The sequence below is a fragment of the Dermacentor albipictus genome, unplaced genomic scaffold, assembly GCF_038994185.2.
Source record: "Dermacentor albipictus isolate Rhodes 1998 colony unplaced genomic scaffold, USDA_Dalb.pri_finalv2 scaffold_11, whole genome shotgun sequence".
NCBI classification, from domain to species: domain Eukaryota; kingdom Metazoa; phylum Arthropoda; class Arachnida; order Ixodida; family Ixodidae; genus Dermacentor; species Dermacentor albipictus.
In genome coordinates, this window is record NW_027225565.1 from 14,696,896 (window position 1) to 14,768,984 (window position 72,089).

The 72,089-nt window shown below is 45.3% G+C and overlaps 1 long non-coding RNA gene across 1 annotated transcript; it reads right to left on the reverse strand.

Moving 5' to 3' along the window:
• Nucleotides 1-10,974: 10,974 nt before the first annotated feature.
• Nucleotides 10,975-16,767, reverse strand: LOC139051241 (uncharacterized). Its single transcript, XR_011509282.1, has 3 exons — nucleotides 16,709-16,767; nucleotides 15,376-15,540; nucleotides 10,975-12,988 (listed from the first exon to the last, which is right to left on the reverse strand). It is a non-coding gene; the product is annotated as an uncharacterized lncRNA (long non-coding RNA).
• Between the last annotated feature and the right edge of the window lie 55,322 nt (nucleotides 16,768-72,089).

Sequence of the window (72,089 nt, forward strand, 5' to 3'; positions counted from 1 at the left end):
CCCGATGCATTACCCACTCGACCACTGACTACCCAGTGACCCAGGTAGGCGAGAGAATGGTTAGCGACAAGCGTAGATACATATCTCCCCCCCCCCCCCCAGCAAGTGCGTGAAGTACTCTAAGAATGTTATTGCATTAATGTCCCTTACTGTTCATCGCAAACTCTTATTTTTAACGCGATTACCATCATTTTGCAACTTTACCCACTTGCGGTATGTTTGTGTATCCGTCTGTATATAACCTCTTTCACATACCCAGTTACCCAAGTTGCTGTGCTAACTTGGTATTTACATGTGCCACTGGGTATGCACGTATATAGAACACAGATAGTATGTCAATTTCCTTAATACACGCTCTGCACTTGTACATATCGCGACTCTGTAACGGGAGGAGGCTGCGCCCCCGCCCCCTCCCCGGTCCCTACCCGTACCGTAGTCCTGACTTACGCGTATACACCGTTTACGTAGCATAGACACGCTTTTCGCCAATAATGGGATTAGTGAAAATGGCGACAATACTGGCTGCCGCGGAGCCCCTCATATAAAAATAGATAAAGAAGAGCAAGTGTGGTACCTGCCACGCATGTAGGTACCTGCCACGTTTTAATTTCTTTGAGCTGTCTTCAGGCAAGTGCCAGCGACGTTGTGCTGGCTGTGTGCACGCATTTACTTGCTCGTTGTCCGAAAAAGTGAAGCCGCTCGGCACGATCACGTAGCTTCTGAAGGCGTTGCATTGCTCACTGTACAAAGCTACGGTTTCCCGTTGACGAACCTCTATCTACGCGAACCATGAAACGTAGCCTGTAACTCCTGCACTTGACTGAACGCACTACCGGCATCACAGTCAAATGCGACAAACAAGTTCAACTTGAGGCTTCCGCGAGAAAAAAACAAAAGCAAAGCAAAACAAACATCGCTCTCTCGTCACAGCATTGCTTGGCCGGGAAAAAGACGGTTTTGCACAAACACTGTCATTCACATCGTAATAGCTTCATGGCGATCTTCAAAAGACGATGGTGTCAGTGCTAGTGCTTCAACTACGTCCTAATTCCCCGATGTCCACGTCGTTGCACAATTACAACGTAAACTCCACGAAACGCAGCACTCGGCCAGCCAAACACGTTAGTGGAGAGAGGTGTCGCGGTTCGGACCGACGAAAACTCGATGGTGAACGAAACGAAAATTAAATTCTGCTGGACGTTTCTCAGGGCTCGTGCAGGGCTTCACAGGCCGTTTAACACTGTAACTAAGCTTTATCGCGACCTATAGCACGCACCTATAGTGTTAACAAATCTGGGATAATGCCACTAAAGTCATTTATTGCCTTGAAACAGTTTGTCGTTTTGCGCGACCGTCAAAGCGCTTTCTTAAAAGACCAGTTGAATATGCCATAAATGTGAAGCAAGCTGCATGCAGAAGTTACTTCGACAGAAACTAGTGTAACTTTTAACACTGGAACTCATGTAATAGTTTCTGGCTCTGGATACACAGGATTTCTTATTTCGAGCGTGCAACAGGTGACACGCTATTTTGTGCTGCGGACGTAGTCGGCCATGGCTACAGCCCATGACCGCAGCCGTAGAGTACACTTTAACCGTAGCGAAGCGTTTGAGGTTTGACAGCGGAGTAACCTTACACCAGTCGAGAACTTACTGGGGCAGCGCAGCCAAAGCTACGGAGCCGAAGTACACATCTTTTACTGAACCTGCATGTAATCCGCGAATGTAAGCAACTGGAAGCTTCGTAGTGTAAAACAAACCATACCAATTATTATTTTTATTTTTTTTTCAACATTTATGTCATAACAAATAAAAAGCTGGCTCAAAGAAAGAATTTCCGTTTCTTGCTGTTCCTCGTTTTCTGAATTTCTGATGTCCATGCCTGGTTTTTTGGGTGCTGTAAACCCACGGAGGAAGAAAAAAGATAGGAGAGAGCATACCGCAACGCGATTGAAGCCAGACCTGGTGGCCCAGCACGTGCATAGCACGTCGAAGTGCGCGGTTCACTTTAGTGTTCCCGCTTTGCAGGCAGAGCCGGCAGAGCCATGGCAGCGCAGCTGCACAAGCGCGCACCGAATAAAAACTACTGGCATAACTACTGAGAACCAAAGGTCTCAACAAATCTCGATTCTTGCTCCGTGATCTCGGCGCAAGAGGCCACGTGTTGGGCCACAACTGTGGCTTCACGGAGCGTTGGCTTGCCAAGGCTGGCTGCGTGACGTAATGCTCTCTCCATGTGTAAATCGCAAGCAAAACTCCGGCACTACTTGGCGCAATAACAAAAAAGCAGAAGCTCCGCACGTGCGCGCGCGTGCGGAGCTTTGGCTATGCTGCCTCAGAAAGTTTTTTTCTTTTGTTATAGTGCGTTGGTAGCAACGTTCGAATCACGTTTGCCGATAGTGTACCGTGTCACGGACGAGTTCGGAGAATGGAATACGGCAACGCTAAGTGGTCATCGTTGCACGCGGCATCAAGCACGGTTCCTCAAGGCGACCAAAGGGAGAGAAACGACCTGCCCCGAAATATTTTGGCCAACGTGCCCAGCGTCTCCAACGAAACAATGCAAGGCAACAGAGGGACCTCCAACGTTTTGTCCAACACGAGTGAAGTCGATTACGAAAACGTCTGGCGCCTGCCTGGCGCCTGGATCCGGCCGTTCGCAGGTAGCCGACGGCGATTCGGCAGCTGGCCAGCACTCGGGTTCGGTCTGCAGTCACCGGGGGCAGGTGGCGGTCAGGTCCTAAATCCGTGGAGACCGATCCTCAGGCGTCGTGCTACACCACAGCAGCCTTCGTTCCCTTACGGTGGGGGACACAATGCTGCTGCTTCTGTTGACCACATAGCGCCCTACCACCGAGGCAGGGATCAGTATTCCAACAAGGCACCGAACCACGATGGCGAGTCGCCTTACCAGGTAACGCCAGTGCGCGGTCAACGCCCGCTGCGGCCGCTGCCCGATCACCGCCAGCACGCTCCTGACAATAAAATATCCGCATCGGCTTCCTCGCACCGTAAGGTTGCGGCAGGCCGTGATACCAAGAGCGTTCCCACACTAGATGAGGCTGGAGACGATCCCGGAGCGTCATCTGCGCGGTGTGAGGCTACGACAGATTCTGTAGCCGAAGTGTCTGGAACAGGGGACGCGCCTACCGCTGCTGCTAAAAGGAGAATTACAGTTCGTGACAGCACCGAGCAACCTCCGGGGGATTTTGACCCGTCCGACTCAACATTGGCGCCAAAGGACAGCGACGGCGTACCAAAAGAGTGTCTGTGCGCTTCCTACTCTTCGACCAGGGTCGACCGGAGCTGCGACCGGCAAGTTTTGAACGATTGTTCAGTGGAAAATGCCAAATGCGAAGGGGAGGATGACGTTTGCATTTCGCTGGAGATGGGTTGTTACGAGGAGGCTGCAGCTTTCGATTCCGCGCCGGATTGTCCAGTGGAAAAGATCTATCGCCAGTGGGACGGCATTTCGCTGGAGATGGGTTGTTACGAGGAGCCTACAATTTCATATTCCGCGCCGGGCAGGCGTGTGAAAAAAATGAATCGCCATTGGGATTGTATCTCACTTGAGATGAGTTGCTACGACGAGCCTACAATTTCCAATTCCGTGCCCCGCCAGCTTCATGAAGACGACGAAGGTTACCTGGTGATTTCTAGCGATGATGACATGCTGTGACTGAGCCGCGATGACGGTAGTGGGCTTGTTCCGATTGGTTGACGATCGACTTCCATGAAGCTGGGGGTACAGTGTGCTCAGGGAAACCGATGGGAGGACTTGCACAAGGAGCTGTGTTACTGATTGCGAATCTTAGCGACCTCTTTATTTAGAGTCGTTTGAATGCAAGCGTAACACCTATGTGAGCCTGAATGATGCAACCCAAGCTCATTATTACATTCGCCAGCTACTTTCATTATACACTTGTTTAGTCTTTGTTTAACACTTGTTAAGTCTTTATTTTACACTTGCTTAGTCCTTGCTTTACTCTTGTTTAGTCGTTATTTACATTTTGTAGTGCACTGTTTGCATTTTGGAATATTGCTACTAGTCGCAGTTTTGTCTACTCTGTGAAATGTTAATAAAGTGCATGTTCTCATTGCTTGCCGCCGAATGTGTTGATTTCGTTTAAGTGGCAAATGGTACTTATGTTTTAGAGCGCTGCTCTTAAGCCCAGACCACACGTACACTTGCGGACGCGCGCAAGCTTGCGTCTACGCTCTTTGCGCATGGTACGCCTCGCGAGGAATGGTAGTTTGCATTCTCAAAGACGCGTCTCCATGCGCGCTACAGCACGTGTTCACTGGGCTCACTCATAGACGCCTTGGAAGACGCCACTTCATACTTTATTGTTGACAGTGTTTCAGAATGCTTCGATATATATAAGCGTAATTGTTATATTTTTAGAGCTGTTCGATCAGCACAAAAAAAAAAAAAAAGATTAAGCACACTCTTGCATGATTTAAATCTGCTTCACTGAAAGTTGAATGTACCGCACCGTATAGCTGCGTAGCGTGGCGCGCCGACGCGATAGCCTAAAGCCCAGACCACACGTACGCTTGCGGACGCGCGCAAGCGCGCGCTCACGCGCCCACGCATGCGCAGACAGTGCGGCATGGCTCGTACGCTTCGAAACGCGGCGTGATCTCGGGGAAGAGCTCCTCTCTATCGCGCGCTTGGGTTGCCTCGCGTCGGCGCGGAACGTTCAACTCTCAGTGAAGCAGATTTATGTCATGTCCTTTTTTGCGTTGATCTAACAGCTATAAAATATAACAGTTACGTTTATAGATATTGAAGCATTTTGAAATACTGACGATAACAAAGTACGAAGCCGCGCCTGCCAATGCGTCTGTGAGTGAGCCTAGTGAGCGTGCGTCTTTGTGGATGCAAACCGCCATTACTCGCGAGGCGCGGCAGACACTAGGCGCGCGGACTCGAGCTTGCGCGCGTCCGCAAGTGTATGTGTGGTCTCGGTTTAAGCGCGTGATCTGTTCACCGAGATCGCGCCGCGTTTCGACGTGTACCAGCCGTGCCGCACTGTCTGCGCATGCGTGCGCGCATATGCGAGCGTTACGCGTGCTGTATACGCGTTTGTCCCCTGGACATGCCGGCATTGCGGAGTGCGGTCAAGTTTGCAGGGCCCAAACATGGTCAATTCGCCCGTCCGTTCCGCCCTCATCCGCCCGCGTACGGACGCCCAAAATGCGGATGGTGTCGCAAAATTCGATCCACACTCAATCCGCACGAGCGGATCGCACGCACACTCCTATTGGGCGACGCAACCTGTTGGCAGCTGGCAACCGTTGGGCGGAGCAAAGGTGTTCAAGGTTGGCAACTACCTTTGGCAGCAGACATCGCTTCCTATCTTATCTGCACCACCTTTTACAGATGTATTGCAATCGTATCATGTCGCAACATGCGACGTATTCTCGGACGATTACTTTCAGTGCGCGCTGCCTAGGCTGGTTGAGCACGACCTCTCGAATTAACCAACGTGCTGCGTTCTACGTCTCGCGAAAGTGATAGTGTCGCCGGAAGCGATTTGACAGAAATCCCCGTGTTTGGCACGATGGCGCAGTTTCTGTAGTCCTAGTGACAGCTGGCGAGAATACAGAACACAAGCACATCTGTCGCGGAATAGCTGCGTAGGTCGCCAAGACACACTAACACTGAGCACGCGTTTGAGGCTCCGAGTACAGCTTGCTGATATGCTTGCATTTGCTTGCTCATGCTTTTTGTTTTTCACTTTGCCAATTTTAAGAGTGTACTTAAGGCACTTGGATGGACGAGATGCCTTTTCCTTGTTTTACATGTATAAATCCACCAAAGATGAGGCATTAAACATGCATATTAGAAATTTAATACTTGCTGCTTATAAGCTTTCCAAACAAAATATAATCTTAAATGATGTGCTCAGCGATGAATGAAGTTCTGACTGTGTGCAAAAGGGTTGTGCATAAGTGCTTAACTTCATGCAGCAAGGAATTGAAGGTTAAGCAGTTAGTGTACAATTCATTATGACTGGCATAAAAGCAATGTATATGTGTAGCGGTGACCTTATGCAGATATATACTCATAAGATGTTTCCAAAGGGAGTATTTATTTGAAAGCAAATAATTTATATTGCTGATAAGAGAACATATTTTGAGTGAAATCAAACAATTGCATTCTTTCTTGCCAGCCTGGGTGGCCAATCTGTTGCCACCCTACTACTTAACATACCTAATTTAACATTTCAACAATGTACAGAACATTACCAAAGTCCACAAGATTAAGCAGTACCTTGACAGGCATGCTCCCTCTCTCACCCATGGACCAAACAAGGATGTTCGACTTGAGACTGTTTGATACTGTCAGCATCATACATGCATGTTCTATTTTGATTGCTCTACATATAAAAAATAAGCTCACACAGGATCCATAAACTATTGTAAGCTCTACTGAGGTTATTTGAGTTAGTTGGGCATGGGCTGCATGTTGTTTATGTATTTATGCAGCAGCAACCTAGCTAGCCGATGCATAGCCCTATTTTACGAAAATGAAAAATGCATAGCATAACATAAACAGCTGGCCATTGCCTTCATTTATGTGAAAGCAAACCGAGAATATCAAGTGACTTAGCTTAGCAGTGAGTCCAGTGACCTCTTGTGGTGTGAAACGGTTGATGTAGTTAGCAGTTTTGTGTTTGTATTTCTTAATTAGTAGCTGTTTTAACATGCACATGACAATGAAATGAAGGCTCATATGGTGGAAGACAGGGCCACACAAAAAGCGAGGAAACATTCATTGTCATTATTTTATTTGCATAACAAACCAGCGAACAGTTCCCTAGGTTCAGTTTTGTGAATAATGCACAAGGTGTTCTGTGTAAAACTGAAAGATTGTTGTGCTTCATTATCTATTCACTATTTGGGCAGCCAAATGAATGACATCCCCATTAGCGCTGTGAGAGTACAGAAATTGGCGGTCAAGAGGCCGCAGTGGCTCAGCCTCTGTGCCAAATGTAAGATTGCTCCAGAAGAAAGCAGGCATACTGGTGAATTGGGTATGCATTCACATCTACTATTCAAATGCACACATCACAAGTAATCTTTCATTCCTTGATGCATTGCTCACCATTGTACAGGCCTTGTCTCAGCGCTGTGTGTATGCAGTAATATAACATGGCAAATCAAACCTGTGCTTATTCAGTACACTGAAAGCAACTTTGCATGTGGGTTAGATAATATAATGCTCCTACATATGGGTCAGCTTAGTATTATCAGCTGCTTTGTTTACTAGTTGTTCACTGTTATGCCTGGACTATATGGTGCCACTGGACAATGGTGTATTCCTGCAGGCATGCAGAACAGCTTGGCTATGCACAAACATCCCTTTACATCGCGCTTAAATTAAGGTGGTGTAGATTTGCTGTCAGAATGTGCTTATAAGCATAACTGCCGAGCATTCAAAAAGCGTTTGAAATGTAAGGGTGGATACTCAGCTTTGCAGGTGTGACATTTTACATTTGTAGTGCAAGGTCACATCGATGGACAGGAAGGATACCACACAAATGCTCGTGTTGTGACCTCGCAGTCACAATGCAAGTAGTTTCTGTGGTTTTTAGCTATAAACTAGTGAAGCAATCTATAAATTCAAAACTGTATTAAGTAATCTGAGACACCATGAAAAGCAACATAACACTAAGGTGTACACATTTTTTTGTCACATAAGCTCTTTGTGGTGCAAGTCAAATATATATATGCACTATTTGTAGCTGAAAACAGCATGCATTTCACATTTAGAGCTCAGAATGTTCAATGGAAAAGATTTTTAATGTGTCAGACATACATATGGCGCCTTGTCCAATGCTTTGCACACAGATAGCTATGTTTGGCAAAACTTGAGTAGCACATTCATAAGGGACTACTACATACAAAATCCGTTTTGCACCTCTCCTTTGATATTCTATCCCCCAAGACAGAAGTACAGACTGGAATTTTCTTTGTCAGTATTCAAAAGGCAAAGGGGTTTTTGGCATCACATGTCTCAATCTTCCACATATAGCACTTATTGCTTGTTTTGATTGTGCATTCATTGCCGGTGGTATATCTTCTAATGTGACAATAGTTTGTTTGACATAGTTTTACCTGTATATTTTTGAACTCACCCACAAGTTCTCTGCTGTACTTGTATATACCTCCTTCAGTATTGGTATCTGTGCGGTGCCTTCATTAGGGCAGTAAAGGTTGTGAAAGGTGTTAATTCATAAAATAGGAAGCCTATCCAATACAAACAAGAAATTTGTAGGCAAGGTAATCATGACAAACCAACTGAGATGGTGGCACTATTGTACTTGTTTTCACTTGTGATAGCGCAAGTATTACCACTTGTGCTGCCAAGTGGTTGTGACCGATATGCTCGTGAAGGTTTGGGTCATTCACATTTTAAGGGATGAGTGACTGTTGCATACGTGCAACATCTTCCTCTGCCTATACAATGACTTAACTATATGTGGCAGGTTTAGCTGTGTGAGTATTGGTGTAGCTGAAGTGATGTACCACACATAGTTTCCGCACACTACCTGATTGGCGAAAAGCATGCAGGAATTGGTCTTTCATCTATTGGTTCAGCGGTGGCTTTCCACTAAACTGACTGTTGAAGAGGCAGATTTCACTTCATCGAAAGGCCCATGTGAAAATGAGCCTAGAACTGATGATGCCAAATACAGTCACCATGTGTAACTGAAGAACAACACGTGACAACTATGAGCAGTGGGATTAATCTCACTGGTATACAAAGAATTGCAGCTGCATTCAGTATTTCACTGCTGGTGTACTAAACACAAACCTTTATATGAGTTGTTTGGATGGCATAATCAACAAGATCCCTCTAATAAGCGATGGCAAAAGCTAAATAAAAAGCTGCTACCTCAGGTACTGCATTGGCATAAAATATGCGTTCTCACATGCAGTGGATACAGTCCCTAAATTGGTTTACTTGCAGGTATGAAATGTTGTAACTGCACCATGTGATAAAATTTAAATAGGATCAGCTGAATACCACACAGAACATCTTTAATGGGGTATAGTTGGTGCACCATGCCTTGATATTAGACGTGCTGTTTTATCCACACACAAATGCACGTAAATGCAAGGTACACATACGTTTGTGTTTACTTGTTACTGTGTGCATCAAATGAACAGCACAACTTATACAACAAGACATAAAGACAAATAATTTTTTCGTACCAGTCTAATTCCTATTAGCTACGCAGCGATTTTTTTTTCTCACATGCAGCAACTCAACTCCATGCATAAGTTAAGCTGATGTTGCTAATTTATACTATAGGCATGGGTGTTAGGTCCAGAATATGATAAAATAAAGAAGTGACCATGTGTATGGGCCTAAAATTGATGGTTTGACAACATATTATCTGGCTGGGTAGTAAATTTGTGTCAAAAAAGAAAAATTCAGCACACTGTCAAAGCAGTGTGGCTAACATAATGTAGGGATCAGACAATCTGCTGGCAGAGTCACTTGAAAATTTTGCCAGCAGTTCGTCCTCATTCGCTGGCTTTGATCACATAACTAATGCTGACATAATTGTGAAAATTTGTGTTCAGGATAAACTCGTGGCAGCCAATAGGCAGGTTTTATATTGTGATAGCAGTTGACTTCTCAGGGCAATGCACTGTGGCCATTACCATGCTAAAGAACGACAAGAGGCGAGGCACCCCTTTCCATAGTCTGACAGTGCAGCTGAAAACGGTTCAGTTAATGAGTGGAACCGTGGCCTGTGCAAAATGAAGATCAGCGAGACAGCCACTTATATCGTCCAACATCCTACACCCATGAATGATGGCTAGCTGTAAGCTTACAGATAGATGAAAGTGCACCGGAAAAACATCTAATGGTCATACTTTGCAGGCCCAAGTCAGTTTAATGCACACTATTTGCTAATGACTGTTGGCAGAATGAACACGAGGAAAGAAAAATAAAGCACTTATCAGGCACATAATGCTGGTACTTGTGCATTGTTCGCTTTAAACTGAAGGCTCCTGCCAAGACAGCTGACTCGAAGTATAATCAAATAGGGTGGATATACAAAGTAACGGCAAACTTTCGCTTACCCAATTCTGCCTGCATTAGTAATGTGACCATAGCTAGCCAGTGAGGAAGAATTCTAGGCAAAATTTCTTTCATGCAGTTCTGCTGGCTGCTGGCAGAATGTTATATAATACCGTACCTGTGACACTTACTTACTTGCTACTTGTTATCACTTGTCTTACGTGTTCATTTTTACCTTCATATTGCTTTTTGTCAGCAAACGTAAAATTGTTACTTAGTAAGAAGGAAGTATCCAGTTCTTACCTATAACATATTCATCTACCTTGCCACTGATGTCTTCACAAACAGACTCTTTGCTTAGTCACCAGTCAAAAACAAGCAGCTCGGATTTTTGGCTATGTAAGCTGCTTGCATCACAATATATAAAGCAATTCTAAAATCTAGAAATTGTTGCTATTCACATGCACCAATGTCCACATGATAAAAAGCAAGGCTGCCCGAAATGTTCATTCATGACATTAGTGCTGTCAGGCGTGTCCCATTTCCGGAGAGCGCTACGTTCAGGACGACGTCATCTGGCTGTTTTTCGACCAGATGATGTTCCTGCGCTACACAATGGAGTGTAGACCGCAAGTGATCTTGAAGTTTCCATCTTAAGCGGCGGGTTAAAAATAAACACGGCATTCTAGTGCTTTCCCTTTACTACGTTGACCGGAGATGCCGTATGTTTGTATTATAGCTGGAAATATGCACCGCACTTATGGGAATCGACTAAAATTGTGCTTACACAAGTAAATCGACACACAGTGTGCATTATATTCAGCTTTGTCTATTTGGCGATAAAATATTTGTGCAGAATCGCTGCTCCGATTATCGCATATTTCGTTAAATGTGATCCGGTAAGGGGACATACAAGCAGTACAAGGATAGCTTTGTATATTTATTTATTTAGGTACCCACAAATCCAGTCTGGCTTTGCAGTGGGGAGCAGAGAAAGCAGAAATACAGGTACAAAATAACAAGTAAAATAGCACACAAAAACCTAACAATAAAGCATAAGACAGAAGTACAGAGAATATCACATACAAATTAGCAGGACGAATAAAAAGAAAAGGGCGTGCATGATGCACACACAAAAACAAAACACAAAAGATGCAAGTAGTTTCTTTTGATTCTGTGCACTGATCCCAGAAGGCAGTATGCAAGTCAATGGCCAGTATTTAACCGAGTATTGAATGTTGCTCTATTCACGTGTGTCTTGGTCACCGCAATGAACAGCTTTAATTTTGCATTTTGTTGCGTGCCAGCAGTGTGCAAATCGGTGCTTCATTACAGACCCTCAAATATTACCTAGCTTGCTTAGGGATTCATTCAGCGTCATCATGCTGTAGGAATAAATGCACCATAGTACTGACGACATTGTCAGCTGTGTAATTGATAATTATTTTTGTGTCTGCTCAGCAGTGTCCTTACCTAATTATCAGCCTGCGGTTATTCTGCAGATCCCAGGTGCTGTAGTTACTGGTTTAAGCGAAGCTTTCACAATGTTTGTGGAGAACGCTGTTCCTCCTTAGCAAAATTTCCAAGGAAAGACTAGATGATCCAGTTAAACACATTCACACTGTGCACAAAAGGATCATTGAAATTTTACATGCCAAAACCACGATCTAGTTACATTATTATAATTAGTATTTGCATTACGTCCAGTACTGGTCACTCGTGCAAGACAGTGGCCAGTAGTCAGCTGGGATGACAATGGTTCAACGACTACATTAACATCAGTATGAGGCATTCAGTAAGAGCTATTTGGCAAGACAGTAGGAGCAGCGTGGGAAAGTCCAGAGAAGAGGCAAAAAAAGCTTGGCTTTAAGAAACCTTCTGGAAGGGTTTGCTAGCTAAGATCAGCTTTACTGGGCCAAAACACCCTTTACAAGGCAGATGGCAAGATGACAAACATTATTTTATGTAACTTCCTAAATACAAACAACAAATGCACTGACTACTACGTACACAGCTTCACACTGTGTTTAGACGTACATTCAGTTAAGAAAAACAGTTTAGAATGAGATGAAGTTTACAAACAAGTGAAAGGAAAACAAAGTTACAAGCCAAGAACGTTTCAAGTAGAAAAACAGGAGAGAGCCTTGTGCTAAAGCAAGACCTAACAATACTACTACTATATGTTCAGAAAGTGCAAGTGTAGGTCGTTCAACATGAAATATATTAGGTGGTTTAACTGATTAAATGTAGTAGAATGCTTGCTGCTAATTATTTCAAAACTGAAACATTCCAAATATCATGCACTGTTTTGAGTAGAAGTTATCACTAGGCTTTAGGCATGCAGATCTCATAAGAATTGCTTAAATGCATCACAAGCAAAAACAGAAAAAGATACAAAAGCTACACTTTAGCGCATGCAGAACCTGTTCATTCTGGTTGTGTAGGCAAGCCACTTTTGTCCCTACAAAACTGACTCAGAGCTTCGGTGTTCTTTAATAAAATCACACACCAAAACAAATGTGGACTGATTTGAGCCTTCATATATTTTTGCATTCAGACTGGCCATTATTTACACATTGGCAATATGTGCAAACCTTATTACGCTCACACGCAGGGTGTCCGCCAACCTTCCACCAGTGCCCCCATCGAGTGAAGAGGGAAGTGCTGCAGACATCTTAACAAAGAATGTGCCAGTTTTTCGATCTGGCAACACTTGAAGTGCCATCACCATCAAGTGTAGAGTCAGAAGCGCCAGCATCGACTCTGTCTTCGATGTTGCATGAGTCTGTGGAGTCTCAGGACATTTTGGAATCTCTTGAATCACCTATGTTTCCAGAAGTTCTGGTTCCCGAGGCTTCTGAGGCACACCACAGCAGGCCGCAGTCACAAGCATCGCTAGCTTCAGCAGGCAGTCGCAGGCTGGATACGTTGGGAAGCATTGCTTCCGAAGCAACGTCAAGAGGGAGGAAAAGGAAAAAGAAAGATGAGAGTCAGTTAATATTAGTGGAATTAGGCAATGTTTCAAGTGAAATCAAAAGATGCAAACCACAGGATGACCTCAAACTTTTGCCATCTCTCTGCTCAAACACATGAGAGAGGTCAGTGAGGATAAGCATCTCGATACGAAAATTTAATTGATGCAAGTAGTAAAGTAATTTAAAGATTAATGTTTTTTAATGTATACTTTTTGTAAAATAAAGCCAAGAGATAACGAAACAAAAGGAAATCATTGACGAATTTAATTACTTTATATCGAAATGGAGAAATAAGGAGGAAAATGAAAGTATATGAAAAGGTAACTTCCCATTGATGGGAGACGAACCCACAACCTTTGAATTCTGCTTGCATTGCTTTACCAGTAGAGCTGCAGCAATGACTATCACTCTGCAAACTTTCTTGAGCCTGTATGTGCATGTACTAGATCTCACCCTGGTGCCCAGTGTTACTCGTGCAAGAGCACTCGAAGAGCCTAAACTAGTACACATAAACATTCTAAGAAATAGATGGTGGAATAGCCTCCAGCTCAATTGGTTTTCGGTTTAGCTCCCACTAGTGGCAAGTTATATTTTGTCCACTTTCATTTCCCTTCTCCTTGTGATGTCAACATTACAAATAAAATGACAGTTATTTTCCTTTATACTTTCTATACGTTTCCTTGTCTGTTGTTGACATATCAAAGCCCCTCAGCTCTTCTCTTTTGTTCATTTTACATTGTGTTGTATCCATATTTTTGTGCGGTATTATTCAAGAATTTCATAAAGTTGATATCTAAGGGCCTGGTTGGTTGGCCATTGCTGCTGTAGAGATGTGTGAACATGTTTTAGCAACACACCTACGATAGAGAAAGAAGCACTGACTTGCAACTAAAGGTTTGTTGTTGCAAGACAGGTGCTTATCGCTTTCATCTGTCTTTGCTCATTCATGCTGTCTTGCAGCAATGAACCTTTTTGTGTTCACCACCTGTGCATGTAGAGTTTGTGCATGCATCTAGAGATGCCTGTACATGCCTATTAATAAAAAGAAATGTAATGAACCTTCAACCAGCCCCCATTGAAAATTTTTGTTATATGCTGCAAGTTGTAAAGCCTGTCGGGGCGTTCTAGCAGCTCAAGTATTTTTCAAATTGTTTTATTATTATTACAAGAGGTAGCAGAAAGGGAAAAGTCTCGCCACCACATAGCCAGCAGGCAAGATTCACTGCCAACATAGACAACCTCTACCTCTCCCACAACTATCATCCACAAGTCACATTCCTTGCATTCTTTTTTTTTTTTGGTGTTCCATGGCTCAGTTCCAGAGTTGGTTTTGCATGTTCTGCATTGGATGTTTGGCCAAAGTCTTTGTACGTAATCAGTGAGACTGAAGGCAGTGCGTAAATGAGACATGTATACGTATGACCCTGCTTCTCTGGCAGGAAGCAGGGCTACCTGACGGGAGCCGTGAACAGCATGTGAGCTTTAAAAAATTTCTTAAGCTGAAAAAAATGTAAGGAATTTCTGCGGCTGTCGTGCTGTTCTGCAGTTGTTTAATACTTTGCAGGCACGATCGCCACTATACGACTTACACACCACTGCAGAGTCTAGCCGCCTCAATCCCACACGTCTTGCCCGAATGCCAAGTAGCTTGAATGCAAGTTGAAAAAAATTAGTACCCATGTCTCAATTGTTTGCATACTAATTATGATGACATGACTTTTCTTGACAATGATCTGCATGGCTGTGAGGCCCTTCTTGAGTGACATACGATCAAAATTCATTTGTGTAGGTTAGCTACTACCTTTGTTTAATACTACATGTACAATCATTCCTCAAAGTATGTTTCACAGGTTGCACAAGGTCAAAAGCAATGAGGTAGCTTTTGTGTGATCCCATTCGATGGCATTTTTTGTTAGCTAACTGCTAGCCATAGTTAGGCATAACTGCTACACTGGTGATGCACTAAGTTGAAACTTTGTCTCTGTGATCATGTGATCTTTTTTTTTCTGGTATTTCCTTTCACGCGCATTGTCAGTACCTTCATTACTATTTCTTGTTTTGTATCAGCATTTTGTGTCCCATTTTTTTATTTGTTTATGAGGTTATTAATATTTAGTTGTGTATAATGAACTAGATTATGTATTAGTATTTCTTATGCACGCTCATTGTCAGTCATTTCATTCTTTTGTTGTGCTTCAATGTTTTGTGACCCCTTCGTGATTTGGCTGCCAAAAGGTGGCGGGTAGTATTGTGTAAATAAAATAAATGATACATTAAATGACAAAGAAACAGTGTTCTTCTGTATTCCTGCAATCGCACATTATTACTCTAGGGGCAACTATCCTTTACAAACCTCAATGCTACAGAAAGTCGTTCTCCAGGCTCCAGGGGTTTCTCGAATGTGGTGCTGCCGTGTGAGGTCCTCTGCGACAAAGCTGAATAGCTTGTCAAAGAGCTGTGGTGTCTTGCGAAAGAACTAGTAGAAAAATCCGTGGTCATCCTGACGTATCCGTTGCATCTGTAAAAAATTGTGCATTATTACCTGGCAGAAGGACCGTACCCTGCCTGCATACACTCGCAGGTACCGGGAGCTGTACACTTTTCACTGACACACACGCATAGCCACTAGCCATGATTAACTTTACCCCCTGCTTTGTTTATATGCTTGAATACAAACAGTGTGTCGGCAAAACAGGAGAGCCAGTCAACGGTATATTAAAGAAAAATCGTGCGGCCACTGCCAAGAAACTTCCAAAATTAGTTGCACAGCATTTAAACCTGTCAGGTCACAATTTAATTACATTACACTTCATATTCTACAGTCGCACTTCTATGAGACAGAAAATTTAGGAAATTGTATCTCATCCACAAGATTCATATACGACAACCAACACGTGCAAAAAGGTGTTCTTGAATCTATGCACTATACTAATGGCACAAATATAACTAGCAGTCCTTAACTTTTTGTAGGGGTGTGCTAATACTGAAAAGTAGATTTAGAATAGAATATCGAATGAAACGAAGAAAAAATAAGCTGCATGGATATCAAATAAAATATCGAATAGCAGAAAATGTATTACAAAACCTAATCCTTACAAATTTAGTGCAAGAGGATGCTACACAAGATCTGTATAAACAGTATGGTCTACTGTTAATAATGAAGGAAGCCCCAAATTAGTATTACAGATCGTCTGTTAAATGGAATCAAGTGCTTCTTCCCCTCTGAAGCTGAAGAATTAGTGACGGTATGTTGTACTGCATACACGGGTTAGACAGACGGCTGTTGAAACGTCGTGAGGTGTCGTCACCACGTATCCAATGTACGATCTGTGTGCTTCCGGCGGCTAATCAGCCCGATCTTCGCCTATGCTTTCGCACTTTCCAAACTACACCCTGCGCTTGTCGTTCCCTCTGTTCGCGTACGTCACGTTATCGTTTCGATCGGTGCCGTCAACCTGGACGAACCTTGTACCGACGACGCGTTGCTGTTTTGCGAATTGGGCGTTCGCGCGCTGCGAGTACGATCCCCGCATTGCTACTTTAACCCTTTCACTTATGTCTCCTATATGCGCGCACTTAAAAACGCTGATAAGTAATTGCTGTCCCGACGAAGATAAGTCCCCATGTCCAAACACTGGCTCCTAGTTCTATCACTGTAGATCATCGAAAGGAAAGAAGTTACTCACAGCCGTAAAGTCCTCCTCATTTACGCAGTTGAAAGACTGGCCGGACCCTCCAACGTCGCCGCAGACGCTTTCTGCGCTCTCGCCGCCTTTGCAAGAGCAGCCGCAGCAAAAGCTTCTTTCTCATGTGGTACATTGCGGGAAGAGAACGCTGATGCCGGCGAAGCAAGCGGCTAAGCAAATGCTCGACAGCAACGTCGTGTGTGGTCGCGCGCAGATGTCAGCGTGTCGGCTGTAGTCGTGAGCACGGTGGTCGTGAGCAAGCAGACGCTATCACGCGTGATGTTGATCATTGATGTAACTTTTCTTGTCATAAAGATGTGCAGATAAAAACGGCGTGCATTTATCAACTTAAAAACAATGTACTAGCTCTAACATTGATAAATTAAATAAAACTGGCTGGCCATAATGAAATTAAGGATAAACTTTTCTCAAGGTCAAAGACGAACGTTTCCCCATCGCTGGTCTGTCAACCCTGTGCTACACGCAGCAAAGCGCGCACGTGTGCGCGTATCGTGTGGCTGGACGCCCTTCCCTTCATCAGCCACGTACCATAAACGTTCACGATGTTTTATATTAAAGGTTCTGTGTTAGCTAATAATGCCTATCAGTGGCTTTTAAATAAAAAGCATTTCTTTTTTATTTCGTGACGCATTCTTCATAAATCTCGCAACCTTACTTGCCCTTCTATTTAAGTGAAAATAAGCCTGTAGAATGAAAGTTCGGCATCCTAGGGTGTCGTGAATTACCAATTTCACATGTGCTTACAGTGCGCAGCCCATTCGGTCGCGGGATTAACCAGATTAACTTACTTAATATCCCGGATGGTGTTAAAGTCGAGCCTCTGTTTTCGCCTTGTGAGCGGCAGCCAAGAGCCCTTGGGCCCCGGCGGCGCTTTGAGCAATCCGGATGAGTGAGTCTTCTACGTGCGGATTGAAGAGCAGCAGTGCGCCCCCCCACTGCTCCACAGACTTGATTTCTTCATGTTGGACGTCACTACGTTTCAGGGGGCACTCATTATATAGAAGAGTGCGACATGGACGACTGCTTTTCACAATTACGATCATTATCGTCTGTAGTCCCTCTTAATGTGCAGTAGTTTCATGCCCTAGGAGTTTAGTTGGTAGAAGCCACTTTAGATTTCTGCCAACGCAGACGAAATCTTGTGCTATCGCGACTCCTACAGTTTTGAATATTTTTAATGCGGCAGTATTAAATGTCCCATGAGGCTGAAAAGCCGACGTTCTAGGCAATGAGTGGTATCAAATATCATCATCAGTGACGTCATCAGCGTGTTCTATGACGTCAGTAGAAATACAGAATTTGTTAGAACAGGGGCGCTATTCTGGACATTCCGCCATTTTCTTCGATGCGTGACGTAGGCGCGACGCAAACAAAATGGCGCTGGTAGCCCGGTTTTGCTTACGTAACGTGACGCCGACTTGACGTTTCGCCTAAGAAACTGAAATGAAGGCACTGAATGTAGCGTTATCGGTAAAGCAAAACAGTTTTCCTCCGCAGTAAAAATAAAGCAGCTATCTCAAAGCGTATGATTATTCTGTCGAAAACGCTTCTCGCTTCCGTCGTCTGCTGCGTACAAGCCGTCGTCTGCTTCAGTAGCTCGGATGCGTGTCCCTGGAAAATGGAATGAGTCATCGCATGTTTGCGCCAACGCGCTTGTTTTCTTTCTTGAGACAACATACGCGACCTACCAGTGGTGATGCGCGCACGTTCTAGGCCACGTTATCGCTATTTCGTGAAACGCAAGTGACTCAGCCCGACTCGGCTGGCTTAGAAACGGCCGAATATCACCGATAGCGTTGCGCGCGCCAGAGATATCCACTAGAGCGACGCAAGCGCCGGCGCTGCCATCTCTTGTTCATTTCGCTGGTTACTCGCACCGCGGGAGGAAACTTCAAGGCGCCGCCTTGCGTACATTTCTTTTTGTAAGTTAGAAAAAGGCCGTTGTCATAACTTTTGATTGTGCGAAAAGGCATTAATCTCGATTACAATACAAATGCAGCAGTGAAAAGTGGACAACATTGCTGAAAGTTTGCTATATTTAACCAATATTATTTCGTATAAACGCGTTCTTTTAAAAAACGATGGCCCAAAACACAAATGCCAACACCACCCGAGAGCGATGCAAATACTATGAGCACGCGTTATGAACAAAAGATTTTCGTGGCGCCAAATGACGGGGAAAATGTGGCGATACGCATTCCTCTCGGCTGCCATTGCATATGGCTTCCCATTAGCATAATTCGCGCGGCTCGTCGCAGCAAAAATTATGGCGGAAAATCTCAGCAATGGCGGCCCTGCGCAACGTCACACATCGTCAAAATGACGTTTACGAAACAGCCCTTCCTGTGACGCTCCTCATGAGATATTCCTTCAGCCAATCAGCAAGCTGGCATGGCGCATATCTTGAATCGCCACCACATATTCGCGCAATTGCAGATGCATTGCACTGGCTTCTGCACGCTACCGCTCACATTCTTTTTGAAGCGCTAACATCACAATATATCTGCCAAGGACCAAAAAAATGTATTAGTCCATAAAATTTGCAGCTCCACGTCACGTTTCGTCATCTTGATGAAAACGCAAAATTGCATTTTGCAATACTTCCGCTTCCCGGCACAAATTTCAAAACACGTGACCTTTTGACAGCCAATCAGAGAGTAAACATGGCGGATAATGGCGGCCGTGCAGCCGCCATGCGTGTCCAGAATAGAGCCCCAGGTTAGAGTGAGGTGGCTTATGGCATCTTCGGCAGCCGTTTGGTAGCGCTCTAGGCTGCGCGCGAGAGCGGCGTTGACTTCGGCTGGTTTGAAAGAGGGTGCCCGGTCAGCGTTCGGCCGAAGCTGGTTCTTTTCGATCGCTCTCCTCCTTCTTCGAGCGCTCTGAGGCACTCCGAACCATGTCGTCGGAGCAGTCGCCGAGGTTGAGAGCGTTTCCAGCGACGTCATCACAGCACAGCGTCGCCGTTGTTGGCGACGGTCCACCGTAACCTTGGCAACCTAGGCCACTGCATGCTCAATGAACGCTCGTGGCACGGGCGGTTTTCCCGGCAGCGGCAGAAGATTTGGATTGGCGAAACATCTCCCGTTGGCAGTTGCCGCGGTTTGGCATCTGCCATTTCCTGCCATTTCATCCTCCGAGAACGTCACACGTTCGGCTTGCGCGCTTGACCTCTACTTCTGAATTTGTGGAACGCAGTATCTGGCCGACTCCGCTGAAGTGAATTAAAGCTGTGAACAAAGGTAAACTAAAGTGGTTTAGGGTGGATCGAAGTGGATTAATGTTGGTACAAGTTAGAGCAAGGTGGATTACAGGATATAAGCTCGGAACAAATTAGACCAGGCCGGATTAAGGTAGATTACAGCGGATTAAGAATGATACAAATAAGAGCGGGCTATGTTAAGGTGGATTAAGGTTGGTACAAATTAGAGCAAGGTGGATAAAGGTGAAGAGCATGAAAATGCATCAAAATGGATTAAAGTGGATTAACGTTGATTAAACTTCGTACAAGTTAGAGACGTATGTCTTGACGCACGTAACTATTATGGTGTTCCCTAAACTCCCCCACAATAGAACCACCTTAAAAATTGCAGTAACAACTTCTGAAACAAACGATACATGCACGAAGCAGAAACGACTTCTGTGATAGGACTTGTCTATAAGGGTACTCGCGATCGGGAACACTTCTGCGCAGTTCACTTCTGAGCACACGCACATCGCGTAGAACGAGCACTTCTACACCCAGCAACACTGCGACACATCGCACATATATATCACGATTTGTAGCTTGCGAACACACTTCATAACAGCAAGTACACAGCTCGAACGTTGCGGTCACCACGGCGCATCGCTGCCAGCGAAACGGCTCATGGCTGTTTCACATGCTGCGATTGGAACGACGAAAATCGGTGCAGTCGCACGCGTCGCAATGCGATTTGCGTCGCACCGGAAGTGCGATTTCTGTCGTTTGCAATGAAAATCGCAGTCGCAGTGCTGACCCCCCGATTTTCGGCTGCGACCAACCGGTTGGTCGCACAGTCGCAGTGATCGCTGCGATATGCGCGGAGAGCTGTCGTGGAGGTTTGTTTTGGAAAATGGCGTCTCAGAGACGTGGATTGTCGAATTCGGTACGTACGCGAAGAGATAATAAAAAAACTTGTACCGCAGATTACGTTCTCCCATTTCTACGCGTTCGGTGACACGCTACACAGCAAATGAAGTGCACTTTCACGTTTGCTTCGTACGCCTTTTCAGAGTTGCCACGAGACGACATGGCCTTCTGGGGTCATCACTATTTTGTTGAATAGCACACAAAAATCGCGCGTACTGAGCAGCTTAAATAATTTCAACCCCGGCAAGGGCAAATGACAACACAGCAAAGTACCCGAAGTTTTAACTGTGTGCTGAACCGTTCAGTTGCATTTTCTTGTCGGTTTTCAGACGTGAATTTCCCTATGCATCTTGAAAGGTTATCTTACTCGACTTATTAACTTTGACAGAGCAAAAAGTGTAGGCTATCGTAATGAATTTTTTACGATAGCATTAAATCCGTGGCTTGAATAAACAGCGTCGTTAATTTGTTTTCGAATATTACACGCACGTTAATTGCACCTCTTTTCTGGAGAATTTTTTTCCTCTTGCACAGAAACCAACAAACATTGAATATGTCGTGGACTTTGTATCTTTACCGCACCGGTATTAATGTTTGTTTTGAAAGGTAATTAACTCTACAGCTAGTAAATTAAGTAAATTATTTGCTTGCTGTAGTGGCGCAGTGACAACGTACCCTCCTACACCGTCATGTAAAACTCGCGCAACAATGCGAAAAGCAGGCAAACAGCCTGTCCTTGTGGGGATAAAACAGTAGAAAACGACACGTTAAAGAAAGGTAAATCAAAACTGCACTGAAGTCAGCCAGTTGCATCCCTTCCTGTGAAACTTAGAGTTTTTTAAGTACAAGCAGTTCTTGCACGTTCACAGCTGATCAAGTGTGCAGAAACATTCATGCTTTACATGTTTCTATTAACAGTTTCTAATGTGATCACATTTATTAGCGTGTAAACCCATATAACGATATGCGCTGTGATTATTATCTTTATAAGTAATGAAATACCATGCTACTTGCAAGAACATATCACTCGGGGATTTTAGAACAAATTTGTGCATTTCAACTACACACAATAGGTGGTTTATTCAATAAAGGACCACAAACTGCTTTTTTGCAATGGCAAACTTATGCCAAGTTTTACCTACATAACAGGAAAGAAAAAAAAGATCTATAGACAAAAATATTGTTCTTCTATTTATTCACCTAGCTGCCACTGTGGCTATGGCATTTTGCTGCTAACACAAGGCGAGGGGTTGAATTGCAGCCATGGAAGTCGCATTTCGATGGGAGTCATAGGTAAAAAAAAGCCCTTAAACTTCCAACTACTATTGCATAGGGGGGCATGCTTATGCAATATCTAACACCAATCGAAAGCAAAGGGCACACTTGTAAAACAACCATCTTTCGTGATAATTCGAGTGCGTAAACATTAATTGCATCAATATGTATTGTTCAAGAGCACTGCACAAATAAGCATAATCAGGTATAATAAGTACTCCGTCAGAAAATTGGTTCTACAGATGTAAAAATGTCAAGACATGAATGCTCATACTACGTCGCACACAGCAAAGAAAACCTTTTTCAGTAGTTGTCCCTTCTGGCAGGTAACAGTGGGCCATAAGCAGCAGAAACTTGATTGCAGAGCATTGTGTGATACCGCTTATGAAAGAGTGAAGAGGCTTTTAACAGCAGTACCTCATGCTACTCTAATGAGAGGAACGATGAGCAAAAAAAAAATTGTGGTAGAGCACTTAAGTTAAACAGTAACTTTTTGAAAAGACAGAAAATTCCAGATGAGAGTTGGAGGTACATTTGGCCCACCCACACCAACAACACAGGCATTCTACAAGAAGTACTACAGTCTATAGTGTACTACAGTCTATGGGAAAGCTATCTTGAACAGAAATCCAAGAATGATGCGACAAGCTATCAACAACACTGCAGACTTTCTTGGCCAGTCTGGTCTCTTGCTTTCTGATAAGTCGGCTTACATCGATGTAGGAAAAAAGACTAGAATCAAGAACTACCCCAGATTGCACATTGTGCTCCACATAGCTGGATAGATATACCCGCAAGTCAACATCCACAAATCATCAGCTAGTGTAAGACCATGACGGCAGAGCCAGCACATGGGTGAAACAATTATGCCATGCGTGGACGCAAATTCTACACCTGGTGAAAAGAATAACCTTGAAATCATGGGGGGTGGACGAATGGATACTATGGAAAGTCGCAGATGCTGTGCTTGTGTCCAAGGTATTGTATGGTATGAATCACCAGCAGCGCACAAAAAAACAACTCATCGAATACAGGCATCGGATAATAACAGGTCTTTCCGACTTTGCCATGCTTGAAGACCTCTATGAGAAAGAGCAAACGAACAAGCACCTAGACAGAGTAGAGTTGTAGCCTGCAGCACAAATTCTTTGCCTCAAGAGCTCAGAAGCTGGCCCAAGATACTATGCCAGCTAGCATATGAGATGCAAAGACGACTACCCCTCCCTTCAGAAACAACCTCGGGAGCACCTGAACTTGAAAAACAACCGGCCTATACCGTGCAATATGGGGGCAAACAATTTGGCCAGGAGACTATATGCAACTGCCAAACACACAGAGGAGGTTGCTAATTGTGAAGATGCAAGCAAACATTAGGCACACATAGTACACTGATGTGGCAATAGCAGTGTAACAGTAGTATAACACTACATAAAATTAAACCCCATATAATTGAGTACCATTCCAGGTCATCCTACACCTAGAAAAGCTGAACTGAAAGCAGTCAAAGTAGCACTTCTATTGCAAATTACACCCTGCAGAACACCCTGCACACCTGCATGGATTCACCAGAAACTGTCTGGGCCTGCACATCACATGAGATTGTCAGGAAAATCAGGAGATTGAGATGTGACTTGCAAGCACATGGCCAATAATTAAATTGCAGGATACATAGCCATGCAGATATTCCAGGACACAAGCGGGCTTATAAGCCCGACATAAGAACTGAAAACTGGGCTAGTTGGTGTGTATACATTATTAACTAAAGCGCAACAGATAGACAACGGACAAGAGCGAAGCACTCTGTGTGTTCAATTTGTTCTTGTCCATCATATTCCTGTTGCACTACAGTCAATGAATTCATGAGGCTGCACAGGAGAAGAAAGATACTTCCGCCCAAGGGCCAGATTTCACATCCAAATCAATGCGTGCGCATGCATGCACACACACAAATGTTGCAAGGGTGCATAGCATAAAGCGGTATCAACAGGATGACACTAGGGATGGATGAGAACTAACTTTCAACTAAGGTTCATTGTAAAAATGTGGCGAGTTATACAAATTACAAAAAAAAGATGCATCTTTGAAGGCTAGGTAAAAATTGGTGTTTATTGCAGGCAAACATAATTAAAAATGCTACAGAAAGAAAATACAGAAAAATTCCAAGTGCAGGAAAAAAATCATTACAATTGCCAATCCTGCATGCCAACACCTTTATAGAAACACTGTTCTTAGTCCAATAGACACACTGACAGCTTGCTTATGCAAGCACACTCTTCCAGTTCTATGGCATTGGAAAAAAATGAGTTTCTTGGAAGACAGCCACATGCGCACTTGGTGATCACAATGTTTTTTTCCCTGGACTTGTATATTCATATTTATTTTCTCCATTTCTTGTTCTTAAGTTTGGTTTCATCAAGTACTATTTTTTATCAGGTTTCACTGCTGTACTACTTTCTGGTAACCTTTATAAACCACTGCATTTTCACAATAAACCTTTTAATTAGAAGTTAGCGTACCCTGTTCTTACTGCTTCAAACTATAAATTCTTGCTACATTGGCCAAGTAAATGATTTTATAGGGTACACAGAAGCATCATAAGGGCCATTAAAGTGACTTATTGCAACCTAAAAAATTAAGAATAGCCTGGCTGCAAAGTGCACCAGAGTACACGTAGGACGAACAAGAAAACCGAGATGATCTAACAACCAAAAGTTTAATGTACATGCCGAGTAAATGCTGGCTGACAAGCAATAAACCGAACATACAAAAAAGAAGAAGCAAAAATTAATGTGTGTTTCCTGACAAGAAAGTAATCCATTTATAACGGAGGCCATGCTGACAAGATTCTCCCAGCATTTTTAGATCTACAGCTTCCATAATTTATCTAGGCAGCCGATCTCCACAGAATGCTAGCTTCTTCCTCTACAATGCACGCTCAGATGTGGAGAGTGCATTGTAGAGGAAGAAGCTAGCATTCTATGGAGATCGGCTGCCTAGAGAAATTATGGATGCTGTAGATGCAAATACACTGGGAGAATCTTGTGTCAGCATGGACGCTGTTACACTTTCAGAGATGGATGCGTTTCCTGTTGGGATCTGTATGGACACACATCAGTTTTTGCTTCTGCTTTTTGTGTAACTTCGATTTATTGCTAGCCAACCAGCATTTACTTGGCATGTTCAGTAAATTTTCATTTGTTAGTATGCCTCATGATCGTCTTGTTCTCTAGCAGAAAGGTGTTCATTCTTTTTACAGTGAAGCTGTATATGCCTAGGCGAAGCACCCGTGGTCCGATCACAAAAACCCTAGTGTGGGGGTATGAGCCATTGTTTAGGGGGTTGTGAGCCATTGCATTCGTCTTACATGACGGACGGAGAAATTTTTTGTTGGGTAGACATAGAAACGCTTATGCATTTAAAACATATACATTCATCTACGTATTATTGCAGGGAAAGGACACAGAGGGGGACAGGGTTAAGACAAGATCACGATGTCGCAATTATCTCGCAGCAGAAGTGTGGTATGCCATTGGCTATAGTGATGTCGCTTCTCTTTCGCAGCAGAGCGCGCATGCAGCAGTTTCTCTCCGACTTCCCAATAGGTTCAAAAATGTGTCCCTGTATTTAATTAAATAAAATGTGCAGCCGCAGTGTGTCACTTGCTAACTGCAGTGCATAACCGCGTCATAAATACTATGATCAACGCATTACATAACACAAATGCGGAACATAATTCAGAAAGACTGATGAGCCTGCTGGATTAATACAATGAACCATTCATTGCACCCTTCATGATGGTGGTTATGCGAAGCGCGATGTATGGCATTACAAATAAACAATCTGTTAAATCCAAGCCAAATGTGTGCATAACTTCATTAAGAAACACAGACGTAACCAATAATATAGAAATACTTTAATAAACCGTCGGAACTAACCCAGTGAAAAACACCGGGACCGCACATTTCAGCTTCGCTGGTTTACCATCAGTACATGGTGCATGGACCGTAATATTTTGTTATTGTTTGTTAAGCATTGTATATTGTTGTGCCAGTAAAACATGTTGGGCTAGTTGGTGCATCGTATTGGTGCTGCTTTTTTTGCTGTTTTTTTTCTTAATGTTGTGCCCTTCTTCCTTTTGTAACAACTTTTTTATTCCTCCTCACCTGATACTCCAACCTTGCAGCCTGCGAGGTATATGAATAAACAACTACATAAGCACATGTCATTAATTCATCTGCATACACCTCGCACCATTCCTTGCTCAACAAACGTTACTATGTTGATGTCTCGCAGTGTGCATCTACATTAACTGCCGTTTGCATTTCGGTATAGCTTGTGAACAGTGTAGTGCATAAAGATTACATGTCATTCAGGTTGTGACCTATGCAGTGCATAAGCAAGCCTTGCAAAAGATGACATGTTGGATTATTGAAAATAAGAAAAATTGTATATATCGCAGCCACTTTAACACCATTTAATTGACCACTTGACAAAAACTTCACTTCGCATGGATTCCTACATGTACACTGAATCTGCATTTTTTTTGCTTATTAATGTCTCGTTACTGCATGGCTACATTGTAGATTTGAAAACAAAGTTGAATGAATTTGTTTGTTGCAATATAAAAATATGCATAGATCACTGCGATTGCAACACCAGACCTTGATACAAACATGCACACTACAGGATGCAGAGAAATGCTCAGGACAAACCCCAGAATGTTTGCATCCTGATATTTATGAAAGTGAACAGTTTCATTCCATCGCTGTCAATGAGAGGGAGAAAGAAAACTTAATTGTGTTTGTGGAACAAAAACACATTGATAAGCTTAGAGATATAGTCATTGCTCAACACTTTCGAAATGAATAATTATAGCTTGCTACCGACATTGAAGCAGCCTTTCGACAGCAAGAAAAGGAATAAGTTTTTCCAGCTCTGAACATTGAATTGCAGAAAATGCAAGCTGGCATAAAATTCTGACAATATAGTCTGTTTAGGAATACCAAATTCGAATAAACACTGAGACTTGCATTAATTTGTACTTTCTCTGACTGAGCAATCTAGTTTGAAATGACTCCCATAAGCATGTCGTAACAATGTTTATCTAATACAGGTTAAATGCATGACTAGCTTAAGAAATCTGGATTGCTATAAATTACAGTGAAGAAACTATAATATCTAATAACATTAATAATACAATAATATTTATTTCCACAAAACAGGCTAATCGTGGGCGGCGTGCGAGGCTGAGCAGAAAGCTGAAAAACCCTATGGCAAGTGCGCCTGCAATGGGCCTACGATCCTGCATTATGGATAGCGCGTATTGATATAGACTTCTTGTTAGAAGTTCAGAGTATACTACCAGCGCGAGATACAGGACAACAAGGTGTACGAGAAGCGTGTCATTTAGAATGCTATGTTAGAACGTACAGGTTTCTACAAAAGTGACGGTAACTACTCAAAACATTTTATGCGTCGGCTTTTGCGCCTTTAGAAATATTTAGAGAGGACTCTCATATATATATTCACAGCACACGCATGGCGATGGACGAACCAGGCTAGCGCTAACGTTGAATTTCACAACACAATTTTCATTCCACGTTCAGGAATCGCACAGATCATTTGCGGCTTCGTTCAAGGGCACACTTGGGCTTCGGCTTGGTGCTTGTTGTTACGTTTGGCGCAAGAATATGGCTAGGAGCAGGCACCGCATATGCGCAATCACGAGCAATGTACACACATCGTTTCTCCAGAAGCTGACGCCGAGCACGGGTAGAGCGAGTATCTTGTTGGGCTGACACGACGACTTCGTGGCAGCCGAATTCTGAATACTGCATATGCGGTGAGGGTAGGTATATGAACTTGTCGATAGGTCATCTTGTAGATTGTTGTAGCGCAGGCAGAACGAAACGGTCATAGAAGGCAGATGAGACAACACACAGGGCTGAACTGGCTGAACCATCTGCGAACACCTGTTTACGTGCACCATGTCAACGAGCACATCATAATTGGATTTTTTCGCTCTTTCTGCGTATGCGCGAGGAGCAGTGGTTGCGAGAGAGAAATGTGGGGACTTTCAGCCCTTAAGACTGCTTAAGATTTCTCTTCGCCTAGGTACTACGGGGAAGAAGGTTGTTAGTTCCGTTCGTCCCTAACCGAGCTGGCAGCACAATCGACAGAATGCGTGGCCGGCAAGGCTAAGAAGCCGGGTTCAAGGCGAGTTTGTAGCTATTTTTTTGCGGCGGTATCATAGTAAATTCTGATAGTGGCATGGGGATACGTATGGGCGTGAGGTGTTTTCTCGGATGACGTTAACAGCAAAGCATTACGTCGTGCCGATGCATTGTTCATTAGTGCACATGTCGTTGAGCATACCACACACTTCAGGGGGATAGCGGGAACGGAAACAGTTTATGAATTCACCTGCCGTGCCGATTAGTAGTTGTTAATGTAACTTAGCAAACACACTTGGAGATTCGTGGGAATGGAACATTTTGTACTCTGTATGTGAAAGTACTAAAACTTGCGTCGCCATGCATGCAATCTGAGCCGTAGATCGTCGTGAGAGCTGTACAGCCACACTGCCGAAACACTACGCCCTGCGGATGAATCCGGAACAAATGTATGCTAAAGAAAAATGGTCGTCATGCAATTTCATAGCAGTAGACCCTTCTGGAAGCTGTACAGTAACACTGATATTGGGCTACGTGGTTTGTGCAAACAGCCAGCTGTTCCAGATTCAGAAAATACTTAAGACCAGAGGAAAATTTCTAAAGCTACAAGACGGCAACCTGATTTGATAAATCATAGTTTGGATGTTTCCAGTAGAAGCACATGCACCAAAGGAAACTAAGTTGCAGTAAAAGTTGGACTTCAGAAAGTAAGTGTGTCAACATTACACCAACGATAAGCGCAATTCCACTACATGGATGACTTGCCTTGTATGAAAACATTGTTTTCACCTTTTGCTCTCCTGTTCGCCATATAAGCATTGCGGTTTAAGACGACGTCTCACTGTTAAGGGCAATGCGTTCGTCACTGGCTGACCAGAAATTAATCGCTATTAATGTCGTATAATGAGCATTAAAAAGTTCTCTTCAACTCCTACTTTGTGACTGATGACCCGGCTGTCCTTACATAGGTGCGGATCCATCTCCAGAGAGTCATCACTCAATTGCATTTTTTTTTACAGGAGCGTGGACAGCTGCATAAATAGTGTTTTTTGAGTGACTGCACATAGGTTACCAGGCTTGTTATCAGTCTTTTAAATCACCCACACAGGCGTACATTATCCTCTTCATTTAGTAAAGAGGGGTAAACATCGACAAAATGATGCAGCTCAAATAGCTTGAACGTGTATGCGTTTTCTGTCCGCACTGACGGACAAGATGGCTCGAGCATTGCATAATGCCGTTTGCCTAAAGCCAGCTTCGCCGCAAGTTATCAGTGTCGCACAATCAAGTATGCGCAGTGTACTGCGGCGAAGTGTACCAAGAGTGGAAAGCGGTCACTGTCAGATGATATAGTGTAATATACGTCCGCACCTGCAATCACGTTTCCTGTCGCAGTACAAGCATAGAGACGCCGAACAAGTGTACTGGCAGTCCTTCAGAGCTATTTCGCTCGCAGTCGTAGCGATCCGAGCCCTTGTTTCGCCCACCTATAGCGCCCCATATATGAGCTAGACATCGTAACAGCCGGGATTTGTAATACGCGCTCCTTCATAAATTACCCTTGCGCACAAGCACCTCAGACTCGCTACGAATCTGCACCACTTAACCAAAATCAGTGCTACTGTACAGCTTTCACAAGTGTCTACTGCTATGAAATTGCATAACGAACATTTTTCTTTAGCATCCGCAGGGTGCAGTGTTTTGCCAGTGTGGCTGTACAGCCCTCACAACGATTTACGGCTCAGATTGCATGCATGGTGACGCAAGTTTTAGTACTTTCACATACAGAGTACAAAATGTTCCACTTCCACGGATCCCCAAGTGTGTTGTATACACAGTTACATTAGGAACTACTGCATCGGCACGTCAGTTGAATTCATCTGTTTCAGTTTCCGCGATTCCCCTGGACGTCAGACTCTGGAGTTTTGCATAGAGTTACTGTATATGCTACCGCAGGTAGCGTGGTAGCATATACAGTAACTCTAGTGCCCGCTAGTGTTCCTGTATATGCTCCCGCAGGGAGCAGAGTTGCGCATAAGTCCACCATCGTGATCCAGCTCTGCAGCGAAGCCACTTTTTCGTGCGCGCAGGAGCCAAATGCCGCGCGGTGTTTCGTCTTTTTCTCTAGTGGTCGCGAGCTACAAGCGCCAATTGTTCACAGGCGCTTAGCAAAGGGCACTTCTTAATACAGGCTACGCTCGAACGAGTCATTCGTGCAGTCGAAGGGGGTGGGCTTCCAACCAACCGAAACTTTGTATGTACCTATGTAAACACGCATATACAAACACACACATGAACGTACAAATAGGGGGTAGGACCGTCTTCGATTCCCCAAAATAAAATACTCCCGTGGCTCGAACAGCTCCAAAGTTCGCTCGCAAACGCTCAGTACGTTGCCACAAAAGGCGGTGCAATGATTTTCAGCATGCATATGAAGTTGTCTTATCACTGTGAGAAAGCAAGAAATGTTTTAAAGCGTGTTTAAAACTTCACACACGTAAGGTGGACACTTAGCGCATTTTGGCTGCCGAAACCAGCCGATTAATGGCCGTCGCCAAGAGAGCTATCGTGCCTGCAGTTATGTCAGTGACCGTTAACAAAGCGTCATTTATCACTAACCATCGTTCACAACAGCTGCACGTTTTCGATACATGCGGTGCAGACACAGATTTAAGCGCATTTCAAATGTTCACATGCGCACATTTTAAGCAAAGCTTACTTTTACGATTCATTCATACCGCAGACTAATCAGCGATATAGTAGGAGCAAATCTGCAAGTAGAAAAAGATTCAAGATGCAAGAGCTTCTAGATCAAATTTATTTCATACAAGGGAATGCATGAACGGCTGCTGGCAGCAGGCCAAGTGTGCTGGCTCTTGGAACCTTGGAGGCAGAATTCAAAGAAACTGGAAAGGCAACAAGCTATTAAGAGTAACAACAGGTTATTTTTATTGCACTAATCACATCAAGATGGCAAACTTGCAGGGTAATTATTCACACAGTGCAGACTGTAATCTGACAACACATTTTTCTTGATCTCTCACCACTCAGAGAAAAGCCAGTAGTTGACACTGTATCAAATCAATGAAATCACTGAAGCAGGTTTTGTCCAAAAAGCCAGGTTACAAAGCTTTAATTGTGACCTATCGCATCAGAGGCAAGGAAATTTTACGTCATTCAACAGTGCATTCACTCCACTCCCGCCCACAGGAAACAGCATTCACCAAAGCACAACGTAGATTTCTAGCGTGTTTAAATGAACGACAAGTTTTTGTTCCACTGGCTGATACATGATGCTCACAAGCTAGCACACATACAATTGCGGCTTAGCTTCGATGGCAGCAATTAGTTAACAAAATAAATAAGCCTGTGCACTTCAAGACAAGAAGTTGACTAGAATCAATTTTACTGTTCTCAAAACTTCACACGGAGAAGGAATATATTACAATTATCACAGCTCGAGAGCTAAATATGCATATGCCAAGTTAGCACCCGTTTTGTCCTTGTTCCCTTGTGTGCTTTCTGCAAAGATGTCCTAGCTCTTCAGAAATTGCGGTTGACGAGAGAGGTACATATTGCTCATTTCAATTTTAAACTCTGAAGGGTGCATTCAAAGTCAACAAGCCCAGACTTGTTAACAACAACACTCTCACTATAGTATCAGTGTGCCTCCAGCTAGTTTGCTTGGCTGAAGCATTTACTCCTATGGCTGAATTCCGTGTGGTTTGTGCAGTGTGGTGCGCTGCACCCCGTCATACTGGAATACAAGTGCCAGTACGATGTGTTTCGTATCACTTCACCGAGATCCTTGACTTGTGGGGACGCGCGACCCTCGCGCCTCCCCTGATGTTTTTCCCGCATAGCGCGTCTCCTGTAGTGCGGCTTCGCCGCACACGCGGCGGTCCCAGTGGTACAGGCGCAGTGCGAGAGATGGCGCTAGTGTTGCGCGCCGCGAGGTTACTTGGGCGCCGAAAGGAAGGCGCTTGCTCTCTTGGGTTCGAGACAGCGAGCGGGACAGACGTGCTTGCACGTGCAGCAACCCTCTTTCCCGGCGGGTCGGCGCATGGCGGGGGACGACTCCCGCGCGCGCGCGGAGACCCATGCTTCTGCGAGACCGCCTCGCGTGGCCGCCTTCGAACGCGCCACGATTCGCGTGACTATACACGCGAACGACCAGGCGTTGGGATCCAGCATGGAGCGAACATATTCGCTCGCGAGGACGCGGTGAGTCGGACTTCTAGATTTGTCGCGCGCCCATCGGCATGTTTGTGGATAGCAACTCGGCTAGCAGGCATTGATGTATGAAAGGTGCAATAAATGCCCTTGTGATCGTTTGCACTACTGTGTTGTCGTTCCTTTGTCCCAAGAGTACGGTGTGAGAATCCCACATCAGACCCCACAGACTTCACATCGTAGAATACCGTACCTGAAACCCGCAGCTGCTCCTCTCAACGCACGATCGACGGTCCGCTGATTACAATGGCGATGGCACTGACGGAAACGACGAGTTCGCATGAGTCGGCGATGCGCCCGTAAAGTTGGCTTCGCAGCGACGCGGATCATTTGACGTCATTTTTCGCGCTCGGCCAATAGCGGTGCGAGCGGCGCCGGAAAAGGTATGCGCAACTCTGCTCCCTGCGGGAGCATATACAGGAACACTAGTGCCCGCTTTGCTTCCCGCTGGTGCCCGCACGCCTGCCAGTGGGATAGACAAAATTCCAATCAAGTTAATGAACTTGGCGCAAGAAGCAAGGAAACGCTGATAAAAGCATTGGAGGCAGTCACAACACATAAGCAAATTCTGCACAGCTGGAGACAGAGTAAAATGAATTTCATTTATAAAGGGAAAGGTGATAAGAACATAAAATCCTTCCGACCAATTACGATAACATCAGTTATATATAGGCTAGCGATGCAGGCGGTAAAATTAAAAATGCACTCATGGGTAGAAAGTAATAGAATACTCGGATAACTTGAGAACGGGTTGAGAAGTGGCAGGCGCTTTCGGCTCCTGAAACCGAAAGTATTTGGTGCAAGCTTAAACTCAATGGAATTTGCTGCGTACTTGGGGCAGTATATAGACCCCCAAATGCCCCTCTAACATATTTGAAATCAATCCAAGACTACCTGTGCCGTAATGTACCTGCCAGCGCGCGCTTGATAATTGCGGGAGACTTTAATCTTCCGGGTATACAATGGCACAGTCTCGAAAGTGGTTCTTCCGACCTTGCAAACTGTGACATCCTGTTGGACATCGCATTTAGTCAAAACTTAACACAAGTTGTGAAGGAGATAACTAGAAGTGGACCGACGACAGAAACATTACTAGACTTGGTGTTCGTAAATGAAAAAATACATGAATATGAGGTGAATATTGAAGAAGGACTTTCAGACCACAAGCTTGTTATACTTTGCGTAAAAAACGGTCTACCATGTAAAAATAAGAAAAGGAAACAAATCCTCATTAGAGATTTCAACAAGGCCGACGACGTCAGCATTTTAGACTACTTAGAAAAGCAGCTGTACTCTTTCGATGAATCGGATGACGTTGATATGTTGTGGACGGAATTTAAAAGAATAATCAAGTATTGTGTAGAAAATTTTGTGCCTCAACTAAAAAAAAAACAGTCAGAAAGCGTAACCCATGGGTTAATCGGGAAATAATTCAGTTAAAACGCAAATTGAAACGCATGAAAAGAAACAACCTAAGACAACAACATGACATTTCACAAGTATCATCTCTGCTTAAGCGCAAATTAATCTCAGCAAAAGAAAAATATTTTTGTGAGACCTTACCTTCTTTTATGAAATCCTCACCACAGCGTTTCTGGCGTCATATCGCTCCGATGAAAGACAGCATTCGGTACCTAGATTCCGGAGGCTACATCATAACCGACCCCACAGAAATTGCTGAAAAATGTAACGAGTTCTTCCACTCTGTATTCGTGCCTCCTGAAGTTCAAAGCGCAGACCTCTGCGCAGAAACCATCCACGAACAGGAAGGCATGCCGGATATCACTATATCTGAGCAAGGAATATTATCGCTTTTGCTAAACATTGACACAAAAAAGTCTGTTGGCCCTGACAACATCCCGAATGAGTTTTTAAAACGTTATGCAGAATGGGTGTCTAAATACTTAAACATTATTTTCAGCTTGTCCCTGGATAAGCGAAAATTGCCCTCCGACTGGTTAAGAGCGAAAGTTATACCTGTCCACAAAACCGGAAACAAACATTGTGTTGAAAACTACAGGCCAATTTCAATCACGTCCGCATGCTGCAAAATACTAGAACATATCATATCAGCAAGTTTATTTGATTACCTTGAGGGCCAACATCTGCTTAATCCTAATCAACACGGCTTTAGACGAAAATTGTCAACGATCACCCAGCTCGTAGAAACAGTCCACGAGTTAGCAAAAGCAATCAACGATAAACATCAGGTAGATGCAATTTGTCTTGATATGTCGAAAGCATTCGATCGGGTCCCACACATAGAACTTATAAGGAAACTAAAGAATTTTGGAATTAATAGTACTATTGTCGCTTGGATTAAATCGTACCTTAAAAATAGAACGCAGTATGTGGAAATCAACAATGCGAAATCCGGCATTCTGAGTGTTTCATCAGGTGTTCCCCAGGGCTCCGTGCTCGGTCCCGTCTTATTTCTGTGTTATATCAACGATATTGCTGAAACAGTTTCCCCAGGTGTTAAGGTTCGGTTATTCGCAGACGATTGCCTGCTTTACTCACATATAACATCCAAAGAAGATCAAATTACCTTAAGCTCGGCATTAAGTAGTATCCATGACTGGTGCTCAAAATGGAAAATGAAAATAAATCACAGCAAAACGTCATGTATAAGAATAACAAACAAAATAAAAGATATTCTTCCATTTGAATACGAAATTGAAGGACACAAATTACAGAAAGTAAGCTACTTCAAGTATCTAGGCATAACAATAAGTGAAACTTTAAATTGGGATAGGCACATTCATAGCTTATGTAGTGCAGCCGAGAGAAAAATGTGGACTTTACGCCGGAAACTAGGGAAGGCAACCACGAAAGCGAAACTAACCGCCTATTTGACACTTGTTAGACCAACTTTGGAATATGGCTGTATCGTGTGGGACCCCTACACAAAAAACCAGATAGCAAGGATTGAAAAAGTCCAAAGAAGGGCAGCTAGATTTATTCTGTCTAGATATAAGTCCACGGACTCAGTCTCGGGGATGTTGTCAGAACTTAAATTACCCCAACTGCTAGAGCGGCGAAGAGTTGCTAGACTTAAGTTCCTCTATCTTTTGCGGGGTAACTTCTTTAACATAAACACCGAACTGCACATAACGAAGCGCTCGGCCCGAACATTAAGAAACAGCCACAACGAACAACTTACAACTCTTCAAGCTCGGATCAACAAATTCAAATATTCATTCTTCCCACGAACAATTGAAGAATGGAACTCGTTGCCACAGCACATAACGCAAACAGACTGTGTCAGTTTGTTTGAAAAATCAATACACCTTTACTTTGACCTACCAAATTAACCACGACAGCTCGTTTATAGCGAATTTCACCTACTTGGAAATATGAATGTTGCTGTATGTGCTTCTACTACCGCACTTGTACTTTGTTGTGAACCGCAGGTTGTGCGCAATTAATTTATTTTGTATTTGCATGTCTGCAAGGCTGTGATTGCCAATGCATTTACTGCATTGCAACAAATATTTTCCACCCTGTAACGGCCCAAAAATGGGCTAACAGTATTAATAAATGAAATGAAATGAAAATGATAGCCTGTTCGTGCTTACCCAGTGCATAGAAATAGCTAAGGCGGAAAATAGACCTGTGTATTTAGCCTTCCTGGACATAAGCGGTGCATACGACAACGAGAACAGGGAACTCCTGTGGAACATATTAAAAGGTGAAGGTATGGGTCATGAGGTAATTGATTTTCTACAGGAAATATATCGAGAAAATAAAGTTGAAATAACATGGGAAGGAATTAGGAGTACGACAACTGTCGAGATACACAAAGGATTAAGGCAAGGTTGTCCTCTATCACCGCTGCTGTTCATGCTTTATATGATAAGTATGGAAAGAAGGTTACAACGAAGCAATCTAGGGTATAATCTGCGGTACAGATTAGGCGGAAATGTTGTTGAGCTACGACTACCGGGTTTAATATATGCGGACAATATTGTACTGTTAGCAGATAGCCAGGGAGATTTGCAAACTCTAGGTAATTACTGTGGAGACGAAGGAGACAGTTTAGGTTTCAGTTTTAGTGCAGCTAAGTCCGGTGGGATGTTTTTCAACGATACAACTGATCAGGAGCTTACAATACAAGGCCATGAAATGCCCCGAGTGGCCGAATACAAATATCTCGGGGTATGGATAAACATAGGGCAGATGTACATGGAAAAGCACGAACAGTCTCTCATAGCAAAATGGCGAAGAGATGCTGGGATAATGAAACATAGGGCATTGTGGGGGTACTACAGGTATGAGGTACTGAGAGGTATTTGGAAGGGAGTAATGGTGCCGGGGCTTACTTTCGGGGATGGGGTCCTGTGTTTAAGGGCAGAGGTTTAGTCGAGACTAGAAGTAAATCAGAGAGGTGTGGGAAGATTAGCACAAGGTGCCCACGGGAAAACCACAAACGAAGCAGTACAGGGGGATATTGGGCTGGGCATCGTTCGAAGCACGGGAAGCTCAGAGTAAAATCGTATACGAAAAACGCCTGAGGAAATTGGACGATAACAGGTGGGCAGCTAAGGTATTAAATACCTATACAGAAAGAGCGTTGACTCACAATGGCGGAAAAGATCTAGGAAGCTAACCAGTAAGCGTGCCCGACACGAGGACGGAGAAAGACAGAGCATTAAACGACAGGTTAAAAACGCGGAAGGTAAAAATTGGATAAATTCAATGGAAAAGAAGCATAGTGTGGAACTATATCTATACTGGAAACAGCAGATTAGCAAGGAAGCGTTTTGTGATAACTCAAGAGGCAGTGCCCTAGCTACTCTTTGAAGCTAGGTCAGGGTGTCTCAGAACGCGGAGCTATAACAAAATTTAACGAAGAAGACACATGTACTGTGTGGTAAATCTGTAGAAACAATAGAACACCTCATACAAAAATGTGATGGTATCAATATTGATGTCGATGCGGCCACAGTAACGCTCCCTGAGGGCTTAGGGTTCAGAGCGTTCATAGACAACAATAGTCATGTAAATAAATATGCGGCGGAAATTAGCAAAAGGCGATTGGAGGATTGGTGGCTCAAAAGCAGAGAGGTGACATAAGGTTAAAAGGGTACGAAGACGTATTTAAAGAAAATCGCGAATTTTAATAACACACAGCACAGGTAAACAAAAATAAAAGGCAAAATAAGAAGCTGAGCATGGTGGCAACTACCATCACCCCGTTTCAAAGGGGACGCTCCTACCTTCCATCCATCCATCCACTTTGTTTCCCGCTGATGCCCGCACGCCTGCCAGCGCCAGCTCTGTTCTGCTGACACCTTGATCGCTACGAGACATTCGTATTTGCTTTGTGTGTTAGTAATTTGGTCAGCTTTATGCGGCTGTGCGATGGGAAAGTGCTTTGTGCCCTTCTTACTTATTTGCAAACCTGAGAAATAAAGTCTCATCATGATGTTCTGCCCGGGACTGTACATACCTTCTTGGTGGTTACATAAAGCAGCTGGTCCATCAATTTCTCTACCTGTGCTACATGGGGTGACTACACTGCTTGAAAACATGCTCGTAAGTAGGTTCCATTAGGTGTACAGAACAGATAAAGGACCGCGGAATCACTCCGTTGAAACTGGCGCAGCCACGTTGGTAAATCGCCTTCACCTTATGCAGCACACGGTTTTGACTGTTCTTTTGAGACGTACACGAAACATATGAAGCCTTTTCGGTAATTCATGGAAATAGTATTGCACATACAATGTAAGTGAAATCAAAGCGCCCACAGTAACTATGTAGTATCACGCTCGAAATTTTTAGGAATGCGATCGAGTGCTCGGAAAGAATTTATATGCTGCATAGTCTGCAGTCGCCTGGAATGTGTCAAGGTATGAGGGGTTTGGCATGAGCTATCTGCTTGTAGCAATACCACGCAACTAAAGCGGTTTAACTGTAGAGCTACAATAAACATTTTTCTGAAAATATGCGTCCCGTAAAATTTTGATCGGGACTTCTACGTGCTGCTTTTTAACACAGGCTGAAACAGCGACGATACACGGTTATTTCACCCAGCCCGGCGTTCTTTAAGGAGAGCCGTCAGTGAACACGTATTTGATGGACTGCGCGGGCGGCTGGAGCTACCAGTTTAAATCGGTACAGGGGCTAGCGCGCCAAATTGCGCGTCCGCCGTCTGCTTTCAGGCGCCCACGCAACACTGAGGCCCTCAGCTCGGAGCGCCACTGGTGGCGCGCTTTGAAAGCAGCGCATTGGCGCGCTGCAGCTCCCGGAGTCGTTCGCTTACCTAAAGTATTCTTCCATCGCGGTTTCACAGCTCTTCAGTTTTAACGCGACAGCGTTAAACTGAAGGAGTTCGTGTCGCAGAAAAGCCGGTGTCGTCGGCGTCGGCGTCAGCGGCGTTGGCCGTTAGCGATAAATCCCAGAAGGCATTTCATAAATAAAAAACATCTTGCAAGATGGGCTGGTGGGAATCGAACCAGGGTAGCCGAAGTGTGAGAGGGAGACGCTACCACTCAGCCACGAGTTCGTTCCTTCAAAACGGGACAAAATCGCCTCTAGTGAATGCGGTGTTGCCTTAGAAACGTGCCGTAGAAAGTTATACTGCGGTGTATATCGGTAATTATGACCATGTAACTTAGAGAAGTCGCAGTTTCACGAGTAGCGCAGTACGTTTCCGCTATATTTCTTCTGCGCTCTGCGCACACGCAGAGCCATCTTGTGGCAAACACAGAAGGCCCCCTCCTCGCAATGTACGGCGCTGCCCCGCACGTGGCGCGCCACTCGCCCCATGATCGCGTCCGCCTTCATGGCGCGTCGGGGCCCGGCTATCTGTGCCGATCGCGACGTTTGGCTGGCGTAGCGCGTTTGAGTAAGCGGTGCGAACGGGGTGCGATAACGCTATCGCGTTTCACTCTTGAAGGCGAAGCTTAAGCGTCCTCCAATTTTTTTTTCGTGACGCTGAGCCGTGCTCCCGCAAGGGCTGCAGAAAACAGCGTCAACCTTTCCTTATCCCTTCATGAACCACTTCTCCCTCTCTTCAGTTTTTATACTCCCGTGACTGCGTGGACCCAACATCGAGCCTCGCATCTCGTGGCGCTGCTGTCGCGCTTTGCTCGGTCAGCACGGCGCGGACGGGGCGACGAAGCACTGTCCATTGTTTATCTGTTTTGGCGCGTTGTATACATGCGTGTTTTGCTGCAGTCTCGGTGCATTTTTGTCAGTCTTGTGCGCTTTAAATGCAGTGTGCATTTTGAAGAGTTTACGGGCCGTATCATCCAATTTTATTTGGTGACGCGAATGCATATTTATGCTCCATTCCTGCAGCGAGAACCTACTTTGAATGTGCAAATCTGCTCGCAAGTGAGCAAAGCTCACGTAGGTTTCAACATTGTACTTGTGAACGTGGTACTCTGATGAAAGAAATTGGGCTAGCTTCATTTTTTTTCATCCCGAAATGAAGTGCTGAGAGTGTGTATATATCGTGTGTCCCAGCTAACTTCAGCCAGAGTTTTAAAATATGTGAATGCCGTCTAGCTGGACACAACCAAGGTAATGTTGTTTGCCGTCACTTGGAAATATTCAAATTATTTTTTAATCTGCCTAGTTAGGTAATTCGTCTTAATTATTCAATTTCTCAAATATTTTAATTAGATTAGAAGTGTCAACGAGAAAATTGTAGAGCGTACATGAAAAACTCCCGATATAGCTTTCTGTTCCTCAATACGTGCTACATAAAAGGGTTTTCCGAGCGCGAAAGAAGCCTGCGAATGCTCGTAATATTGCCGCGTGATTGGCCGCTCCAGACACTTTGCGTGCATTCCCGGGCTTCTTTCACGCTCGGAAAAACACTTTTATGTAACGCGTATCCAGCAAGAGAAAGCTGTATCGGGAGTTTTTCATGTCGCTCTACAATTTTCTCATTGGCACTTTTCAACTAAATATAACATTTGAGAAGTTGATTAATTAAGTAAGACTAATTGTGTGATTAGACGTAATGAAAACAATAATTTGAGCATCTCCAAGCGACGGCAAATAACATTACCTTGGTTCTGTCCAGCTACGTGACATTCGCATATTTTTAAACTCTGGCTAAAGTTAGCTGGGACACCCTGTATATCGAGAGAAGATGCCTTGGATTAATTCCTGTTATTTTAAAAGTGGACCGATAGGCTTGCTGACGTCTACAACTGCTGATGAGTAGCGCCTATTAATAGAAAATAAATAATTAAACACCCGATTTACCCGCGGACAGCCACAACAGCTGATTATAGCAACTTTAGTACTGGTAAACTAGTTGTTTCATTACATGACTAAATAATTAAAATTCGAAGGCCACTGCGCTGGTGAAATATTTGATTCGTATGTCTTATGTTCTAACAAGAAAGAAAGAAAGAAAGAAAGAAAGAAAGAAAGAAAGAAAGAAAGAAAGAAAGAAAGAAAGAAAGAAAGACGTAGTTATCCTTAGGGGGATGAATGCGAAAGCATTGCCACTACCAACGGTCGAGGCTTCAACTCTCACCAACGACCGTGGGTTCGAGTGCCTAATTAACTATATATTAATTAACTTCGCCTTAATTACCACGAATGTAAGTGGGTTCGACTCCTACCAATGCTCGCGGGTTCAAGTGTCGTAATGAACTATATCGTAATTAAACATGTGCCTTAATTATATATACGTTGATAATTTCGCCTTAATGAACACCAAAGGTAGCGTGTTGGACTCCCACTAAAGGTTGTGGGTTCGAGTGCCTTAACTATATCTTAGAAACTGGGCCTTAATTAACATCGCCCTAATTGACACTAACGGTCGCGCATTAGAAACGTTCCCCCAATAGTCGTGGGTTCGAGAACCTTAACTGTATTTTAATTAACTCTGCCGTAATTTACTTCGCGTAATTCAGTCTGCCTTATTCACGCTGCCTTAACTGGCGTTGTGAACTGCCTCGATTGGTTCGCTTGGACTACCGTCACTTTTTGGACCATCGTGTGGTCGCGCTAACATCGCGTCCGGAGTCATACCATGCCTTCGCATTAATAATTAAGTAGTACTAAGCAGCAACAGCTGATTACAACTACTAATCAGCCACTTACAGCTACTCATCAGCAAAAACTGATTAATAGAGCGCAGTGGACGGCCGTGGCTGCTGCGGCCCTGGACTAACGACTCCACAGCGCACTCTGGGGCAGCGCAGCAGCATTTTCACACATACGTAAAGTGTTTTAATCAATCTCCTAAACTCGAGACTATACAAACATTCAAAAACACGTCGGCGAAAATACTTGCTGAGTACATAAGTTGCGAAGTCGGAGGACTCGAACCCCTTCGCCAACGCAGAGCTGCGCAGCGTAGAGCTACCTACGGTGCTCCCGCCCTCTGGCGGCAAAGCAAGACACAGGGGCACCCACGATGTACGGCGCCTTCGGAGAGTTCAACTCAACCAAGTCTAGTTACGTTGCACTCAGTGGTTGCACTGGCCGACGTGGCAGCAGCGGCCGTCACCGAAACTACCGGCGCTGCAGTCCTGTCTTTCGTCACGCGCCGCGCGTTGTCTGCTCCTACTCCGATGCGTTGTTTGCACCAACTGGCCTGTGGCGCTTATCCGTCGGTAAATGTAGTTTAGATACGCACTCTGAGTTTTGTGACAAACCTGCGGCGCTTAACTAACAGCGACTTTACTGTGTGGGTATATCTGTGTCAATGTGTCTTGCAGTCGCGTCTCTTTTCATACACGGTGCTTCGTCTACTATGATTGGTGCGACGCGTCGTTTGCCCCGCCTAACCTGCACCGCTTGTCCTTTATTGAATTTAGTTTAGCTGCCTGCTCAAATTTTTATGTCAGGGTTAACGCGAAAAACGACATTTCCCTGCGCCGGCCTCGAAATGTACGTGTGGCTGGCGCATCGAGACTGTAGCTGTACGGCGAAAATGAGCGGCCGGGCGCGTCGATTCGTCTTTCCAACCAACTTTTCCTCGTCAGAAGCGCCACACTGGTCTGCTAAGTACTTTCTTAAAAAAATGATTAAATTCCGGGGTTTTACGTGCCAAAAACACTTTCTGATTATGAGGCACCGTAGTGGAGGACTCCGGAAATTTCGGCCACCTGGGGTTCTTTAACGTGCACCTAAATCTAAGCACACGGCAGTGCTTTCTTCTGGCAGCGTATTCATACCATGAGTGATAAAGACGAGCGCCTGTGTATAATATGCAGCGGTAATAAGAACGTATCGCGTGCAGCTGGAGAGTGTGAGCTGCACCAAATTCTGCTGGTAAACTCTGCTGGTAAGCTAGCCGCCTTTCATTATTTTAATGCGTAATCATTCTTTGGCGAGTACCCAAGCAAAACCTGCCTGTCACGCGGAAAGTGTAATGCCTTATCTGTAGAAAACTGCGTAATTTGCGAAGACGTACATTTAATCGTGAAATTTGTGTAAATGTAGATGGTTGGTATCTGTATGAGCTATAAACGATAAACAAACGAAATTCCTATCTGTAAACTTAATGTGCTCGGTGAATTTCTCCGCACGCCATCTGTTCCGTGTTACAACTGTATTTACGTAGGGTGGGCGAATATTCAATGTTTAGAACACGAATACTTGGTGTGTAATATTTTATTTGCAGTTGAAAATGAATTATTCGGTATTTTCGAATACTGACGCTAACCAAACATCTTGCAACAACCGACTGTTAAAGTCAGGTTACTGTTCCCCACCTGCTGAACAAGTTCGCGAATTATCTGAAGTAGAAGAACGACACAGATCTTGAATTAATGCAGAAACAAAATAGGTAATGTAAGCTTTGCTTTCGGTATTGCAGTGGAAGTGTGGCGCTGGTTAAACGTACTCCTTGCGTTCGATCTTGAGCACACATAAATATCTAACAATGTAGACGTAGTGACTGCCGTCGCCGTCGCGCAATTGGTAGTGCAATGCATGCGTAATGCAGAGCTTGTGGGTTCCCGCGGCTCCCACCGTCAGGCGCCCAAGTTGTTTTCTCCTCAATTTCCCTTTATCTTCTAATTTTTACTTTTCAGTCAAAAACTACAATTACTTTCTTCTAATCATTTCCTTTCTTCATTATCTGTTGGCTTATATGGTTGTGACTAACAATAAATCGGGTCTCTCGGCACCCCTTGTTCTCATACATTATACGACAATCGGTTATTTTTCTGCCTCTCATTTGTAAATTAGTCTTTCTTGCGGTCTAGCTATGTAGCATTTTTATCTTCTGCATTACAACCATTGATTATTTTCTAGTAACATACCTGTGTTGTGTCTGCAGAACACAAGTACACCATTAGCTTTTTTTTTGCTTTTCCATAACTTCTGATAATTTGTCAAGAACTGTTTAGGTAGCGCTTTTGGAAAGCTAGTCATATAGCAGCCTGTTGTCGACCAGGCTCTACAGGTGTCAAGCGGCTGTTCGTGCAGTTCTTTTCATGACAGTTGTAGTGATCTTGCGCTTAAAACGATCCCAGTTGACCGTGATAGTTGACTGTCTGTTCAGTATATACAAGCGTGCTACCTTATTATACCAGAATAAGTATTCCTGCTTGAAAAATGTGCGTCTGTGTTTGTCTATTCTATATTCGACTCGATATTCGATACTTAGTATTCGTATTCGATTCGTATTCGAAAAAGTTAACGTTCGCCCGCACCTACTGTTTATTACATAACGAATGACGACAGCTTAAATTTTTCGTCACGATCAGATAGGAAGGTTATATATACTGCTCAATTCAAAAGAACACATGTATTATAGTTTTCCTAGCATGAAAATATGCTTATAGTCTACATTATCCCTAAATTTTTTTTGAGGTTCTCGACGCTCGTGGTAGGAGAACTAAATTCTGCGAAACGCGTTGGGCCGCGTATTGCACGTCAACACAGCGATGACAATTTCCCGTGCTTATACAGGTCAAATACTACATTTACGCCCTTGATCTACCTGAAATCCGCCGTGAAGTACTGATTAGTCCGAAAGACACGAGAAACGGAAGCGATTTGATCAGACGCACATAAACGAGCTCAACCGTTCCGATATCTACGCCTTTTTTATGTAGTCGATATGCCTTATTCACATGCTGTGTTCTAAATCTGAACATAAAATTTATTCCATTTGGTTTTGGCAAATTAGCTTACTGACACGCTCGAGCGCGTTCACCAATCAAGTGCATTATGGACGCCACTGAACCCGCAGCGCTTAAACGCATTTAAATAGGTTTTGCAAATAATAAAGAAACATCAATTTTCCGAGCACAATGTGATTGCTATGATGACCGCCGTGTTGTAAAGAAAAGCACAATCACAATGTGTACGCTACCAATGTGAAGGCAACCGTTGCTATGTAGCAACGGAGCCTATGCATCGTACAGCGATTTTCGGCCACTTACATGCAGCTTTTGAATAATAAACGGTGTACTAGAAGGCCATTGTTGAAGCACCTATTATAGCTTGTAAGCCGGTAAAATATCGCCAATTGTTCATTCAAGTCCCTGAATTTGTCGCTGATTACTAAATAGAAAACTTTGCCATAAACAGACAAAAACGTAACTAAATATAACTACAATATCGCTAAAATGGCAACACTGATTAAATACAGGTTAATTATTAAAGCAAATCTGATTTTGTGTTTTCATAGATGGTTAGGTTAGATGGCACCAACAAACACTGGATAATAGAAGGGAGGGTAAACTTGTTTTGGACTGCCCATTTGCAAGGCGCATCCCACAGGCGGTTCGCACCGCGAAGTATCGTACTCTAAACTGTTTAGTGCGGCCAGCTGAACGTCGTCTGCTACAGCACATGGCGGCGAGGCCCGAAAGACAATCCTAGCTGCCCAAGCAAGGGGTACGTAATAAAATAATCGTACTTATGCGGGCGCAATTCTGGGAGAAAGCTATGGCATCAGCTATTTTGTTGAATTTGCCAGTGTGTGCAGCTGACAGTGCCTACTTTCAAACATGTGTGCGTGTGGGGGGGGGGGGGGGATAAGGGGCAGGCAAATCGCCTAGTTTGCCCTTCGTCTAACTGGGGTGAGGGGGAGGGGGCATGCTACCCTCGCTCCGGCAGATTCGCCTATGATAAGCATGGCCTCACGGTCGCACAGGCAAATATAAGCGTATCTCACTCGATGACCGCGAGCACTCGATGTCAGAACACCGACGTGATGAGAGCTCCGGCAGTAAAAAGCGAACGCTTGGTGCTACCTCTTGTTTCACCGCGAGAAAACCATTTACAGCCAAATCAATGCAAGCAGTCTTGAAAGTACTGAGAGCCTCAATTGCGCTATTGAGGTTCCCAGTATAGAGGCCTACTAGCCCGAATCAATCAGTGGCTTGATGAAGTCTTGAAAGACTACTGACGGTGTGTAGAGGGGGGGGGGAATTTACCAGCTCGAATCGAGTAGAACTTGTGTGTTATACACATACCGGTGATGAGTGCCCTGAAGAATCAGGGTGGCCGAAGTTCCGCGTGCAGCTGGTGGAGAGACCAGACCCCCATTATCAGGGCTCCTAGCAGCTTTCTGTAGACTCGATAGATCTTGCTCGGGACTACAGGCACCGTATTTGTGGGGAAAAGTTGAGAGCAAATGGCCTACTCTGCCCCCCCTCCCACCTCTGAAAGTGTAGGGGAGGGGAAGTGCCCCCCCCCCTCCCCTCGGTAGATACGCCCATGCATAGGACCAAGCCTTGACGCGAAGTGTAGCAAGAGGCACGTACACGGCGATTCAAGCTGTCTGTGAATATAGTGGAGCATGTTGCAAGGAAAGGATACATCAGTTGTAGGCAATGGCTCAGTAAAAAAAAAAATTAAATTATGGGGTTTTACGTGCCAAAACCACTTTCTGATTGAGGCACACCGTAGTAGAGGACTCCGGAAATTTTGACCACCTGGGGTTCTTTAACGTGCACCTAAATTTAAGTACACGGGTGTTTTCGCATTTTGCCCCCATCAAAATTCGGCCGCCGTGGCCGGGATTAAATCCCGCAAACTCGTGCTGAGCAGCCCAACACCATAGCCACTGAGCAACCACGGCGGGTAATGCCTCGGTATTGTGAAAGGTTGTCTAAACTTGCTTTAGACTTGCTTTCTACAAGTTTCTACAGCGTTTTATAAAGATGCTTCTTTAACTCTCGCGTCTGTAAACTGCAAACAAGTATAAGTTTTATGCCATGAGTTTCAATAAAGATTACATCAATATGGTTAAAGGGAGACGCTCCTTGAAACAATTTCTCGAAACAACATCGCACAATACCACCTGAGGGTGGTATTGTGCAATACCATCTTAAACTCTTACATCTACTGTTTTGCAAATCAAAATGGTGACTGATTTCAATATTTTCTGACCAGTCGTTCATGTAATATAACGAAAATTAACATTCCTGGTCTTACATGAAGATGAATTTGAAATCATTTATTTGTTGGACTTGCTTGGTAACAGTTCTGAACTGTTTTTTTAATCGGTATAGTACTTGCAGTTCACCTGACATGACATATTGCTAGGTACAGGTAGAGATAAAGTTAGTTATTTACCAGAAAGAATCTCGAATTTTCCACCTTCTGACTGTAGGGTAGACAGTCACATGTGGCACTTCACAAGGAGTGAACTGTGGTAGCTAAGAAATATAGTTTTAGTGAGAACTTTCATACATGCAATTTTGGTTCTGTGTGTTAGCGCGTTCGTATTACAACACGAATTTCCTCCATTAGAGATGAGGCGAAGTGACAGTAAATTCTGTCACGAGATGGTCAAGCAAGTTGACTGTAGTTAGAACTCGCCATCTTCTGGGGCACTTATACATGTTTGCAACTTAAATTTGTGTGGTTTGATGCTGCCAATATAAGCCTAACATTTTTTTTGTTCTCCCAATAAGGGTGCAAGTATTGCTGAGGAGCCATTTGACCTGTTTTGTGTAGTATTGCTACAGTTGTGTATATAGTGTCCAAAACTATAGTCAGCAGGCTGTTTGACAACAGGTGCTTACAATTAAATGAATCATTATATAATATGTTCACGTCCATTATCGATACAGTTATTGTTTACTGCTTGATATTTCCTCAATTTAAGTTATGATCGAGCCATCGAGCAATTGCTTCTCTCCTGCCTTATTATACAAACTTTCAAATACTGTTACCCCTATATCGCAAGCGTAGAGCAGTCGGAGACAGCTGTTCACAGCGGCAATTTCGTAATGTTTACTTAACATGCAAAAGTGAGTCAAAGGTCAGGAATATTTTACGAAACAAGTTCATTATCATATCGCATAATTCATAGAAAAGTTTTTTTGCAAAATTCTTGCTTGTAAAAAAAAAAAAACAGATCAACAGTTGTCGAAGGACAGCTGAGCCAAAGTTTAGGGAAGAGGCTAGTCTTTTCAAGCCCCTTGTCTTCAGAGCATTAGCAAGAGACTTATGCCTTAGCATCGTGGAAAAATTCATGTCACTCATTGTAGGTTTTAAAGAAAACACGAGTGAATAGGATGCAACGCAAAGCCTTAAATTACTTCAAGAAATATGTCAATTTAGTCATCTTTACTACGCCGCTTGAACTAATCAGTATGAAGACATTATGCAGGATAGGAAGATGAGACAGAGCATCAGTGCCCTTTCACATACATTATGTCCACTGCGAGGTGAAGGCCTTTCCCAACAATGTACAATTACGTCTGGCTTGCGTCAACTGACTCCATCTTATGTCTGCAGATTTCCTAATTTCATTATGGTGCCTAGTTCTTTACCGTCCTCGACTGCATTGTTCTTTACTTATCGTGCCTATCATTTTTTGTCGTTTCATTGCTTGTTGAGCAGTGCTTCACTGCCCAAGCTATCATTTTTATCGTGCCAGGTTTCAGCCTTAGGTAACATACTCCATTGCTTTCTTGCCTTAGAAAACATAAATGGCGCCTGCTTACATACCTCTGAAGTGGCAACATGGGCACCGCAGACAGTGGGGCATGTCTGATGACCACTTTAAAATTTGATAAAAAAGATTTATTTTGCTTCGCGTGCCAGACGAAAAAACTACATAGAAGCACCTGTGCAATAGAAGCATTTTTCTTGGATTTTGCCGAATCTGGAATTTGGTTAGATCCAAAAGAAAAAGTTTTGTGGCTACGGCTCAAAGAATATTTTGTCAGAGACTGCGGGGCAATAGCATTGATTCCAACTACACAACAAGCTCGTTGATACATTGAACTGATACTTCTCAACATTAAACATATCACTGTATACGTCTAAAAGAATATAATAAATAATACACTGATTTAATATATTAAAGGGCTCCCGGTGCCCTGGCTTTATCAAGAAACTTTGGCACTGCTCACCTGAATTCACCCCACATCGATTGCATTCCCTCGACCCATCTATGCAACTGCAGCTGTTACCTGGGCTTCTGCGAAATGAGGAAACAATGATATGCTGCTTACACGTGGGCGTCGCATTCACCAATGCATATACGTGTTTGATTGGAATGGCTGATAGCGTCGAGTGCAATGCCTGCGGCGTCGAGCAGACTATAGAGCACCTATTGTGCTACTGCTCATCTTTTGAAAATGAAAGACTTGACCTCTGCGCAGCTCTAAATCAGTTGGATAGAAAACAGTTCCCCTTGAACACGATCTTGGGACAATCGAGAACACAAGAAATGACCCAATAGAGTTACGCTATTTTTTTACCGGTTCATACGTTCCCGCAAAACACAACTTTCCGGCACCAATGTTCAGTGCGTCGCTAAGCCGCGATCGTATGATACGTTTTCCGGCCGCTGTATCCAATGCTAACAAGAAAATGCGCGAGGCGCGCGCGATCGAGAACAGTGTATATATATATATATATATATATATATATATATATATATATATATATATATATATATATATATATATGTAGCCACAGTACTCACCCGCCCGTCTCACGTGAAAACGCCGGCGCGCGCTTAGTTTCTCATTTCGGTACGAGTAAATATTCTCCGTGTAGGTCGCACGCGGCATTACTAGCTATCACCGCAAACCCCATTGCGATAAGCATCTTCGCCTATCTGTTTCACAGCTAGTGGTGCCATCGGATGGATGGATGGGTGGATGTTATGAGCGTCCTCTTTGGAACGGGGCGGTGTGCTGCGCCACCAAGCTCTTGCTACTATACTGTCTAATGTCCTACCTAGGTTAAACAAGAAAACAAGAAAAAAAAAAACCCCTATGAACTCCCACAACCAAAAATTCTAATCCCTTATTGCGAACTTTGCTTTTGTGCGTCTCCATTTTTTGTCGTTTCCCTACTTTTCTTCTCCTCATCTTTCAATCGCCGCTTACTAATCTCCATTGCGGACATGTTTACTTTTCCACTGCTCTCGCTGAGCCCAAGGGCTTCAAGGAGGGCAGCGGTGCCTAAATTGACTGCTGGGCAGACGTCTATAGACCGATATTACAACAGCGAAATTTCTTTTTAATCGAGACATGTCAATCAGACGCTGTTAATATTTTCACCTGAAGAGCAGGATGTCAGCTCCTGTGATTGTTGTCAAAGTATGTGGGTTGTAGCACTGCGTAAATAAGGGCTGCGATTTTATTGCGATGCTTTCCGCTCGATGTTTGCCTCTCTTATAACCCACGATCCACGGCTGGCTGTTTTAGTCAATAACGATGGCGGAATGTCAGTCAGGAGTAGCATCGGAAAACGCGTCGCTACAAAATCGCTGCCTAGGTTTTAGACCATTCATAATCGATTGTTTTGATTCACTACATATTTTTTAGGTTTTGGTGATAATTTCCCAGGTAGTCTGATGTAGCTGCTGGTTTTATTCCCGACTGAATTTTATAACAGTGTAACCACATGAGATATAACTACGAGGCATCTGTACAAACAGGCACACATTGATGTGCGAGTCCCTTTCTTTCAATTCCACATGACACTGTAAATCGCACTTTTGACGCTTCAGATCGCAATAAATTAAACCTTTCTTACTGTTGGAGGTTATGCGGATTCTGTAGTCAAGCCTACGATCTGTAGGAACCTGCTGCACTGCTACATACGGGATCGCACAACGATGCACTTGACCTGCATGCTTTTACATGGTGCGTAAAAAACTGCCGCTGTACTGTGAGTTGTAGGATATTGACACGTGAAATCGTTTGTCTTTTACAGGTGAGCGCTTGTAACGTCTAAGAAATGTTATCGCTCAGCGCAGAACGCGTGTACATCTATCGGAAATTTCTAAAAGCTACATACGTGATCTGTGACTCGCAAACGGCAATTCGCAATTTTGCAAATGGGCGCATCTCGCAAGAGGCGTATCAGATACTCTAGCGACATCCCATACACCAGGGAGAGGCCGACGTTGATAACCGAAGGCATTTGCTATGGATCCCGGCACACACTGGAATGAGCACCCCCAACGAAGCGGCTCACGGCGTTGCTCGAGGCCTGACTCACCGAGCAGCATCGGAGGAAGAGCCCCCGCGGGGTACTGCAAACGTCTGGGCATGGGAGGATCGTATGACCACTTTTCACGACATCACGGCACACTACCAATTACAAAGACGCATATACCCATTCCCTCACGCTAGGTTAGACAAGACGCAAGCAGTACACTTCAGACAATTACAAACAGACTCCTACAGAAAACCCAGACTCATGCACGCCATGTATCCAGATATGTACACTAGAAACAGATGCACATCGTGTGGCGAGGTTGCCACACTAAATCACATGTTATGGGAGTGTCGGGACCTAACAAACAAGTCGGGCAGTGCCGACCCCTCCGTCTCTTCCACCGCCAGCCTCCAGTCACGCTGGATGACCGCACTGCTCAGCTCTGACCTGACAGCACAACTCTGGGCCGTCCAGCGAGCCGAGGAAGCCACTTCGAGACAAGGTCTCGGAACCGCGTCCGCGGCGGGTGCCCAGACCCACTAAAAGACGCCGGACTCAAATCTTGCTGATTTGAAATAAAAGTTTACGCTCCCTCTATCGATGCTTCTATCCACTGTCTGTCGTCGCCGAACCTTGTGTAATCTGATTGCACGTATGCGCAATGCGAATGGTGTAGAACTTTGTGGAAGGCACGGGGGTCCCAGCGGTTACTCTGGAATATTCGACGACTGATCTATAAAAGCCGACGCGCTTGACCCGCCGATCAGATTTTGACGATCGCCGACTGTGTCCGCCGTTGTCGCCGTTCTTTAAGTGTAGCATGTTTTTGTGGGCACAGGTTCGCCCAATAAAAGTTAGTTTTGTCTTTCACAATATTGCTACTGTGTTCTTCATACGTCACTCCACGTGACATCTGGTGGAGGTGCTTTTCGTTCATGTACCGGACGCCCCCGACAAGCCGTGATCCAAGCCCGGACCGCAAAGAGAACACCAACGTAGTCCCAGACCATCGAGCAAGCCGCCGTCTTCAAAAGCTGCCCCCGGATCACGGACTTCTACCTGAGAAGACCAAGAAGATTGTGGCCAACGCAACCACAATAGCAGCCCCAGTGTCACCCATAGTATTTCAACAGCCCAGAGAGCCCCCTACCTTTCGTAGAGCTACGTCGGAGGATCCGGAAACCTGGCTCGAAACCTTCGAAAGGATCTTCGACCTTCAACAACTGGACCTCTGAGGGTAAGCTACGACATGTGTACTTCTCCTTGGAAGATGCCGCGAGGACTTGGTTCGAGAAACGGGAGTCCACCCTTACAACATGGGACCTGTTCCGCAGTAACTTCCCGAGGACGTTCACGAGCGTTGTACGTAGAGAAAGGGCAGAAGTTCTGCTGGAAACCCGAGGCCAACTACCCAATAAGACCATTTCCATCTTCACTGAAGAGATGACCCGCCTTTTTCGGCACACTGACCCGGAAATGTCCGAAGAGAAAAAGTGCGTTTCTTGATGCGAGGCGTAAAGCAAGAACTTTTTGCCGGACTGATTCGAAACCCACCGAAGACCACAGCCGAGTTCTTGACAGAGGCAACGACGATTAAGAAAACTTTAGAAATGCGCACTAGGCAATATAACCGCCAAGTGCTCGCGCCTCAGTGCGCTATCTAAGCACTGGGCGACCATCAGGGCCATTGTGCGCGAAGAACTAGGCAAGGTCTTGCCTTCGTCGCAGCCTCAAGTGGCCTCGATCGCTGACATCGTGAAAGATGAGGTTCAGCGATCGCTTGGAGTTCCTGAGGTGCAACCTCAATTACCGCAGCCACAGCCCGAAGCGATGACCTACGCCGCCGTCGCACGCCGTCAAGGTCCCCCTCCGCGACCACGCCAGGGCCCTGTAACGCCCCTGTTGCGTCGTCCACCGCCGCCTCCGCCAACACGCCCACCCGTCGCCCAGCGCACGTACACGAGGAAGACGGACATTTGGCGCCCGCGACCACCGCCCGCTCTGCTACCACTTCGGCGAAGCCGGCCATGTGTACCGCTATTGCCCATACCGCGACCTGGGATTGCGAGGTTTCGCCGTCAACGCACCGCGCCCTCGGGAAGGTGAACGCCCTCGTGACATCGCCGACTACCTCAACGCTACTCAGTGGAGCCCTCGACGACCGTCCCGTTCACCGTCACCAGGCCGCTACCTGTCGCCGGAGCGCCGTCCATAGAATGGCCCAGCCCGGGGCCGGTCCGTGAGCCCATATCCGGAAAACTAAAAGCAGCCACCGATGGAGGTGTGGTTGCTGTTCCTCGAACTGACGAAGATCCTCCGCCACATACGAAGACTACGAAGAGACTACCTCGACGACATAAGGACACGCCGCCGTCCCGACAAAGTCTGGAAGCAGCAGACGAAAGACCACCTGACGACGCCCCGTACCAGCAACAGGTCAATGCCACGCAGCCGTGATTCGACGCCAAGGCCTAACTGTAACGCAAGAAAAAGAACCACAGACCTCGACGGGCTTCTCGACGGCCACGCAGTCACCGCCTTAGTAGACACAGGAGCCGATTACTCCGTCATGAGTGGACCCATCGCCGCCCAGTTGAAGAAAGTTAAGACTGCATGTGAAGGCCCGCCAATTCGGACCGCTGGAGGACACCTCATAACGCCGACTGGAATCTGCACGGCAAGAATTACCATTAATGACCGGACTTACCCAGGCACCTCGTTATCCTCCAACAGTGTTCACGAGACGCCATTCTCGGCATGGACTTCCTGAACCATCATCATCAGACTGGTTACGCCCACTGCAGGGTAAAGGCCTCTCCCATACTTATCCAACTACCCCGGTCATGCACTAATTGTGGCCATGTTGTCCCTCCAAACAACATGGAAATTCTGGAGACCAGTATGCGTTTATCCGCGTGGATTATGCCGCATCTACCCTGACAACCGTAGTTCCCGAGCCAGATTTCGACATAAATCAAATTCTCCCCGTGATTAAGCAGCAACAGCTCAGAAGTCTGCTTCGACGATACAAAGACTGTTTTTCGACGTCATCAAGAATTCGACAAACATCAGTCGCAAAGCATCGCATAATAACCGAAGAGTGCGCTCGACCACTCCGCCAGAGCCCCTACCAAATTTAGACGCGAAAACGCGAAGTTATAAGATAACAAGTCACCGAAATGCTGCGCGGGGACATCATCTAGCCGTCGAAAAGCCCGTGGGCGTCTCCTGTTGTCTTAGTGAAGAAAAAGGACGGAACCCTACGTTTCTGCGTCGGTTATCGTCGACCGAACAAAATCGCGAAGAAGGACGTGTACCCCCTCCCACGGATAGACGACGCATTGGATCGTCTCTGCAACGCTAAATACTTCTCGTCGATGGATCTCAAGTCTGGCTACTGGCAAATAGAAGTCGATGACAGGGATCGCGAAAAGACCGCCTTCATCACGCCACATATGGCCTCTATGAGTTCAAGGTTATGCCATTTAGACTGTGCTCGGCGCTTGCAACGTTCCAGCGCGTGATGGACATGGTTTTAGCGGGATTGAAGTGGCAGACCTGTCTTGTTTACTTGGACGACGTCATCGCCTTCGCCGGAAATTTCGACGATCCCCTTAGGCGGCTTGCGACAGTACTAGAGGCCATCAAGTCATCAGGGCTTACCCTGAAGCCGGAAAAGTGCCGCTTTGCTTACGATGAGCTCCTGTTTCTAGGCCACGTCATCAGCAAATGTGGAGCATCGAAAGTTGACAATGAATACATCGAATTAAGTGCGGTTTTCGTGATTTTTTTAAGAAGGGGATCCTATAAAATGTGACCGCCTCCAACTGTGTATTATAAGCAACTGTCCCCAAGTTTAGTAAAAAGTAATTAGGATGTTTCTTAATTAGTCTTCTGAAACTCATGTTATCAGTGGCAAAGTATGTCCACCTAACATACACATGAACTCCTTTGGGAAAACGCCACGTTCGCTATGCTTATAGCGTTCTTTTATAACAAATCTGTATGGTCCAAAACAACACCCTGTATAGTTAAATAAGCAGCATATAGCTGTCATATGGCTGGCGGGCTAATTGGTTTAAATTCGTGACAGAATGTGTAAGCGCGACTGAACGAGGACGTAGGAAGAACCAGACTCACAGAGACAGCGCCGTCTCCATCTCTATGTGTCTATTTCTTCCTACGTCCTCGTTCAGTCACGCTTACAGATTATCTCATTGTTAATTTAATTAGTAAGCGAATGTTCACAAGTTTACCCGGTCGATAAATCTGCAATCCTTACCTCGTATTGCTATCGAATAATTTGCTATCGCTATCAGTGCTTCGCCTTTCGGACGAAACTGCGTCTTATTTTGGTCCATAGAACATATTTAGAAATCGTTCCCAGCAGATAGCGTAACTGTAGTCATTGAGCTCGCTTAATCAAAGCGGTGGACCTTACTCGCACGAAACATCGAAATACATGTCGACTATACTTTTTACACAACTAATTCTCTTGTATTGCGATAGCAATTACACAGACAGTCCAGGTGCATTTCCGCCATCGGCGTCGCCTTGAGGTTCCGTATTAAGTCCAAGGGCGATGAAATCGTCTTCGCGCGCCGCGTGCTGCGTTTGCGAGTGAGAGCGTGTGAGGGTGAGCCGGCGATCGCGGCTCAATCTCGCGCGCGCAAGGGAGGAAAGGGGTAAAGGGTAATTGTGGTCATTACAAACCGTCGTTAGACATGTTAGTCATATCATAGTCACTAGTAGTCATCACAAGTCATTTCAGTGATTATTAGTCATTACTCGCCATCACTAGGCATTTTTAGTTATTTCTAATGAATTGTCGTTACAAGTTGTCGTTAGACACATCGGTCATTTCGTAGCCATTACTAGTCATTACAAGTAATTTCAGTCTTTATTATTCATTACTAAGCATTACTAAGCATTTTTAGCCATTTGTAATCAATTGTGGTCCTTACAAGCCGTCGTTAGACATGTTGGTCATTTCATAGTCATCAGTAGTCATTAAAAGTCATTTCAGTCATTATTAGTCATTACTGGTCATTACGAGACATTTCCGGTCATTTGTAATCAATTGTGTTCATTACAAGCCGTCGTTAGACATATTGGCCATTTCGGAGTCATTTGTTGTAATTAGTAGTCACTACAAGTCATCAGTAGTCATTACTAGTTATTGATAACCTCTACCAATCTCTATTATAACGTAACCATTCGATCACTAAATGTCACTATCAATCATTTTCCATTCTTTAATCTGTCTTTAATCGGTCTTCATATGGAGTGATGACGCTTCGGTGGTCACTCCGGCGGTCATGTTTGCTGACACAAACTTCACCATGAGCCTAGACAGGCTTTCGCCTTCAAATAAAACGTTGTCTGTAAGTTCATTTCACATTCTCTTTTTCCGATGCTCGCATCAGCAAACAGATGGGGCGAACACTAGGCTTGACGTGTTCTCTGTTGCCAGTTTTCGCCGAATGTCCCCTCTTGTTGAATTTCTTTCTCTATGGCCTAACTGAAGCCTGGGGCCCACGTAATGTTGTCGGCTGGTCGGTGGAGGAAGAAGACGTGTATCAACGCTCGTGTGAGTTCAACTGTGTGGCCATGTAAGTTTCTATTCGTCCACCGAACCACCCTCTTCTGCAAGAACTTGTAACTGAGTCACCGACGGGAATACAAAACAAGTGCTTGTTTTGTTCTTGTAGACGCGGCTATGGCTGTTTTGGTCGCTTGGTAAATACCTTACACATGTATGTTTTATATTCGTAATAAATACCATGAAAGACGAAGAAAAAAATGGTTGTGCCCTAGTGGTTAGCGCATGGGACTGCTCCGCCGGCACGCTGTGGTTCGAATATCGCCACCGTAACTGCTTCACATTCTTTTAAGAGAGTGAGAATCTACTCGGCAAGAACCCGACCAGTGACCGACCGACCCAGGCGATACCATGGAATAGTAGGCAAAGAGAGGTTGGCTTTAAAATCTGCAGCTCCTCGAGAAATATCGCAGGTAGTGTAAAGAAGTGTTACGATGTGCATGACCGGGCTTGGGCAGTCGTATGTTGTGGTAGAGGCAACAGCTGTCCGTGTCCTGTATACAGAAGGCAGCCTGGGCGAATGTCAGGCTCTTTCTTGGTTACGTAATGTTGAAACGAAAGATGAAAGAAAGAAGGCGCAGTATCGCCCCAAAATCGAAGCATCGATTGCGGTAGCAAATTAGTGGACAGCTATACGAAGTATGAATAGCAGGCTTATCGGCCGTATAAACTTGTAAATATTAGCTTACTAGCTAAATTAACAAACGTGGTGTCACGTGCGCTCAAGCAAACATGAACACATCTCACTCGATGACCGCAGAAACTCGCTGTCAAAACCGTTGGGTGAGGAAGCGCGTCAGCAGCAGCGAGCGAATTGACTTTCATGCTGCCTCTCACTTCAACGCGAACCAAGCGGCTAAAACACAACGCAGACGAAGCTATCAGCACTCGGCACGCACTCTCTCCCATCGCAGATCGTTTTCAAGATAGGGCCCGCGCGGCCGCGCCATACGCAGCAGTCACCGGAGGTAGCGCCAGAGATAGCGATATTGAGCCGCTATCGTAGGCTCACCCTTGCACGCTTTCACTCGCACATATAACGTACGGCACCTGGCGACGATGTTATCGCCCTTGGACTTCATACAGAATATCGCGGCGACGGCGACGGGAGAAATGCGCCTGGAGTGTCCATATAATTGCTATCGTAGCACTATATAGCCATGACTGAGTAGACGCTTGGACAATCAGTTTGACACTGGATTTACTGATAAGCTTTCTGCTGGCGGGAGATTGAAATCTCAAGGTGAATGGATAACAAGTACGGTGGCAAGTGACCATCCTCAGCCTCGCGCATAAGCGAGAGCCTTAGTGCGTATATACTTGACTTAGTTGACAGTTTATCCTGAAAGCAGCCAATGAAATTTTAAGCCAGTTCTTAAACGCTTGAGAACAAGACGCCTTATTTAATCTCGATTCATCGATCCTTCCCCCTTGTTCGTCTCGTAGACTCCTTTCGAAGATTCACTCGACTGTCCGCGGATTTGTCTCGCTCCTTCTCGCATCTCGTGCGCACGTAGTGTGTAGGCCAACTTCCCGTGAGAAGACATCTCCAGCCGAATCTCCTCCCCTTTCTTAAAAGGGGAATAAAGTTCATTCATTCATTCATCCGCGAGGGCGATAAACATGCAAGCGCATATTCATGACACCTGCGGTCTTAAATGAAAGCGTGAGCTTGATTAATATCTCCTCGGAGAATAGTCGTGCCCCTCAAGGAAAGTTTGACCAGATGCTCCTTTTCAAAGGAGCATCTGGGTTCGCAGCCACTCCAAATTATGCGCACCGTCGAAGACAAAAGTTGTGCTAAGGTGTATACGTATCCTTTCGTCGAGCTGCTTTATCTTCTTTGTCTCTTTTTTATTTGTTAAAGCAAACGCAAAATGACCGGAGGGTTTCTGCTGACGTCTTTGTACGCACCGCGCGCTTTGAGCCTTTATTGTGCGAGAGGAGTCGCGGAACTCGATTAATCATTCGACGCGAAAGGAAAGATGGGGCGGTGTTAATGAAATAAAGGAAAACCTGCCCGGTGTACAGCGAAGCGAATGAAATGAACAAGGTGGTTTTAATCGATAATTCTTTAAAAACGGAGATTAGCAGCATCGTTAGCGAGTTCGCAAGTGTGTATTCGGGCCCGAGAAAGCTGCTTTGTCGTGGTGCTGAGACGAGCTGTCGCTTTCCAGGTATAGTGATTTGATGGGGCATACGAAATGTGCGATAAAGAAATGAAAGTGTAGGGGTGGGAGAAACGGCCATAACAAAATAAACTACTGTCGTGATAAATTATACTGCACACATCGCTAGGCGAGAGATTCGATTCCGTTATTGACAGGGGTTATGAGAAGACCAGAAATGAATATCTGATGGCCAACTACTTTGCTTCTATCAAGAGTAGGTGAAGAAAAATAACGCAGAAAAGAAATGAGGCGAGGAACACAAGATTTCAGACACTATGGCGCCGAGAACTTCGGTGTAGATTCCTTACCTGCATTTTATCCTGCTCTTTTATGAGACCCCGCTCCCATGTTTGGGAGCAAGTATATGCTTATAGAAAATTTTAAATAGTTGATAGCATTTTAGGTCTCAGAGTTAAGTGGGCGTCATACGAGGAGCCGAAAGAGAGAGATTGCGATTAATTTTAATCAGATGGCATATCCATACGTGCACCTGAATCTAAGCACACGAGCGTTCTTTTCTCCTCCTTGCTTTGCACTCTGCCGCAATCAGAATAGAAACCCTATGGTCGGCAATAGAACACGCGTCCGCATAGCAGCCGAGTCACCGCGCCCCGTAAGAGCACAACTTATAGACCTTTTCATCGGGTGAGGAGGATAGGGCGCGCGGCGAGCGTTTCCTCCTCTCTGGCTTGGGCGATCTGGCGCGGCGCTGCTTGAAAGTATTGCTGTCGCGTGCTGCGGAACGATTTCGAGATGTTTTAGACCGTACTTTGTGAAATATGCGCCGTGTCCGTTCATATAAGGTCGACAGGGAAGCCTTTTGGTGCATCGGTAACTACAGTAGGCGGAAATATGTCTTGGGGGCGCAAAAATGTGACGTGCTTTATCAGCCGCGGTGTGCGCACATTATCAGTCGCGGTGTGTGTATTTGTTGTTTACTATTCTGCGTATATCGGTTTTGATTCAACTAAGAAAACCGGTGTCACTGTATTACCAGTATTAAATGGTAAATCAGATCACTTTCTGATCTGTTGGCATAAGGAGTAAAGAATACCACATAAGAGCGCATGCTCGTGCACGGCCAACGTAAGGCAACCACGAAACATTTCAACCACGCATTTCATGTCTAGTAGGCTTGAAATTACTATGTCTACGCTAGCCTTCCTGCATGAGGCCGATGGCGCTGCTCAAAACAGCGATCACTGCGGTTGGTGAACCAGCACGATACATATATACGCTGTGTGTTTCAGCATTGTCGTTTTGGCCTCTATACAGGCAAAATATATGGAGGGATCGCATCAAAAGAATGCGATGGCTATTTTTGAGGACAAAATTTCTGTAATACGTGTGAGTGCGTCGTAGAGAACGGAATAAACTTCACCGAAAAAAAAAATTCGGTTATCATCCTCTTTCTCGAAAAAGCAAGAGAAAACGGGCTAACGCCGCAGTACAACCTCGCATAGTCACGCCGCACAACGTTTATAGATATATAACCGCTGACGCCGTATGCTTGGACTATGCGCTATATAGAACAAAGATATCTGTAATCCAGCACCTACCACTGTTTAGGACGCTCGCGCAGTTCGTAAAGGCCGGTCCACACGACGGACCAAATTGCTCTTTTGGACCGCGGTCCGCGCATCACGTGATAGTATACGTCACCAGTTCGTGCGTACTGCCGTTGGCCCGCGCAAGACCGCGGCCTTCGCGGTCCAACAAATCACCGAGGCTTTTCCCGCTTCCGTTTTGGCGGCGGGCCGCATGCATACCGCAGCGATTTTGGCGTAGCCAACGAATGTTGTCCGGCAGCAGAGTGTCTTCAGCCAAATCCAATCTAGTTTCGGCTCAGCAAAAGCCAGTTAAGCCAGTTGTTTCATGTCCGCCGTTCCGCCTACACGTGCGTGCAGCAGATATATTTTTTAAACTCCATGTCCTCTTGGAGTGACGAAGAGGTTTTTTCATTTTGTATCCCTCGTTGAGCAGTTCCCGGCTTTGTGGAGCTGGAGCCGGAATGATAACAGTGATAACACTCTGGCCGAAAGTGTAGCTGGTTGGTCTGCTCTGCCGCCTGCTATGGCGGTCCGCCGTGTGGATGTGCTCAGCGCCGGACAGGACCGCGCAGGGCCGTGACGTCGCGTCACGTGACCGAACGGCCCGCGGACTTGGTCCGTCGTGTGGATCGGCCTTAAACGGTCGCTTTGCTGGACTAGCTTAATTCAAACTGTCTTGTATGCTGCTATTACTAGCCAAAACTATTTTATTCATGAATGGAAACCTCATTTATCGAACCAAGTAGTCACGCAATGTAACCTGCAGCGAACCGTTTGAACGCTTGTCAAAGTATAACATCATAGCTCCTATCGTAGCAGAATTGTACCCACACTGCTACGATCGTCGCGTATGTTTCATGGCTCCTAAACCGCAGCTTAGAAATAGAGGATAATACTGCAATGAGGTCACATTAGTGAATGGAACATTCAGAAATACAATATTGATCTCGAAAGCTAATTGTATAAGCTCAAATATGCGCGCACACATCGCGCTGCGTGCTCCGTGCACCTCAACGCCAGCAGAAACTCCGGCCATGACGCCTTAAAGCACTTCAGCACGTCTCACAGAACCGTTTACCACGTACAAGACGCACGTCATACTAAATAGACCGCACGAGCGCGAAAACAAACGCCAGAACCTACCCCCGAGCGTATACCTGCCAAGCAAGACGGCGCGCTCGCCCAAGCCAGCATGCTGACTGCCCAGAGATGGCGCCGCTGCGTAGCAATATGGGGGCGCCCATGAAAAAACGGTGCATATGCCTTGGATAAGCACCGGCAGTGACGGCCTTGCCATTACGCTCGTCTTCCTCACTGCCGTTTCACTGTGTCCACGTTTGTCTTCGTCCGTAGAACATTTAGTCAGCGTCATCCTGTAGGGAGGGCTTATAACGTTTGCATTTGTTGCACCAAAGGGGAAAGATGCATTATCGCTTTAATCACTTGTTTCGTATTGTGCATTTGTATTGTATTGCATATTCGTCTTCGTATTGGCATACTGAAACTGCCGCTTCCTAAAAAGGCGAATCGAATAAGCCCTTTATTCTATATATAGATATTCTACAGTTGACATATTTAGACGAGATTCTGCATATAATTCGCCGGAACAACGACGAGCTTGGAGGAAAGTAGGGCTCGTTGCTTTAGTTTGTGTACAACGACCCCCCCCCCCCCCCCCCCCCGCAGCAGAACCAATTTCATCCGCCACACCAGCGGGCCTGACCGCTCCAATGAGCGCGCTGGCCTAGCTTGCGATTTATGATGGGCGGCGGACCCGAGTGAGCGGCACGATAACGATACTCCCGAGCAAAGTCTGCTGTGACACGCTTCTCCAAAATGATAAACGGGTTGCGTGTTGGAGGTGGAAGCCTTGACACAGGCTCATGCTCGCGTGTGGAAGCTGGCGTCGCAGAAAACAAACTAAACGGCTGTGCCACGGCGCCTTATTCCAAAATTTTCCAGCTATTTCTTCCGGGTTAATATTGACGTTTGTTCAATGTTATAGACTGGCACTCCAAAAGCCAGCCGCGACCTTCAGTTGGATGCCATTAAGAAAGACGTGTTGCTACTATCTTTACTTCTCTTCCCTCCTTTTTTCATCAGTATACATGATATATCGATAGCGTACAGCGCAATGCCAATCACATAACCCAAATTATTGGACAGTAACCATAATAACTTGTTACGTATTATATAATTGTATTTTGTTCATTTTGGATCATATTGAAGCCAGATGAAATTTAGTGTTCGCCAGATCGTCGAGCTAAGAAAGTACGGTAATATATGAGGCATGATTTGTGTACGCACACAGGATAGAGTTGTGGATTCTTGGCTGGAATTTTTGTCCTGCAGTGGACCTAATTTTGGTGGCTGCAGCTGTTGCTGAAGATAGCGAGGAGGATAATGATGATCTCTCTATTCCGAGCCAAGTCAGGTCGACCATAACGCTGCCACTGAACTTCTGGTAGGACGTAATTCACTCGAACACATACGCACACACACGCACGCGCACACACACGCACGCGCACGCACGCACACGCGCGCGCATACACACACACAGCAAGCGGCTGCACGAGTCCTTCAGGAGTCCTGCATGGAATGATTTTTCTCCCCAAGTTTGGACAGAAATTGCAACTGCACGTCAGCATTTCGTCAGGTCAATGCTTCTAGCTAATATGTTGGCGGTGTTGATTGTTGTTCAAGAACTGCATTACTATAATTCGAAATCCTTCAGTGTAAGAACGTCAGTGTAGCTGCTCTTCCAGATCTGCACCTCCATTAAGCAAAGGATCCGAAAAGTGACATATAGCTCGAGGCGCCCTTTCCCTTTACCGTTCCTTGTTATGGACGACATCAACGCGCTCAGTACCACTGGCTAAAGACGGTACATTACCACCGTTCCACAATCTCGACAAGCCGGGAAGCTCAAACTGCAAGATGAACTGAACTATTGGAGTACTGGCGACTTCACTCTGGAATCGAAGCATTCAGTTGTGCATTTCGTTCTGAAAGCCAAACAGCATTGAAACCTCCGACTAATATTGTTGACATGAACGCTGTGTAAGCTGCTCGAACGCATGGTGCTGATCAAGCTCACCATACACAGGGCAGCCTTTTGCTGCGCAGGCTGGCGGGCGCCGCAGCCGGCTCAGGACCCCTGATGTTCTGGCAGCGGAAGACCTAAACAAGGCACGTTATACTATTGAACATCCAGCGCTTCGGGCAGCTCCAGAGAATAATGGCACAAGGATTGTAAACTCCATACAGTCTTTCATGGCCGGCCGCACGTTTGAGATAAACTCCGGCTCGAGAGAATTGTTAACCCAAGAACTTTCCTAACGCCAGGGAGGTACCGGAATAATCCATCGTGTCTCTGATACTCCCCAACTTTGTGATGAAAGGCCTAGCAGTGCAATTAATAAAAATTACAACTTTCTGCTAGTGGGAGACTACGACCTTGAAAAGGCGATTGTTCACCTTACAATGACAGGTCGACCCCTCTGGCGTCCAAACGAGGATTCTGGGCATTCCAATAAGTTAACATGGCGGACCAATAGACTAACCAACAGCCAACAAGACACCGACAGTTTCACTTCAGCCGGGGTAAAGGAAGCGCTTCGGCGGGCCGGTGTGCAAACCATCAAGACAGTACCTGGTGATGCAGTGCTGCCAACCTGCGAAGCCAGTTTCCCCGTAAATTAGACAAAACGTTTCCGTAGATTTCCCTAGGTTTTTGCTAAATGTGGTTTTTTATTTCGTCAATTTCATTTCTCTAAAAATAAATTTTGGTTTGTTAAAGAAATATACTGCAAATTGTATGATTCTAACTTATTTTTAAGATCGTTTTAAAATATTCAAAAATTGAAATCACATGATTCAATTGGGTGAAATGATATCGCAATCTAAGTTGTTATGTTAACAATACAACCTCCTGCTGGAAGACGCCATAGTCACAGAAGAAGACGTCAACACGTTTTTACCTTGTTGTCCGTACTTGCTTTGCACGTAGGGCAAAGTGGCAAGATGACACAAAGTTTTATTCTAACTGTAAGGAATATTGGCGCCAGACGTCTTACAGACCGTCCCCTATCAAAAGTGTGCGCCACTTCTCGACGCCTATATGTAAAAGATGTAATTTTAACTTATTTTCTTGCACGCCGTGTACTGACGCGGCACCCCACACTTACGCACCTAAACGTCATGAAGACATGACATGTCTAGTGACATGACTACCGGGATGCTGTCCAAGGTTGGTTTGCCGATGATCAGTTTACGGTAAATTTGTGATATGCATACATAGCGGCACGACAACATTGTCGTGTTCGGCAACGTATGTGCCCGTTTACGCCTAGATTTCTCCGTGCTGCTTGGTTTGGTGGAACATCATATGTTTATGTTAGCGGGAATATACATTTCATTCCAAGTGCATATCAATCGATAGCACAGCTAGAGGTGAGAACGGCATCGCAGTAGCAGTACTTAGTTGAATGAGCCCAGGGCATCCGCTCCTCCTCGTTTACTTGGTGGGATGCGTTCCTTGTGATGCAGTATTAATGATCAATGCCAATGCGAATGTAATTTGTTGAGACTGAAATCAAAAGACGGCATCACGTCGGCAGTTCCAGTGTTTCAATGCCTTAGCACGAAATTTCCTTAGAGTTGAACAAAGTTACGTAATTCCCTAATCAAGGCTTCAAATCTATAAATATGGGGAAATTTCCCTACAGCTGACATCACTGCGGTGACCCTAACGGGAGCAGTTCTTTTCAACGAGGTCCGTACGGTAAGGAATCTGGGGTCTTTGCGCTGGGAAATCTTAATTGCCTCTACATGTGCCTTTGCCAACACGCTTAAAAATATTTACACCCTTTGGGGCTTGTTTTGCCCCACAAAAGTATTACTCTGCCTTGCCCGTATTTCCTTCATTTAACGCTGAGAGTCCGGTACTTCCAATTCACGAATGGCTTGCGCGTTATAAACGTGACGCAGGATGACGTGCTTTGCTCCCTCGTTTAACCGACACTTAAAGTTTTGTCTAAATGGGATCATAGCGACCGACAGAGAGTCCGTAATGGCTAAGCGTAAGTTTTTGTCGTCACTGGTTGGCTCGTGTCACTGGGATGCACGTAACAAGGCTTATCGCTTTGCACTGCCAGGACCGTCCGTGACGGAAGAAGTACGTGCCGCATAGGCCCGCTCTGCGTATGCGCCGCCCAACCATGGACAAGAGCAGTATAACCTGCAAATGAATATTTTAGAATAAAACAAATTCGCCATAACAAGTCCTTATTAACTGGTCTGCAGCCTCTAACATCACACCTGTCTATAGCCCCTCTCACTATGGTGCTTCGCTCCCCTTGGCAAGAACACTCCGTGTTAGATTTGGTGGTGAAGCACAGGAAAACAACATCTACTGCAGAAGTCAAAGAGGAAAACGATGTTATAATGCAGAAATATTAAAAAAAAGTCACCGTCTAAGCACTCCGTACAGATGGTTAACCAGCCAAATCCAGCTTTTCTGGACACGTACCAACCAGCGCCCCGAGCGGCCCTGGCACGAAGCTAGCGCGTTTTCAATGGAACGAGCGGGTTTTTTCGCGAAAAAAAAAAAAAGCACTGCAGGTCGATTATTGAAAAAGTCACACAAGCCGACTGCAGTGATCACGCTGTGGCAAGCAAGAATTTTGTTCCCAGAGAGGTTAAATATTCAGCAATGGATGGAAACGACGAAAATTTGTACTCGATTTTCGAGACAAGAACGGTAGCTGCGATCCCAGGTATAGGACATGAAGTTGCTGAGGTCTTTGAAGGTAGCATGGATAGGGGCCAGCTGAGTGGTGATGTGTTGCTGGAGCTATTGTGTTATCTCCTTTGCAAAAGTGGTCATGAACTCCTGCATCTGCTTCCGCACCTCCATTGTTACAATTTCCTTGATTCCTTCTGCCGTAAGGGGTGGTGGGATGTTTGGCATTCCTTGAGATTTCGAGGCTTTATTGGCGGTGTTTTGTGAAGCGGTATGCGCTGGACGCATGAAAGAAGTCGAAGGAATGTGCTAGGGGAGAAGTGAGAAGGAAGAAGTTGGAATAAAATGGCGGACGACGCCCGTCTCACTTAGATTATGTCATTTCTGTTGCCGTTCTAGTTGGGAACGCTACATTTTGGCGCAGCCGACATACCATTCTTCTCCATACCACCCGGCAGCAAACGGCCTAGCGGAACGTGCCATACGAGACATCAAACAGTATCTGAAGATGTATCCAGACTTTGCCGGTGGCTGGAAGTGCTGTCTCGAGGCCGCTGTGAAGCATCACAACAGATCATACACCACGAGTTTAGGCTGCAGCCCTCATTTTGTAACTTCAGGTACAGCGCCCATACTTCCTGCAGATCGTGAGCTAGGTCTCCTAGAGAACCTCGAACTTGCGGAAGTAAGGAAAACTGTCAAAGAACAGGAGATCTACAAGCGCCGCATGAAGCGAAACTTTGATAAAAGGCACAGCAGCGAGATACCGGACATACAGCCTGGAGACTATGTCCTTGTAAGGAAAGGAGCTGTGCCCTCAAATTCAAAATATTGCGGACCATTTCAAGTTATTAAGACTGCATGCCAGCATGGAATATTGAAGAATGTCTGGTACGCCGGAGCCTCGGGCCAAACGGAGTGCGCCGCTATTGGAAACGTATTCAAGTATTACCCCAGGAGGTGTAATTAAAAGAAATCCGGAAGAGTGAAGCGGTCTGCGCTGGACGCATGAAATAAGACGAAGGAATGTGCTAGGGGAGAAGTGAGAAGGAAGAAGTTGGAATAAAATGGCGGACGACACCCGTCTCACTTAGATTATGTCATTTCTGTTGCCGTTCCAGTTAGGAACGCTACATTTTGTTCTTTGCAACTTTGTATGAGCTTGTCAATGAGGGCTTGCTGATCTGGGAGTTGTGCTCGCAGATCTCGTTCAGTTTCCGTGGGTTCTTGTGCTCGTTTGTTTTCTCCTGCAGCGTCTGCATGCGTGACTCGCTTTTGTGGGTTTCGTGTAAGGGATGGAGACCATGATATTAATTGACCGGGGTCTTTCGTTTGCTTGACCACCTGTTGATTTGGAGTCACTTCTGTACCTGCGTGGACTGTGTAGTGAGATACTGCTTGATACGGATAGTGCCGGGAAGAGTCTGAGTCTGAATTTGAGTTCCATCTGCGTTGCTGCTTTTCAGAATCAGAATCAGAATCAGAATTTATTGTTAGAATTTGGGTCAAATTACATGTATTTAGTATGCAGGAGGAGGTCCCATAGTCAAAGACTGTATCGGGACCTCCTGTACAAGAATAGTTATAATAATTGACATCTCAAAGCAACAGTAGCATATAATACGGTATTATACAAGCAACAGGAAATGAACGTTAACAGAGCAAAATACAGAATTCATTACAAATAATAACAAGGTTTAGCTTATCTCACACTAACATAAAGAATCGCATGTGAAAAAAATATACCAGTAGTTTATTTACACTTTACACTTACACTGCAGTCTGATTTTGTACGGGGGTGCATTTGGTTTCAGTTTATGTCTGCACTCCTTTCCTGCTATCTCATGGGGTTTTGACAGATTTTACAAGTGGGCTGGCAGTCATGGTCTTCCGGTTGATTTTCCATCCCGCACATGTCGCAGAAGTTGATAAGGAGTTTCGGGCAGATATCTTGCCGGTTACCTAGTTCTTCGCAGGTTCTGCGATATTATACGGATTTCCTTTATGGTTTGCAGTGGTAGTCACAGCATTTATATATGATGTTGTATGGGATGTGTGGTCCGTCGAAGTAGATGAGTGCTGTTGACGATCATCCCTGCATGCTTGCTGCGAGAACAGTGTATCTTGCAGATACTCGTAGCCCCTGTAGTAGTTGTTCGCTCGTGCCTGGCGGGATGTTGTAGATTACGCCTTTGCTAATGCGCTCTGGTGTTCTGTCATGTGCTTTAACTTCGTAAATTGACTCTCCAAGCTGGATGCTGCTGATCTAAAGGAGCATGTCGTACGCTATGTCTTTGTTTGGTGTAATTGCGATGATTAAATTCTCTGCATGTTGCACTTGAATCCGGATGTTGTCATCGATGTATTTTTGGGACAACCTGCTAGCTCGGCCGATGCCATGTGTCACTGTCACCAATGTCCATCTGGAGAGTTGTAATCCCGCCTTTAGTTTGTAGATTGTCTTCGTGTCATCCACTGACAAAGGCGGATGTCTCGGTTTTCTATAATGTGGCATGTTTCCCGCAATAGGTATTGTAGCTCCAGCTTGCTGCGTTCGTAGTTGGTCTGCTTCCTCGGCTATAGGTTTTATATGCACCTGAGCCTTCTTGCCTCTTCTCTCCCTTGTGCGCCATTTTTCCTGGATGTTTATCGCCTCTCCTCTGCTCTCGTCACACGTCCACTCCGCTTCCAGTTGTTGCTACTCTTGTATCGTCTCCACATGCATTTCAATGCTGTTGTTTTCCTGGTTCAGTTCCCGTACAGTTCTTGCTGCGTCGGATGCGTCAGTCATTGATGGGAAAAGCAAGAAGACAACGGTGAGCGCACGCACCCCAGGTCGGCTCTGTTTTCCTGCAGTGATTTCTAGTGGTAAATGTTGTCGGATCGTCTAGAACTGGTTAAAATCGTCAATCGGAAGTAGAGAGGACCCTGCGGACACCAGCGTTTTGTCCGTAAGTGGATTTTTCGCCATTTGAGAGCCAAAAATCTACCAGCCGTGGTGACGATGCGCTAACCCCAACTCCGGCCACTAGACCAAACGAGGGCTAGGCTTACCGAGGCCCCCGGTGCCGTCGCGTCAACCGTGCGGCTGCCAACAGGCGGTATGAATATCACCGTGCAAGTTCGCAGCGCCGAAAAGGGCGAGCTCGACGCCACGGATTAGATCACAGTGCTCAACAAATGCAACCTCGAGGAGAAATGGGCACGGAAAGCCAAGCTCGCCTCAGAAGAGGTGAAAGTGATGGACACCCTACCGCCATCACCGAAGCGCGACGGCAAACAGCAAGCGGAGAAATCGATCACCTCGAACCAAGTCATGCTTCCCGAGAATGGCTGGAGAATCATTTTCCGCCCCAAGGGAGGCATGGTAGTCAAACAGTACGATGGACCGACTCTGCCCGAAGCCATACATGTAACTGCGAAGATATAATGGAACAAGGCATGCCAGCTCGTCAAGAACGAGAAGCAAGTATATTTGTCCTCTTCACTCCTAGCACGGAGGCAAGAGACAAGCTCCTACGCCTCATACACCTGGACATTGAAGGGAAAGTGCACGGGATGACCATTCACCTGACAGTGCCCGACGACTTCTCGCGAGGAGTCATCCACGGAATAGGACTCAACACCTCACTGCAAAAATCAAGCAGGGGATAGCAGAAGATGAGGAGAACCCCAAGGTACTGGAGGCCAGACTAGGACAGAGCAAGACCTTCATGCTCATATTTACCTCCAAGGAGGTACCGAGTAAAATCAAATGCCTAGGTGTCATCCTGAACTGTTACTTGTACAAGAAAAAGTACGACGTATGCTATAGGTGTGGAGACCTGGGACCCCGATCCGACGTATGCGAAAGCAAGGAGTTGAAGTGCAGGCTGCGGCATCCCGAGCCCAACCGAGGTACACGACTGCAACCCCACCTGCAAGCTGTGTGGCCAGCCGCACCCCACCGGCGACAGAACCTGCAAGGAGATCTTCATAACCCCATACATCGTTAAGAAACGACAATGGGAGAAGCTCCAGCAACAGGAGGAGTAGGAGAAGAAACTACCAGAACATCGCAGCAGGCGGCACAAAAGCAAGACGCGGGCCACGAGCAAGGAGCGACTCCAGTCCACATCCTCCCCGAGGCTACCGCAGCAGGCCACTACCACCCCGACCAAGAAGCAAGGGGCACCACCCACCAAAAAGGTAGGCTGGGAAGCGGGGAATTCCCATGACTCAGAAATAGTGAGGGTGCTCAAAGAGCAAACGAAACAACAACACGAAATGATGAAACAGCAACACGAGCAATGGAAGCTTTACCAAGAGCAAACACAAGCTCAGATGCAGGAGCTCCGTAATCACGTTATCGAGCTGCAAAGGGAGAACAATGAGCTCAAAGCTCAACTCAGACAACCGGAAGCGCATCAGGAGGCCATGGATGATAAGTCGTCCGAAACCGAGCCAGAGGCGGCTGCACCGCCAAAGAAAAAGCGAGTTAAAAAGACCGATTTGGGCTTTGAGAAGGCAGAGGGCCGGGTAGACAAACTTGAGGTAGACATGCAGCAACTCAAAGAGGTAGTACAATAGGTGGCCATAGCTACCCAGCGTAACATGGGGAGGGTAGACCAAATCTCAGCCTATAGCTCAGAGAACTAGTCACCCGAATGGGAACTAGAATGGACCAACTGGCAGAACAGCAAAAGCAAATCATTCTGCGGTTGAATCATGGCCAGACTCAACACTAGAGCAAACACAATATGGCATTGGAACTGTAGGGGCTTCAGAAAAAAAGAAACGTTCTCCAAGCCTACCTTGCGAGACGCGATGGTCCCGATATCGCGCTGCAAAAGTGTGGAAAAAACGCTAAACTGAGCGGATACAAAACGCACCCAGGCCGATCGTCAAACACTCAGACTCTTACCCTGGTGAAGAGGAATATTACCGTCATGCAGCATGAGGTAGGATGCTCGAAGATTGACTACGTGTTAGCGGACATTATGCCGCAGAGGAGGAAAGAACGCAGCCTGCTAGTCCTGAACGTCTACAGCTCTCCTAAATTAAGGAAAGGCTGTGGCTTCAGGGAGCTCTTTGCCAAAGTGCAAGCACTGGCACAAGGGGAGCAGCGTCTCCTAATAGTAGGGGTTTTTAATACCCCACACCAAGCAGTGGGATACAACCACTCCCAAATAAACGGGAGGGAATTATGGGACGCCATGATACAGTGCAATTTAACACTCCTCAACGATCCACTCGCACCGACCAGGCAGGGGAATACCGTGTCATACGACACCACCCCCGACCTGGTCATGATCGGAGTGGACGTTGAGGCTACATGGCACAGCACGAGAGAGAACCTAGGCAGTGATCACAGAGTCATAGAGATCGTTGTCCAAAATTGGGTCAAAATCAAACATGAGAGGAAAACACTCAAATCCGTCAATTGGCAATCCTTCCATGTCAATGGAGGGTGTTGCGGGGAGATCACCAACATAGCTGAATGGACCAATAGCATCAAGCAGGGGTGCAAAGAGGCTGAGGAGAAAATAGAATTAGATGAGGAACACGAGTGGGTTGATAGCCACACGAGACAACTGTGGAAAAAGAAAAAGAGGCAGTAACTGAGCTCTCCCAAAAAGGGGCAGCCGTAACCTGAGAAGGAGAATAGAAGCTCTCAACAAGGAAATTGAGAGCCATGCCCAAACACTAAACAGACAACACTGGAACGACATCTGCGATAGACTAGACAAGCAATTAAGCTCCGTAACCACCTGGAAACTACTGAGACACCTCCTGGACCCAGACAACACCAAAGCTGAGACCAGGAGAAAATGCAAGGACTAACACACAATTTCCAGGGGTCGGAGGAGGATATGATCAACCAGATAAAAGTGATGTACATAGGGGAAAGAAACACCTAAACATTCTCCGACTATAGCGGCGAAAACAACGAGGAGCTAGACCAAGCAATCAACTTAATAGAGGTCCAAGCTGCCTTAAACAAGCTCAGAGCAAAAACTGCGGCTGGCCCAGATGGGGTCAACAACAAGATGCTTAGAAACCTCGACGACAACTGCCTCCAGCAACTAACGGCATTCATGCAAAAAGTGTTGGGAGCAGGGGGAGATACCCGGAGAGTGGAAGAAAGCAAAGGTAGTCCTCATCCCCAAACCAT